The sequence below is a fragment of the Ciconia boyciana genome, chromosome 10 (genome assembly GCF_034638445.1).
Source record: "Ciconia boyciana chromosome 10, ASM3463844v1, whole genome shotgun sequence".
Lineage (NCBI taxonomy): Eukaryota > Metazoa > Chordata > Aves > Ciconiiformes > Ciconiidae > Ciconia > Ciconia boyciana.
Window position 1 is genome coordinate 16,544,523 of NC_132943.1, and position 72,089 is coordinate 16,616,611.

The following is a 72,089-nucleotide window of genomic DNA, read 5'->3' on the forward strand; positions in this document are numbered from 1 at the left end:
CTTCCTGATCTAAACCAATTCCATTCCTGAGCTGTCCCTGTCAAATCTAGATCTCCTTTCAGCCTGACTTCACAAGCCAGAATTCATATTAATGTACTTGGTAGAGAAAAGTTATGTTTAGATTATTCAGATATTTTTCCTGTAATTATGTTTATTGACCTGACTTATAACTTCCCAGGCAACTCTTTGATTTAATAAGGAAGAAAACAATTTCTAAATAAAGCATTGCAGATTTCGCAGAGAAGTATGTATAGATCAGTAGACTTGGCCTGCAGCTCATTACAAGAAAGGAGTAATCTCTACATATTGTCTTTCAGCATCTCAGCTTTTCCTTGCAGTGTAATGCCTATCATGTCCAACAGGAACACAGGGATGATAAAAAGTAGATCTGTGGGAGTACTGCAGAATTGGCAGCTACAATTTTCAGCCACATTCATACATGTAATTTAAAGAAGTTTCAAGGAAGTCTGTGACATTGTATCCAGTCTGCATTTGGACTCTGCATTAAAACAAAATAAAACTCATTGTATAATTTAGTCAGCAAAAGCATTCATTGTGTGTCCCAGTGCCTGATTAGTTGTGAGTGCGTCTGGTGAGCTGTTGCAGTTGGGCTTGTTGCCATTCCAGCATGTGCAGTTCGAGAATTTTTTGCTTTGTTTTGGTTTCTGCAGCTGTATATTCTTCTCCTGCTGAACGTCAAAAATCTTGAAGTAGTGCCAATCAGATACAGCTGAATTGCCTTTGCTGAAGTAAAAAAAAGATCACCATGCGATTTATTATTAGAATAGACCATTCTAAATTTTTACTCCCATGACAGCAGAGAGTTATATCTATTTTTTTATAAAAACTTAGCACAAATAAAAGGGACAGCCGATTAGCTGGTTTTAAGACCATATCCTATTTTAGCTGGACTCACTGGGGAGTGGACCTCAAGTGTACCCACATCCAGTGCATTTAGTTGCAGTTTGGGAACTCTTTCTCCCCCACTCCCTATACAAAGCTTGTAAAACAAATTTATTATCAGTAGCTTAGGAACCTCACTTAAGTGACATTAATATTTTACTGTTTGAGAGAACTACAGACTACCCATTAAGCAGGGGTGGGTGAATTTCCTTTAAAATTAAAAGGAAATATAAGGCACCCACATGTGTCTTGCTAAAAGACAGTGGGGAATCACAGGTCTAATGTTTGGTTTTGGCTTTGAGAGTCCTCCCTGGAGCTCTGGTTTTATAGTCACTTTCTCATCTGCTTAATTCCTGTGAATAGTCTTTTGAAAGCAATGGGAGGAACTGTCTGCCGGATCTTAGTAAATCCAGTCATATGACTGCACTGGGAAGACGCACGTGTTCTTATGGCAAGGGTCAAAAAACATGGTTTTTTTCCTTAGAGTACACCAGTGAGCAGATAATAAAAATTTATTTCTACACTGTAGCTGTAAGTTTACACCAGGATTTTAGCCAAGGCTCCCCAGATCCTATGTCTATTGATTTAGGAATTGTTTAGAATAAGATATAATAATAATAATAATAAAAAACCCAAACAACAACACTACCAGCATAAAAGTGTTCATTGCTTTGGGAGCTTCCAAATTTCATCTTTGTGGTCCTAAGGCATGCCCTGCATGCAGGATATGGTAACCACTTTGGGAATGGTCTCCAAGAGCCTAAGGACTTGCAAACGCTACAGCCAGGGATCAGAGGAGAACACACCCTGAGGGAGCTCAGAAGGACCCAGATCTGTGCTAACTGCTTCTAAGCCCTTTCTTCCCACTGCAGTGCTGAGTTATTGGTGCGATTCTAATGAACTCCATTAGGATTGCTGACTACGTCTTCTGGTTATTTAATTAATCAGTTAACAAAGGAAGCAATTTGACTAAGTCAGTAAACACAAACATCTTCATGACTGCTCTGACAAGTTGCAGAATGAAAGAAAAAACTGTGAGAGCTTAACGTTGTTTTAAAATAAAAACAAATAAAATCACATGACTCATGAGAAAAATGAAGTTCAAGCCTCCTTGGGACAGGAATTTTGTGGTGTTATTTTTAAAGCAGTGATAGGAGCAGTGTTAAGCAACAGACTCTCGGGGTAACGACACATGTCCTCATGGTGCCCTAGTTTCATTCAGTGTAACTATGCCTTTATCACATGCCAGCTTTCTGCTCAGGTAGTGGGTTGAAACACTAAACTCTTCACTGAAGTATCTCTGCTTTTATAATTAATCCAAGACTATGGAAAGTAGTCTGACAGCCAAAGCAAAGACTGCTACAACATCAATGTGATGAGGAAGATATCTAGCACAGTTATTATAAAGTGTGCTTGTAAAAATTACCAGGACAGCATTAATTTGGTAGGCTAAGTACCTTTGAGTAAATTTAGGCTGCAATCCTGCATAGAGACTGCCAGTTGTGGATTGACTAGAGGTACAGAAGAGAAGCAAGAGTTTTTTGCTCTTGCACTTACAGAATAAACTAGTCTTAATCTGATGCTTTTTTCTCCAGAGAGGATAGTACATGAAAGCTAAAAATGAGAGCAAATACCTCAGTGTTATTATATTTCATGAAATATTATCTGCCAATCTGACTGTGTCTGTTTGGCTCCGTGTTACTGCAACGTGGGAAGCAGACTCAGGACTGGATTTAAAGCACACACACTTATCCAACACCTTTGTTGGAAGTACCCCAGCTACTGCTTTGGTCAAAGCATTCACACTGTGATTAGAAAGACCTCAACTTTGAATGTGTCCCATCTGAGCTTGATCCATGCAGACTAGAAAGGGTAGAAAAGAGGCTGAAGCCCTTGCGAAAGTACAAGAGAGCTTAGGATCCAACCTCCCAGAGAGCTCAGGCTGAGACAAGCCCATAGTTCATGTTACACAAGGACAGTCCAGGTGATGGACAAGCAACCTTTGAGAGGATTTTGACCGGCACTTAACTAGCAGTGAAAGCATAGTTTAACACATGGGTAACAAAACACGCCAGGCTCCACAGGCATCAGGACTCTTGACTTTCAATTTTCCGACCACTTTGTAGTTATGCAATGACCTAGAAAAAAACAACTTATTGAAATTATGCTACAGATAATACTGTTCCAACTATGTAAACAAGAATGACTATTTTCAGTCAAACTGAAGGTCTGACTACACCAGATCCCCTAGGAACGATGATTTCCAGTGTTTAATTCTGTTTTGTGTGAGCAAGTCTTCCCTTTTTTTTGTTTTAAAGTTCAGCATGATTACATTTATTTATCTTTTAGTTCTTTTGTTATGAGAAACCCATGTACCAAAGCCTGGTCTCAGATTTCTTGAACTCATCAAGAACCAATAGTATGATTCACCCCTCTCCACGTCTACCAAGCTTATGTTACCACTGTCCAAAACGTACACTATCAAACAGCATGTCAACATCCTGTTGACTGGTCTAGAGTACGAGCAGATGAAGTGCTTTTCAGCGGTATGGGTATTAGATTGGAGAGAAGCCAGGAATCAGTGGCTCTAAGGCATCCTGTCTGATCTTTGGACATGACAACATTATAGATAGTCACAGAGAATCTGCAACACTTTGTCTACTGAGCTCTTGACCTTACCCATTTTCCCTCCATGGTGTCATTAAATGAACTACAGTTCATGGAAAGCCAAGCACAGGGCTGTAGAGAAGATGTAAAGTCTCCTTATATTTCCATTTCACAGAGTCATGGCATGTTTTGAGGAGGATTTGTGTTGTAGTGACACTGGAGGTTCCCCTGAGAACACAGATACCTTACAGACACAAACAGAAAAGAACTTGCCCCAAACAAACTAACAGCCTAAGTGGGGACACCTTAAACACAAACAGGCATACTATATCCTTTAACTGCAAACAGTTGTGAGATAAGGCAAGGCAGGGGCTATGCAGTATTCCAGGGATAGGGATATATCCCAAAGTTTCAAGTAGAAGTCAGAGGGGTGGTAAAAATACATACATACATCTGAGATACAAAGTAAGAAGGAGAGTTGATCTCTTATCTCCAGAGTAAATACTTCTCTTTTGGCCTTATGTGAGGGTCAAGAACTTGTTCAGTAACAATTACTGTTATGACTGCAGGCAGAAAATTCCTGTTTTGTGTCCCAAGGATTTCACTAGCTAGTTGCACTTACAGTCACTGCCAACATAGGCACCACATAAAACGTGAGCTATACTAGCATCATAGTCCACCCTGAGCAACAAGTTTACTTTGCTCCCTTTTGCATGGTCACAAAGGTTTCATTCTCCATGACATTCTCCAGACATGAGTTGGCCCACACAGGGGATGGGTAGCCTATGGCCAGTAATCCCCACCCTCTTAGCATAAAAATAAATGGGAAACAGGAAGGAAACAAGAGGACTGAAGTCTGGGGGGAGACCCTACCACACAAGGTAACAAATAAATAGACTATTATTCTTTCCAGAGGTGGAGAGGAAGGTAATCAGTAGAAAATGGTATTTCACAGGGTTTCCAGAACCAAATGCTTTCCTGAAGCATCTCTCATATGAAGTATCCCTCCTTCAGGACTCAGCCTAGCATCTGCTGCACTGTAGCTGTATCTTTCCTTGACCTGCAGAAAGTCTTCAAAGTTTGGGATCCATCCCAACCACACATAGCTCACCAGCCTGGCATGGTTAAGACAGCCTGAAGTGTGTAGCCAACAGAGGAGAAGAAAGCCAACACCATCTTTCACACCAGCTGACCAGGTGACCACAGTACAGGGCCTGGTGGGACACACTGCTGGCTCATGCAACTGCGGCCATCAGTACAGGCATGAGGCCCATCTGAACTCATAACCAGGCAAGAACCACTTCAGCCACTGCTGCATCCTCTCCTCAAAGGTCCAGGTGGTGGATCCAAACACCTGGGAGGCTGGGAGGCTGCACACGGTGGACAACAAAGGATATTACTGAGAGCTTTCAGCTCAGCCTCTTTCAATCTTGCCACAGTTTTTACAGGCTGAGATTACAAGTTTTGCATTACGCTTTGCCATGAAAATCCAGCAAAGACATGGATTTCTAGTCTGATGTCCTATTGTTGTCAGCATAACTTCCTGAAGAGAGACTTTTTCCTTTGGCTTATTTATTTATTTTCCTTCGAGTGCAGCCTAAACCCTCCCTTCCTGTTGGGAACAACAGCTGCAGCTGCAGCATCAGCTTGCCAAGCTTGAACGACTGTGAAATATCATTTCTCTTGGAGCGAGATAGTATCAAAGAGAACAACCATGCGGGCCTGACTGTGAATTCATTACATAGCTGTGCTTAGGAGGAGTAGGATAAGTTGCAGTATCAGAGGCAGAAGAGGTCCCACTTCTGAGCTAACACTCTTGGACCTGACAGGACTGTTACATCTGAAAGCACTACTGGGACAAAAAGGAAATTTTGGTTTCCTTGCTCAGAAAAGCACTCTGACCTTTCAAAGGTTGGAGATACAAAAGTATTCACCAGGACAGGAAACTGATACTTCTTCTGTAGGTTAATGGGAACATGGTGGCCGCAGAAGATCAAGTAATTGACTGATGAAGGCCACATGGCTGACACACACACTTCCCAGCATACCTGCGTTATCCCACAGATTCGGTGGATCCGGTATGAATGCCGCAGCCTGTAGATGAAAAGTGCTTTCAGCTACCCTTCTGTTATCTTCACCCTTTCGCCTTTTGGGGGGACTTTTTTGCCAGAAGCAACAGCCGTATTTAAAGTTTAGGAGAGAGTTCAGACAAGCTGGAAATTAACAATTAATCACATATTTTCCCTACCACCACTCCACTCCCATCTTTTGCTCTGGGTTTCTTTGGTGCCTCTTGTCCCCCAGGAGTGGCCAGCTGAGGGTCGGGGCAGGCAGAGAGCACTGGGCTGCTCTTTGTTTTGCGCCCCGGTCTCAAGCTCCTCCGGAAGCGTGCTGGGCTGCGTGGAGTTGTTGTGTTCGTTTCCCTTTTCAGCCTCACATATTTCCCATTAATGATAAGTGCGAAAGGTCAGGGAGGGTCTCTTTAACGGCCTGCTTGAGGGCAAGCAACAGCTTTGGGAAATGGCTCTCTGATTTCCTGGGAATCCCAGTCTATTCAATAAGCAAAGAAATAAGTCCTAAGAAAAGTGAAGATGTCAAGATGTTAAAGGGGACTTTCTCATGTGGGCTTGGTTCTTCCAGAATCCTCTTAGGTAAACTTGGGTATAACTCTCCCAGTGATTTTGGTGGTAGGAGAGTAGCCTTAATAAGAAAAAGAAGACAGATGCAGGAAGTGTTGCACAGATGCAAAGGGGTTAAGCACTAGGAGCTAACCGTGCTCAGTTTAGGGCAGCCCTCTTGGGTGTGTGTATGCCTTTTTGAGTAGTCCACCACAAAACTCCTGGGAAGGGTCTAGACCACTGGCACTAACATAATGAAGACATCAATACCTTCCATCCTTCAGTTCAGCTGCAGCGGCTGAGGAGTCTTTTCTCAACAGCAGTTCTGAAATTTCTCAGGGATCAGGATGATGAAAGATTTAAATGTAATAACTTTGCATCACAACAATTCTTATGCCCCAGGACAGAAAGCCCCAATTTTACCTGTGCACATTGTGCTTCAATATAGAAGAAGAAGTAATAGATAACACGTCCATCAGTACTTTCATAGAGAAGCTATCTGGTGTAAATCAATGTTGCGCTATAGAGTTGAAGCCAGTGGAGCAACGTCAGGAGTTTTTGCCGTTATTTTTCCCTCTTTGTTTTGTGCCTTGCTTAGCTCTGTCTATCACTAAATGTTCCAGGGCTCTCTACCACAAGCCCAGAGTGTGGAAAATGCTGACCAAAGTCATTTACGGTATCCATGCTCACAAACAAGCTGTTCTTTGTCGTTGGCGTGTAAATAAGTCACTGTTCTTTCCATCTTATGGCTGTTAAATAAATACTGTGAACCAAGTTCGCAGCATTGATTTCTTGTAGGAGGTCACTGAGATGATTTCACAGAAATATCCAGCAACAGTTTTGCAAAACAGGATGAGTCTCAGCCTGAATTTCATGACTCTGTTTTTTTCCACTGCCATTCCAATCATTACTGTGTTTTTGCTGTCACAGGCAGGCGGTTAGTTCATCCTGACTCACAGAGACCAGGAAAATGGAAACTTTGTCCACTCTTCTTAGTGTCTAAGACATATGCATTATAAATTACTTGTATTTTGGTATGACCTAGAAGTCCTAGCCCACGTCAACTGCAGACTGACTGTGTATGCACACTTACAACAACTACATACTGCTGATTGCAGTATAGCATTCAGGTAGCCAAACAGCTTTAAATGTTAGCGATATAAAAGAGGGAGCTGGTAGCCTAGTCCAGACTGAAAAACTTGCTGCAGAGTATGAGTAAATTAACCTATGCAGTCCAATAAAAATATCGTATTTATAAACAATGCCTGCCTGAAGATTAAAATAAAAATACCAAGACTGGGAGGAAATCAGTGGTATCATATTTATTCTAGACATGGCAAACTGCAGCAGAGATTAAATGCTTTGTCCAAGGTGCCATAAGAAGCCTGTGTCAGAGCCAGGACTGGAGTTACCCATGCCTCAGCCTGTGCCCCAGCCACAGGTTCCTCCTTGTTCTGAGCACAGTGTAGATTCATGCTATACGCTGACGTAACTACTCTGACCCAGTAAATGTCATTCTCAGTTTTCACCCGTTAAAAGGACAGAATCAGTTAGACTGTGAGTGTTAAGGATGGTGCTGGGCAATGACAACTGAAAGCCCTGCTTTCAGTCTCACCCACTGATGACAGGCATTTTGGGAAGGGAGTCAGCAGCAAGTTTTGCACTTAAAAGAAATAATATCAACAGTGGTGGGTAGGGGTTTGGGAAGTGAATCTAATAGGTGCGTCTAGATTTGGCTAAGAATGAAAAGAGCATTTTCTTTCCACTGGTTGCTGGCTAGTAGAAGCAAAGGAGTGGAATACATCCAACTTGCAAAACTTGAATACAGTTACTGCTATCTGCAAATGGGTGCCCCTCCCCGCTCATGTGAGCTACACAGGCAAAAAAGAATGACACATGTGCTGTTTCCTTTTCCAGTTGTAAAGGGGTCAGGAGCCAGGCAAGGAGAGCCCGAACAAGAGGAGCATTTTCCTGGGCTCTTCCAGCTGTTCTGTTCAATCCCGCCGTCGGTTCTGAGCAGGGAAGAGAGACTGTCAACACAAATAAGGCATTTTTCAAAGGCTTAAATTATGAGTTACCAAAACAATGCGACATCTCAACCACGTGAGTACCCTTATCCCCCCCCCCTACAATAAGAGTGGATTTATCAGTCTGCTGCTTAAGGAAAAGATTGTCTAATGCGTTTCATATGGGAAAAAAAAAACAGAAACAAAAACGCCTGAGAGTAATCCTGAAGAAAAAAAGTTGTGATGAAACTGTTTTCTTTTTTTATTCTTTGTGTTTGTGTGCGCGCGTGTGTGTGAAGAACTGAAACAGGCTCTGCAAACTCTGGCTCCTGAATAGGACCGAGCAAAGTTAGTAATGTTTCCACCTAAACCCTGGCTAAGAAAAGTTTCATTTGAATGTTTTTCCCTCCCCCCGCCTTCAGGAATGAAAATATAGAGCATTTCGAAAGCGTACTGACGCTTTTCTAAGATATTAATGGTGCTGCCCAACTTGTGTTTAGGTCTCAAGCTGCCTGTGTGTAATATGAGACGCAAGCCACAAACTGACAGTCTATATTTAAAGCCACAATGCGTTTCTGCTCCTGAAAGTTTAGAAACATGGGCTTAAGGACAAGCAAATTAGTTTCTCAGCAAGAGAGAGTACAGGAGGACAAGTCCTCTGCTGGCATAACTCTGCATATTTCAGTAAATTTGAAAAGAGAGAATTTGGCCCAAGCAGTCAAGCAAACACAGAGGTTTAGCTGCAGCACGGTAGCCTTCATTTTGGGACAGTATTAAAAAGAAAGCAGAGGGGAAGGGGGTGGATACTGATTTCATAAGCTGAGAAAAGTCAATGGGAAAACTTGGAGTTTTTGGCACTATAATAGCAGCTCCATATCTCTTTTATGGCTTTAGTATAATGTTTCCTGCTTTAATTCAAGACAGTAGTTTTGTATTATTTTTAATAAACAAACGGCTGATAGCAGAATTGTTTATCATACTGTGGTATCAGTAATGAAGGCAGAAAGTACAGACGACATTGCTGGGAGCTGCCTGTGATTCAGGGTTTGATCCAGAGATTGCTGTAAGAATATTTGGTCTGTATGGATGTTGACACTGACGATGTTTCCCAAGCTCTGAATGAGGCAGGCTGATCCAACAGAAATGACACAGTGAGCAGCATGTCTGGAATCCCGACCAGCAATTTCTATTTACCCTTTAGTCTTTTTTGCAAGTTCTAACCAACAAGAAAGATTAGATGCTAGCTTTATATAAATTTTATTCTATTTTATTCAGCAGTTTAGAATATTATAGCTTGTTTTCTATTGTTTCTATTGCAGCTTGTTTTCTATTATTGATAGGAAAAAACATGCAGACTAATTCAGGATTCTGAGCATTTGGGTTTGGAAAAGCTTGAGTAAATTACTGCCGTTGGTGCTTTCCGAGCGTGTGCAGGAGAGTGGCTGTGAATCACTGAGACGCATTTTGCTCATTGTGCAGTATCATCAAGAGTCCCGACCCAAACTTGTATCTTTAGTGACAGGCTTGGCCAGGCGACAAGTCCAAGACCAGCTCTACTGTCCTGAATACATTACGAATCAATTCTCTGACAGACCCAGGTTGCCAGAGGACCCCACAGAAGGCCCTAGGGTGGATCTGGATGAGGAGTTAGTACCCCGTGGGGCCTTTTGTCTGTTCATAATGAAAAAAGGGTGATGCATCAGGTTCTCTTGTTTTTTTTCTGAAATCTAGGCAGGAATTCTTGGCTTGAATCATTTTAAAATCATATGATTGCCAGTGAAAATAAATGGTTTGCAATCTAGCTAGAAGTATTCTGACTGAAAAATAGTGACTATCTATTCTTTATTTGCCCTCATAATTTCCCTTACTGATTCAGACAATATGCTTCTGTATTTTGTTTCAGTCTGTCTCTTTTTTTTAAACTACATGGATCAAAGTTACAGATTAAGAACAAAATTAAATTAGAGGGAAGCCTGATAGTGCTATATTCCTGTATAATGCAAGTTTGGTGCATTGTTTTTATAATGGTTGAGGGTTTGGGGGTAAGTCTTGGGGAAAAAGGTCTTATTTCTTAGTAAAATTCCAGAAATTTTTGCAAGAAACAAGATATTGAAAGATCAGTGTATTGACAGGCAGTGCACAGCATGGACAGCAAATGTTTGCCAGAGAGGCAGAGTAATTGGGAAAACAAATTTGCTTCATAACCATAGTGAAAATCTTTGAAATGGGTCTGAAAATGCAGAAAGGATCAGCAAAAACCTTTGACTGTACTGAACATATTAATTCTTTGCTGAGCACCTGCAGGTGATACCACAGAGCAGCTGCCTACTGACGTAAACTGAACAGTGTTAAGTTACCTAATTGCTCGTGTTCTTTGCTTATCTCCTTGTATTCACTTGCAGCTGATAAGGAATTTTTATTCATTTTATAAATACAGTATGATCCTGGCAATCCAGGTGGGAGCAGACTACTGTTTCAGATTTAAAATATTCAACTCTGTGAACCCTGCAAATGTATTCTGCCTCTATAAAGGGATGCCACACCATCTAACGTTGGGCACTTCCCATGCCCAGCTCAGATATCCCATCGCACTGAGTGAGCAATCTGTATACCCAACGGAGAGGCAGACGAGCCAGTAATTCAGCCTGCTGATGTTAGCTGGTGTGTGTATATTTACTCCATCGTTAATGGACATTTGTGTGTGGTTGGAATAAAATGGAATACCTAAGTAAAGAAGTCTGCTACCAAAGCCAAAAATGGAGTTGGGCTTCAATTTCGTTGGCTGGGATTCAATACAATATTGTGCTGCGAATATATCTCCAGTTTCTTTCTTTTTCTTCTTCTTCTTCTTCTTCTTCTTCTTCTTCTTCTTCTTCTTCTTCTTCTTCTCCTTCTGATATAAGAGAGATCTAGCTTGATAGCAGGAATGTAAACTTCCTGATTTTTAAATGCATCATTTTTAAATGCATCACCAGAAGGTGATATGCATTTGCTTCCTCCCACCTCTGCTCAGATGTACAGGCAGTAGCTGCTTGACTTATTACAAAATCTGAGGAATTCCACGAGTTTGGCAATCTCTGTTCAGACTGCAGCTTTTGCCCTCTTCCTTTTAGACTGCAGTGAATATTCCAAGGCAATGGACATCTCAAATGAGGTGAAGGACTCACACAAATAAATGTCACTGGGTCAATGGTTCAGTTTGGGGAAGCAGTGATCTATGCAAAGCCATCTTTGGGGGTCAAAGGCATTCATCCCTTTGGAGAAGGTGCTCTACACCTTACAGGATTTAATCTGTACTTGGCATGCTGGGAATGTTTTATTTGGGGCCCCTTATACTCCAAATGCTAGCTGTCAAAGGAATTAGTGGTTAAGGAGAGCAGTTTGTGGAGGCTTCTCTTCCTCATCACCTACCAGCAGATATGGTCTTCCTTCTGGGTGGATAGGGAAGCAGTGCAGTCTGTGCTATATAGACAAATTGGCCGAAAAGGAAAGCAGGAGGCAAGACTGGACCTCAGGCCATGCCTCAGCTGCAGAGAGTCAAAGAGGGTCAGGAACAGCGTGAAACAAAGCAAGCCTTGGGAGCTGCATGCTTTCCATCTGCATTGCCAGCTGTAGTTCAGCAGTAGCCCAGGTGCAAGCCCTGCCCTGCCCTGGGGGAGCAGACCCTGGTGCTGCCTCTGTCCTGCGAGCAGGAAGTCTTGGCTCCATTGTGCCCAGCTTCTCCACCTGCCGCAATGACAGCTAGGGCTTCTGGCAAAAAGAGTCAAGTACGTGTGGGCTGTCCCCTCCAGAGAGGCTGAGAGCTTGGCAAAGGTGGCCCCCGATAAAGGCAAAGCTGTGAATTGCAAGTCTGGTTCTGAGAACAGCCTTGCCCTATCTTTAGCTCATTATGAGATATATTTTGGGGCTGCAAACTGGTCCTTTAAATGTTCCTGGGGCAATACCACTTACCTTTCACACAGGGCCTGTGGAAAGCCACAAATGATCCCCGTAGACTTTTAATCATGTTATTCACTGCCTTGGCAATAGATTTGGTTTCATTGGCCTTAATCAACAGAAGCATTTGTCTGTGACAGTAACTAATAAACAACAAATGGAGGCTATTGATTATGAAAATTTTGGTCTTCAGTGGTAAACCTGTGAGCATTTATAAGCAAGGAAGCCTATAGATTATAATAACCTCTCATTTTTAGCACAGAAGTCTCAAAACGTGTCCCACAAGTGTTTATGTAAATTGGATGTCTCTGCTTGTATATTTGTGTCCCACCACACTGCATATGAATTGGAAAATTTGGCTTTATACCCCAGGGCTCTTCCCGACACCCTCATTGCCTGAGATGTTGATGTGAAAATCTGCAAATTGAAAGGCTCAGAATGCACCTGAAATTTCAGTAATTAACAGCAGAAATGTTGGCAAACTGCTAAGCTGGAGGGAATGGGGGTGATGTCCACCCAAATAGGAGTCTGGTTTTTTAAAATACACAGTTCTCAGCATTTCTGGGCACTGCTTTTCACACACACACACACCCCCCCCCCCAAAAAAAAAAAAAAGGAAAAAAAAAAAGAAAGAAAAAAGAGAAAGGAAAAGAAAAAAAAGACAATTATTTACACAGTAGATGTTAAAGATTCAGGTTATGGCTGGTTATGTGCTTAAGCCTATTAGTATTACAGAATTGTGTGGAGTCTGCATCTCTGCTGATACTGCTGCACCTTTCTTTCTAGGCTCTTGTGGAATATACTCTGTATCCATCACTGTTCAAATGACTGAGTCCAATCAGCAAAGCCTTTTGTAAAACAGGCTTTCAGGACTGCATTCTCTAATGAAAGTCTGTTTGTGTGTCTGCTCTGTGGAGTGCCTGTCTCTATTGTTGGGGAGGGATTAGTATTCCTATAGCATAGAGAAATTCAAGCCAACAGAGGGATCTGATTGTGCTAGGTGCTGTACAGGCACCCTTTCTTCAAAAGGCTGGTAGACTGAATAGAGAGGACAGATTACAGGTAGGAGAGAAATGACTGCTTTCCAGGGGCACTGCTGGAGAGGTAGCTTTTGGCTATGGGAAGGCATTTATAGCAAACAGGAAGTAGGAATTAGTATTGATTCCAGTAGATCCACTGGGGCAACAGCTCTTTACTTCCCACTCTAATTTTGTAGTACATGCTTAGGAAAAAAATGTAGCTCAGAAGTCATTTAGTGACCGGCCTATTTGTTTCCCACAGAAAGATCAGAAAACTTTTAAACACAGCATTTGGCACTAGTAGGATCATTGTTTACTTTTTTTTTTGCTTCACATCCAAGTTGCGATAGGAAATGCATGAAAACTTGGGGGACACCCAGATGCTGCAGTGACAAGAATACATGAACATCTTAGCTGGGCAAGTATTTGGACAGCACACAATGTTTTACTTACTTCTGAAAGACTTAAGTTCCTAAGTCAAATGAATTTGACAGTGTTACCCCAGTAATGAGCTAATGAAAAATTCACCAGCTGCTAAGCATTCTGAAAAACTACTTAGTGAATGAAGAAAAGTGGCACTTGGAGAAATCAGGTTTGGTTTGCCAACAATTTATGAACATGAATGGAGAAAAGGACTGTCTTCTCTGGATAATTTATTTGTAACCCATAACTCAACTACATCAAGTAATGATACTGCAACCTTATAACAACAGACATGCAGCTCATAATTCGTAGCTGAAATAAGATCTGTGCTGCTCCGTTTCTCCAAGAGTCAGCATGATCTAATTCACACCAGATTCCTATCTTTCCAACGTTAGCATGGAAATCAAATGCACTGTCTGTGCTATGCTGCTCCCCTATTGCAGATGTACTTTGCATGTGTAGTTTCACCAATAAGACATCTGGCTAAGTGATTTTCCTCTTAATTAATCTTCTCATCTGCCAAGGAGGCCAGTTTGTCATATCTTCTTCTCTTCTGACATATGTTTCACCACAGGGTTCTTTCTGATGAAGCAGAAAACTTCACTCAAAATCTCAATGGGTTAAACTTGTTCTGCTGCATTGAAGTTTTAAAGTGATTTTTTTTTTGCTTCCCTTTCCCTCTCTTTTTCATCTTAGAAAAAAAAATTCAGTTATTTCATGAGGGTCTACCTCTTTCTTCTTCAGATAAGCCCTGAAATGGAGTTAAGCTTTTTATCAGTAAGTTGCAGGGGGGCTTTTGAACACACCCTGAGACAGCTCCATGTTATCATGAGTGATAAATGCCTATTTTACTGGGGACTGCATGTGTAAAATGTCTAGTTTTATGAGGTGGTCTACATTATAAAAAGCACGTGTAACAAGGTCACAGCAATGCAGAATCAGACATCAAGTCTTTACATGTGTGTAAGTGTTTAGATTTTGCAAGCAGAGACTATTTTAGTAACATCAAACCTAGAAAATGGATTTGAATTCTTTATATACGTACATACATACACACACAGTGTATGTGTATATAATATACTGTATATCTATATGCATACATATACACACACACCACCCTTTTCACTACTTATTTGGCTTTTCACTAGTCAGACTTCTGGGTATGGAGAGTTTTATTTCCCTGACCACATCTCTAGTCACAGACCAATACGCACAAGCTCATGTTTCCCTTTTTATATGATAGATACCTTCAAAAGTAGCAGAAAAAATGACTAGATTTTTGAAGGCTTTGCAGAGGCATAAACTCAGTGACAAGAAAGAAAGCGAGAAGAAGGTTTGGGCTATATATAAGGAGTTGGAAAATATTACAAAATATCCTTTGTATATGGTATAGTAAAACATCAGCGAAGTGGCCTTATGCAAACTACCCTTGCAGACGCCCAATTCAGGTGTCTCTCTGCTGACTGTATATACAGTCAAAGCCTAGCAGCTCATGATGGTATAGACACCGAATCACTCATGTTTTGAATTTAGGCATCACAGTATTTGCCTGAATCCATCTTAGAGACTATTACAGGACCCAGTCCGCATAAGCAAAGATCCAGAGATAAGCAATGATAATGACTTCAGAAACAAGGAGGAAGTAGATGTTCCATATGCATCAAGCTATTTAAAAGGGGAGAATCCATATTAGGACAGGCCAAGTCTGCACTCTTCTTGATACAGTGAATGGTGCAAGTTTAAACCTCAGGCAGGAAGGAGATTTGGTCAGGGTTGGCTCATCTGTGCTGGGAGAATTTGGTAGCTGCATCTTCAGGACAGTTTTCTAGAAAAACTGAACATTTTAACATATTCATGCTGAAATAAAAGTTATTCTTTAAAGAGCAACTACCCTCCTTTGGAAACAGAATACTTACTCAGTAATCAATTCAACCATATTATGTAATTCTGTGTCCACCTCAAACAGTTATGGGAAAATGAATTTATACTGAAATAGCTTTCACAGAATTGTTACTCCAGGTTAACTTGATCCTTTTGTGTAGGCAAATTTGTTCTCTGTACACAGGAAAAATAAGCTTGTTTTCTTTGAAAAAGCATTCTTACTAAGACAAAAGCAAGATGCTTCTCATCTGCTAATTGGGTATTTCAAAAATATCAGTCACTTAACAAGGGGTGAAAAAGCAGCTCCTGATGACCAACTTTAGCTAAACCAAATAATCCTTAGGTAAAACAAATAGCCCACAAATCACTTAAACACAGGTGACTAAGAAGTTACATATGTGAATGAGTAGAGAGAAAAACTATTTCTAGTGAATTGTGAAGAGTTACCATAAAAATGTGGTCAATCTTTGGAAGGAAACTTGTGTACATTTTCAAAAATTCTGAAGTATGTTTAAAATGACACTCTGGATTTTTATATTTTATTTCTATCTTCTGGGACCTACATGGGTATGTTGTTGAATTCTGTTTTCAGAGTTTTCTTATCATGTATTAGGGCAAGAAATCTACCAATTTCTTATGAAATTACATTTTCAGTAGAGTCTGTTATTTCCTGAGACTTTAATAACAAGCACTCACAAGCTAGCAGAGGTTGTTCTTCTAACTATTGATGGTTCATTCAAATGTCATGAGCACAGTCCCTGTCCTATCCAATACAGGGAGCAGAAAATTAAATTCTTGATATATCCGTGATGCAAGGATGCTCTCAGAGAGTGGACCAGTCTCTATCATTACCTCTCTCTCACACCTGACCTCTCCGGTTGTCTAGTTCAGATCTCCTCTGCACCTTCCAATCCTTCCTGCCTGTCCCTTCCTCAGCCCACAGGTAAGTGCTCATATCTCAACACAGGAGACACACGCAGGTCGCAGTTGTCAAATGCCATTTCCTCCCTTCTTTCAAGGACCTTCCACAGTCCTGGCAATGTGAAGGAAGAAAACCACAAGCAAGGAAGACATAAATCTTCCCTTGTCATCCTCTGGGCTAAGGCCTTGTTTCCTTTGGGAGTCGCCCCCTCTTCCATCTCCCTTCCTCTTTTCTCCATTGGTTTCTCTTTGCTCTCTCATCTTCACAGCTTGCTATGAAACAACACCTCCCCCCTCCAGATCTTTCCTGTCGTCACACAGGAACTTTTATTTACAACCTAGGACACACTTTTTACATCCTGGATCCCACAACTGGGAGAGTTTATTATTGTCTGTCTCTCCTGAATTTCCATAATTATGTCAGTGGACTTTGATTTTTGGAGTCTGTTGCATACAAATCCAGTTTTCTTCTCGCTGAATTCATGGGGATTTTTTTTTTTATTTTGAAGAAGCCTGTACTACCAGTTATTAATGGCAATTAAGCCCTTGGTGGAAACAAGGGGATATACACAGGATTAGGCTTCATCTCTGCACAAAACCCTGCATAAGGTGTTGAGCAGAGCAGACCAGGAAACAAAACTGCCGTTGAGAGCCATGCTTCCGTTCCAGCTTCCCCTTTGCTTTGGGAAAAGGGGAAGTCATGGTTTTCTTGCTCTTTTTCAAAACCACTCAGTATGCTCTGCGCACCCCCTCATATTTCCTATTACTCTTCCTATCTCTGCTCCGGTCATGAAGAAGAATGGAGTGAATGGCTTCTGCTAACATCAACATGGCCAAGAAGAATAGCACCAGGTCAGGGAGGAGAAGGGTGCTTTGTAGGTCCTTCTTGCGCAGGCTGTGTCCACCTAATAGAAAGAGACCAGTTCTTGTAAAACCTTGTTGATTGCCTTTGGCACTTTTCCAGCTCCCACTAAGAGGTGTCTTCTCCTCCATACCTAGAGTTCAAGCAACAGTTAGTGTCAGAACCCTTGATTATTGTTAAAAAAAAGAAAAATCACCTTCTATCTCACCTTTTTTAGAGCTGGATGGATCTGGTCCCTCCAAACACCTCTCCCATGCTCCTTACTTGCCCACCCACCTCACCATATCTCCCCAGTTTATGTTCCCTCCTTCTCAAGTTAACCATGCCACAACCTGACCCAAGAACTCAGCTCTCATTTCTACTTATTTGCTGTCCAGGGGACAATTTGAGATTACTTAAAGTCCAAGCCATTACCACAAAGGCAGTGATGCATGGTGACTTTTTGTGGTGAGAGATGAAAAAGATGGTCTTGTACTGCCCCAGAAAGAAGCTGATTTGCTTATAGCCTGAGTTAGCTAAGTCTTTCCTCTGTTTCCAGCTCTCCAATCAATGTCTCCTTCCTACTCATGATTAATAGCAAGCTCTTACCATCTTTCCTCTCACATTCTTCCCATTCCTTCTTAATAAAACAGTCTTCTCCATTGCATAATTGTATCATTTTTGTTTTGCTTTGTTTAATCTGTAAATTCCTTGGGACAGAAATCATCTCTCCTTCCATCTCCTTTCTAAACAAAAATCACCAAACAATTATTTGTCACTTCAGTGCTCATGATAAGGGGCACTGACCACATCCATCTTCCCAACTTACCTCATCAAGTTGCTCATTCTGGGCAGAGATCTAGGCCTCCTGAAGCATAAAGATAAAATGCAAAAAACAACCTTAGGTATGACATCAACTGGCAAAGCATATCAAGTTGGAAGGACTTTAGGGTTTTCTCCTTGAAAATGTTTTTCCCCTAAACATATTCATTTGTATTCTCTGAGATAGTCTCTAGACTGTGGAGATCAAAGCAAACTGGAAATCCAGCAGAGTTTTTAAGTGCATTAAAGGTAGCGTGTTTCAAAGCCACATGCCTGAACATTTAAGCACCATGGAAGAAATGAAGTAGCAGGTGGTAATACATGTAAACATGATTGTTCTAATCTTCATACTTTTCAACTTGTCAAAGCCTAAGTCTGTGACACAACATTTGACAAAGAGCGAAAATAAGGGATGCTGCATGCACACACATACACACAGGAGAGCATAAAACCCAAGGACACCAGCCAGCTTTGGATTTTCTCTTTCAGCCACATTTCAGATCTTGTAAGTCATTTACAGCAATAGGGATGTGGATTTACCAGACTTATGTGGAACCTGGCAATTCTGGGCATGGAATGAGTGCTTCTTGGGAGATTTGAATACAGAAATGTAGTTCTCTGCTGCACATTTTTTCACCAAGGTAAAGAGTATAAATTGCCATCCACTACAGACTAGTGGCATTTTGTAAATGTCTGCGTATTATGAATAGACATAACCAGTCTTTAATATTCCTCACTTAGCAACTGAAGCATTGTGGAAATGTTTTCAGGTGGTTTCAGAGAGTCTAAGTGAGACAAAATGAGACTATTTTTCTTTTTATTACCCCTAAAGAAATGAGAACTTAATAACAAGAGGTGTCCACCAGATCTGCTCCCTTTCATACTAACTTTTGGTGCATGTTTTCCAATAAGCTCTAGCTGCAAACACACAGTTTCATCACCTGAGGTCCTGGCATGTAAACAAATAGTTGACCATTTCTCTTTCTTTCATGTTTCTGCGGAGCTTCTCAGGAAATGTCTTACTCACAGCAAGTTATCATTGCATTGCTGAAGTCAGTGGTGTTGAGATAGTTGTACCCTCAAATTTGAGATTGTTCGGATTGATTTCATTGGACTTTGGATCAGATTTTGCTGATTTCAGAGCTTCACTTTTTAATATTACTCTGCTTCAAATGCCTTGATTTAGCTCACGGCAGCCTCATCTACTATCACCACAGATTTTAGTGAAGGCAAAGTGATTTATCAGTGGTAACTAGAGCTCTGTTAGGAGCCACCATTGAAGGCAGGGGATAGTGGGGAGCAAATAAAGATAAACTGATCCTGTAAGCTCCCAAAGAAGAAAACTTCCTGCTGATTCAAGTTCTTGCACATTAAGAAAAGTTGTCTATGGCTCCTGAGCTAATTCTCCCTGTGGATTAATGATCCATAAGGGACTCCTTGTACCAAGGAGTACTAAATCACCCCTCCCGCTTTTGGTAGGCAGGAATGAGACTGGGGAGATAAATCCTTTTGCATTTCACTGAACTTTGCTGTTGCTCCTTGGTAAGATTTCCCCTTCTGGAATCCATTAAAATCTGTGAATCTCAGACAAAGACTCTTCCTCCTCCCACATTCTGTGTGAGATGCTTAATCTCTGCATCCTGGGGACGTAACCATTTGTGAGCTGGAAACAGAGCATGAGCCAAGGCCTTCTCCTCTGGGTTACCTCTGCTGATTTCCTTTGCTTGTGATGAATGAAACCTTTCATTTCAACAGCATCTGACTCATGTCAGAAGGTTCGTGACTGACTGGAGCAATGATGGGGTGGCAGAGATGGATGAAACTGTTTAAAAAGTGTCATTGTTAAATAAGTAAGGATCAGCTTTAAACAGAGGGGGAGAAAGCAAAAGGAGGTATGACTGCATGACACTGTTTTTAAGATAAAATGAATCCTGGACTTCTCCCCCCTACTCCTCTTCATGACTTGCATTGCCTTTAAGGAAAAGGTCATGCCTTCTCTCCCGAGCTGCTATGAGCCTTCCCCAGGCAGGAAGCATATCCTGTGTCCTGTTTTCTCCAGAGGCCAGTAGCAGAGTAGATGGGAGCATGACTTCCACATTGCTGCTTCCACTGTGCTGTTTTTAAGTGACCTGAGTACCAAAATTGCTGGGTAAATCTACCTCACTTTCAAGTGTGGTGCAGCCCAGGCCCAAGACCTTGCAGAGTCTGGCAGCTGCTGGAGGTGGCCAGAGGGGGAAATACAAGCTACTCCCTTTGGAGGTCTGGGTGCCTATTTTTGTCAGATATGAAAATGCAGCGGTCATTGGGAGGCGGGGGGAACACATGTCCTGTAATTAAAGATGGTGTCTGTGATTCATTCCAGAAAAGAGGGGTGTATTTTCCTCATTGAATGAGGAAATTCCTCATTGAATGAGGAAAATACGCTTAGAGACTGGAACATCTAGCACATGCCCTTTTCCACCTAAGTGATTTCCTTCACAGCTCACACGTGAGAAGAGGCTCTCAAACCCTAAGCAATCAACCATCCCCGGTCATGCCCAGCTGCCTGCAGCACACAACAAGGTCCAGGACTTATGGGTGGCTGAGGGAAGTCTGCTAGGGAGATACTGATAAATGTGGGTGTCCAGCTTAGCAATTGATTTTGTTTGCTGCTATTTGGCACATTAAGGTAACAGCTTGCTGTCTGTGGGCATGAGCATCCATATCCGTAAGAGAATACTTCTCCCCCACACTGAACATAATCCTGGGTGAGGGGAGATGTAGCAAGAAATGCAAAATCAGTCCCTTGACAGGTGCAAAGCCATGGCACGCCAGCTGTGGCTGAGGGCCGTATCATCTCTCTAGACTCCCGGGGCACACATATCTGTCTTTCCCATTCCCCATCCTTGCTGGGATATTTCCAAACCATCTTCTAGCTAACAGGATTTGATAGCAATTTTTCCCATCCTTTGTTTCACTGCCATTGCACAATGAAGCCATGTTGTGGCATTACCAGAGCGGCGTGTGTGTTTCCCGTGGCCCTCACCAGCTGGCTGTTAGGTTACACCAGTATTAAGAAAAAAGAGATTTTCTTTCCCAGGGACACTGCCACCTCTTCCCATCTGCTACAGTATCCATGACAAGTGATTGCCAATGTACGTTTGACCCTGATGGTGCTGGGTCTTCTTGCCTAATCAGGGCTTAAATGCTTTTTCAGCTCTGCCCATGAAAGCGCTGTCGTGAGCATAGAGCTGATGGCCGTCTTCCCCGTTAGAGCCAGCAGCACGTGCCTAATGGAGAGTTAAAGCACAGGGCAACCATCTAGGGATCTGAAGCATGGGAAATTCTTGAGCCAGCCAGTGTTTCAGTGTTTAAAGGGTTGCCCTGGGGTATAAAAGCTTTTGCATTTACCAGTTTCTCATATGAAATACTTTAACCTCCTGCTCACATCCAGACTCAGCGCTTGGCAGGACTGAGCCTTACCTCCCCCTCTTCCCTCTTCTTGAATGAGCTCTTTTAACTTGTAGTTGAAGGAATTCGACCTTGGGAGCTCAGCATTACTGAAGGCACAGCTTGCGTCAGGGAGCAAGGCACTCCTCTGCCTTGTTCCCCCAGGTAACCACAGTGCCTCCAGGAGCCACGTAGAAATGCATGTGGCCATGACTTTATCCTTTTGTCCCCTCTAACATTCAGCAGTGCAGCAGGAGCCTGCCCCAGCAACAATAAAGGCTGTTGCCTGAAGCTGTCCATGCAACTCAGCACAGCACAAGGGTGCCGTCATGCCTAGCCCCTGTCTGGGAATGTAAGCAGGATAGGGAAGGTCTCTATCACTCCTCTTCCCTCCTCATTCAGCTGAGATCCTGCTTGTCAGACAAAAATGTTCAGTGGAAGGCTTTAAGGAAGTAAAGCCAGACTGCTGTATATGTCCCTTCTTTATAAAGCATGTGCATATCCTAGGGAACACTTCTTGCTGACTGTCTCCTAAAGGGACTCCCAAGAGCAAAGAAGCTAGAAAGAGAAGCCTTAGAGCTTCTGCCTGTGTGTTTAACTCTCATGGGGGTGGCAGGGGCACAGGGAAAGGCTACCAGGTCTCTTGAAAGTAGCTTAGTGAATTTAGAAACACAGGCATTCAGGTCTTGTGGAAGAAAGAATTAAATTTGACTGACAGACCCCATAAAAGTGTGGGCTATTCTATCCACTTCTTTCAGTTTTCTTTTCCATCTATACAGACAGAACCAAAAAATGCAAAAGGCATGTGGGCTTTACTCCTCTCTGACATGTAACAGATACATACTTGTGTCCAAGCCTTGCCCCGACATGAAGTACAGCACAGCTCCCCCTGAAATAAACTGCAGCTCACACATATCTCAGGGTGGAATTTGGCTCTTAAACAAAGTTCAATGGGAGTCTGCTCTGGCTGAACTCTACTTATGACTTCATATTTTCCAGGGCTGTGCTAGTGCTGTTGGCTTGTTCATTTTTCCTTTTTTTTTTTTTTTTTCATTCTCTTTATACTAATAGGTGTTTCAGTGGGATAACTTGACCTTATGATACTGTTCCAAAGCAGACTTCTCTGGAGGAAATGGTAAATAGTTTGGGTATGTTATGAAACAGCTTTGAGAAATTTGCAGGCTCTCTCATGACTGCTTGAGAAAGCAGATTTTCACAGCCTGTTAGGCAGCATCCACTGGTGAATTAAACTGGGAAGCTGGAAAACAGAGAGGAAGGACAGAGGCTATATATGATGATCTTGACAATGAATCCTTGGTTCTATCATTTTTAATATTCATAAAATAGAGTTTTTAAAAGCTTGCACCATTGGCCCAACTGATCAGTTGGAATGCATGGGAGATCTGCCACCAACTTCAAAGGGAGCAGAAACAATTTAACAGAGACCTTTTGCAAATCCCACCTTGTATGTATGCCACTTGGTATTTCACTTGTGTGTTGGAACAGTGCCCTGTTTTGATACAAGTGTAAATGGGACCACAGTGACTGCTGCTGCTGCTCGGCTGCAGAGCGTGATTGCTGCTGATTCAGCTATGGAAGAGCAGCATCCCTCCAGGCAGGGAGGGAGGTACAGAGTAACAGCTCTGCCCTAAAGTCCCTATTTTGACAGCTGAGAGAGGGCCCTTACTTCTTAATGCATTCCAACAAATTCTTACACAGGGAATACCAAGCCCAACTTTTTCCGTGGCCTTCTAGAGCCGCTGTGTTTCAAGGGAGTCATTTGGCTGTGAAAATCCAGAGTTTTCTATTCTGTTCAGACCAATCTAGCAAGAAAATCTCAAGCTTTATCCAGCTGCTTTTCTCCTTATGCTTCTCTTTTGGGGGACCTGTTTTTTCTGAGTGCAGATTTATAATGTACTTCACCCACCCGAAAGAGCATCCCTGCTTTTTGCCCTCTCTGTCTGCACCTAACAGACCCCTTCCCGTTAACAGATCAACCAACAGTCAGACCACATGGTGACTGGGATCAGTTTGCCAGTAAGTAAATACCCCCCACCTCTTTTCTTTTGGTGGGCTGGTGTTCTGCTGGATCAGCTTGAAAGGAAAAGGGTTAGGAACAAGAATGCCCTTTTCTGCTGGAATGTAGCAGCCAGCTCAAATCACAATTGACTCTCAGCTTTCCTGCATGTATATTTCATACATTTAGGAAAGGAGCAGCCCAAAGGCTTTCCAGTAAGTCAAAAATATGTTGATCAGAGGAGTGCCATAGCAAGCATTTGTTGCTATTGAAAAGTACTAGACCATATTTCTTTGCTTAATGACACACATTAATCCTCCATTGAAATTGCAGGGCTGTCCAAGCTGAATCTGGCTTTAAAGGTTTAAAATATAGTCCAAACTATAAAAATGTAGCATTCTGACTAAAAAAGGAGCTGAAAAAATCTCATCAATGTCCTTTTGGTTTTTCTTTGCTATTAAAACCACTAAGGACATGGTCTACAAGCTTTGAAATGGTTGCAAAAAAAATGACATTTTTTAAATTGTTGACCAAAACATGAATATTATCCAAGTACCCACTGTTACTTCTGTCTTCAGTCCAGTTTCCTAATGAAATGAGTCTTATGTGTTCCTGCTGTCTATCTGTCTGCTTACTCATCTGTTCATCCATCTGTCACTTCCCATCAAGAACTTTTGGATCCACTGACCAGTTTCAACCAGATTTGATAGAGAAGCAGAAGGCTCAGAAATTATTATCATTCTCCAAGTTGTATGAAAGTCAACATTTGTCTACAGAGAGCCATTCAAGGGAGCAGTAACACAAAAAGGACTCCTCATTAGGATACTAAACTAAATGGAGTTGTTTTCTAGTTAGGAATGTAATAGCATCAAGTTTTGGCATAATATGGTTTCTTGCATAAACATGACTGCAACGTAACAGGCAAAAGCAGAGTGTAAGACACTATTTAAGCACCTGTAGGAGAGATCTAGCCCTTCTGACCAGTGCATGTTGAAAGGTCTGCAAAAAAGGCTCTGACTACCTTATAGAAAGGCTAAGCCCTCAGCACAGGCTTTGGAAAGGGATGGTTGAGCAATGCTAACAGTAATGGTTGGGATTTGTTTTCCCTAATTATAGACTCCAGAAAGCTAGGCTTCTAATCTAAGCTAGTCTTCTAGATTTGCTGCGTGGTTGATGGGAAGAGAAATTCCCACCCCATCCCCCAGGATTCATCACAACTCTGTTGGAGCTGAATGGATCTCCTTGCAAGAAACCATGTCAGAATAGAATAGAATAGAATAGAATAGAATAGAATAGAATAGAATAGAATAGTTCAAGTTGAAAAGGACCTACAACAATCATCTAGTCCAACTGCCAACTACTGTCCTCTCTGCAACACCTGTAGAGTCAGTTTAGATCACATAGACTCCTTTCCAGTAGTCAAACATCTTGCCAGGGTGGTTATTAGCTCTCCACCTACATGGTACTTACTATTCAGGTTTAATTAGGAGAGAGGAACATTAGTAATTTGTTAATGAATCTCACAACTGTGTAAGTCCTGTGCTGAAAAACATTCAGTATATGGCTTAAATGAAGGTTTTTTCATACTCAGCTCTGTTAATGCGTTCAATACACTATGTGTCAAATAATGCCAGACAACTGTCCAAAAATAATAGAAAAGCAAGACTTTTTTCTTTTTTTTTCCCTCTTTTTAACAATTATTGCAAAATCTGTCTAGAATTGCTCAGATGAATGATAGGTAGTGAAGAAGTCTTGTTAAAATTGCTCAACTCAATTCAGACAGCTTGGACTGATACGTAAATGCTTTTCAGATAATAAAATGGGCTTTGTCTTTTTAAATGGAGCAGATATGCAAAAGAAATCTGCATATTCATTGCAGAATCCTTGGAAAATGAGAAATGTTGTTGCCCTGAGCTATTATTTGCCTTGCAAGTTTCTAAGGTGTTTCAATATGTTTTATTTTCTTTGTTTAATATGCTCAATATTTAAAGCATTTGGAAGATAGTTTCCACTACAGATATCTCCACTAATAATATTAACCTTGTCAGTGCTCCAGGAAAGATCTCTGTGTCCCCAAAGAGCATATGCTAAACATCCTGACATTTCCACTTGCAATGCTTAGTAGACAGTGCCTTAGGCAAGCACTTGTGTATGAGCTGGGTGTAGCTGAATACAATTCATATCAAATAAGCTAGGGGATGGAGCACAGAGAGCACCCGTTTCCAAGAATTGTCACCTGTTGGACTGCTTTGCTACAAAATGTTGATGGTGGGAATGAGACATAAAGGAAGAAACCTGCTCATGTTGGGAACATGATTATACTTTTCTAAGGATAGTAGCCTGGCACTAAATTCTTTGAATTGTCAGGATAATATCTTTGTGCATAACTGCAGGCTTTTGCCAGGTTCCAAGTGATTTCTAGATGACATCACCTGTAATTTGATCACATCACCTGTAATTTAAGCACAAGGTCAAGCTTTTTCATCTCAAAACAAGAAATAGACATTTATCAGCCTTAATAGAATAATGGCCATGTTTCTTTCCTTGCATGTCAGTGTTCATTAAAACAAGTTTTCTACCAGCAACAGAACCAGTGAAACACTCTTGCTTTTGGATTTATGCCTCTGCCCCCTAAATCCCACCCCCAGCATACACTGGCTCCCTCCCACAGCAGCTCCCCATGGGGAGGGGAAGCACCTTGCTGCAGCTCCTGTGGATCTACGTGTACGATGACTGGAAAGCACATGGTGACTGGAGAACCAGCTGTTGCTAAACAGAACTTAAAATTGCTGAGTCCTTGTTTCCTTTCCTTCACTGCTGGACTACTCCAGTCTACCTTTTCTCTCCAGCCTACAGTTTTTATGAAAATTGAGACAAAGTGCTTATCTTTGCCTGCTCTTCCTTTAAAAACAGTTGGAGTTGAATAATGGAGTCAAAACTTGTAAAGGCTACAAGGACAGTCAGGCACACAGCAGGAACAGAGAAAATCAGCACAAAAATGCTGCTGAATGTATTCAATGCAAATATTTCAAATACTAACAAACAGTTCAGTCTGTCTTAGTTAGGGGGACTAATTTTAGCTAACGTTTGTCTTGAATAGTGCCACATCCATAGAAAGTGTATGTTTCAAATGTAAACTAAAACCTGATATTAAGGTCATAAAATCAAGCACAGCAACATTAAGAAACACAGAGAACACCTTATCTTCTGATGACACAGTCAAAAGGCCTGAGAGCAGGACTGAGGCTGGTAGACCTGTTAGTTACAAAATAAAAGCACGTCTTGGTAAATAATTACGAGCAGTTTAGGAGTTAAATTGTCTTACTGCGTCATATAACTGTTTACACAAGGGGTTGGGAAGGAATTATAATCTCCTCCAACACCTCTTGGCCTCTGACTTTCCACTGAAAGGTTCTGGCTCAAATTTTTATGCTTATGTTTCTAACATGCAAAGTTTAGGTCAGCGAGGTGGGCTTCTTTCATGCACTGTCTCTCAAGAATTACAAGTTAAGTATCTGTTACACGTTGTCAGATAGGCTTTCACTATATCAATAGTCAGCTCCTTTGATTAGCTATGATAATTTGCAATATTTGAAATGGTTACTCCATTAAGCCAGTGACTCCTTTCCATTCAGCTTTAATCTCAGTGAATAAGCAAGCGGCTGTTTTGTTCCCATTTTAATTAGGCAAAAATGACTAGAGCTTGAAATTGTTGACTTTGGAGGAAAGTCAGGCAGAAATTATTTGGCAGATTCTCTGGATATTTAGTGTTTCTTTCAAAGCCTTCCCAGTTAAAAAATCCTCAAAAGGAGTAGATTATTCTGATGAAGAGGGGGGAGTTGGGAGGAGGAGGGGGACACATGAAGGAAAGCGTCCTGATCGTGGACTGTACCTTATGGATTGATTCATACCCCATTTGTCACTCCTTTAATGAAGCAATACCAGGTCAATTTATCTTCCCCAGCAAGTTGTTGTACATTTGGAGCATGAGCTGATTTTGATGGTTGTGGAGGAAAAATGTAAATGATGGCCTGGTTACATTAACATATTTCCATGGAAAAGTAAGGAACTTTTTTCACTCATATCAAGCAGCTTTCCCATAGGAGCACAGCAAAAACTGGCCACTATAAAGGACCAGCAAGACCGCCACTGTGTGGACTTTGGTGGCTTCCCGTATCCCATCTCTAAAGACAAGATTTCTAAAGCATCCTTTTGTGAACTTCATTGCCCGCTTGCTAAGGAGCTCCAGTGCTAGTGGAGGCAGCTTCTTTCTCTAACCTCTCCTCTGCTCTGGGTTTCGTCTGCTGACCCTGAAACCTTCTCGTTCTTCCTGATGCTATAAGCAGCAGACGGATCCATCTGAATTTCTCTGTCAGTTTTTTACTATATATATATGTCAGTGTGAATACGCGGGACACATTAAATATCTGTTACCAGAGGGGACATGGGCCTACAATAAGCTCTCTCTCAAGTACTGTGCTGTATGAGAGCTTTAAGGTTGTACTTATACATTTAAGAAGTACTTATGGGGGGGTTGGCCATTTTAATTCTGTTACTGGATGCACTTTGCTTAATTGCCATCAGAATTGGTGGTTGGTATTCAGCTACCCTGAGCTAAGGAGCTAAAGTACTTTAACATATGTCTCTAGTAAGTGCAAATAAAAAAAAGAGTATGTCGTTCAAACTGAAAGGGGAATTTGGGGGGGTGTCAGTTCTTTTGGGGCATAAACAGAAAAGTTTGATTTAACTAAAAAAAATTGTGTTTTTTTTACATTATGTAACCCTTTAAAACACAATTTCCTTATCTTTTTTTTAATTTGCTATTTAAATTTTTTATTTTAAGATATAGAATATCTGTTCAGTTTTAAAAGATCGTTACTATTTTTCACCTAAAATAATTTCCCAGATTTCATGAACATTTTATTCTTGTCCCTCTTATCGTTAAGGGATATCATAGGATTATTTTTCAGCAAGCTGACTTTTAGTGTATCTCTCCATCTCAGATTTTCCCCAAGACCCAAGTGCAATTCAGCTTCACAAAAGAAGGAGAAACTATGTGAGTGAAGCCATTACTTCCTCAAACATTGGAAAACATATTTTCTCTTATTTACTTTATAACATTCTAGAATGGTACAAAAATATTTTGCCGACACTGTATACGAGAATCAAATGTGAACTGCCAAAATTATGTGGCAATCCTAATCTAATTAAAATAATTTGATAATGCCCTTTTATCCTTACTGTATTACAAAGTGTGAAAAGTCTTGAACAAACCTTTATTTTAATTGAATGAGACTGGATTTTGTCTTCTCAGAATTAATGACACAGTACTTGCTAGCTAGGATAGCAAGAGGATTGGGCCTAGCGCATTTAAATTTTGTAGATATTTTTAATCTGCATGATTTACCTTACATTTGGAGCACAGTTCATTTACTTACCCAAAAGATCATGTGGTTGTTGTTGTATGTCACCATTATTGTCCTTATAACAATTTAATATATAAATGGAAGCCAAATTATTCTGTCTCTTGTCCAGATTGACAGATGAGAAACTGTTCCTTAATTTTGGAAGAACAGCCTTGATGTGTTTCATTATCTAATGGGAGCTGGTGATGGCTTTTTCAGCAGAATGTGTCAAATTGATGGGTTCAAGCTGATGACCCTTCGGGATAAGAGATGCCAGCTCTGGCAGGGCACTGCACACTTACTGGCAAATATTAAAATAGGTAATGACTTTTTTTTAATCCAGAAAGGCCTCAGTGCGATGCATCTGATATCATAACAAAGGCCAGAAAGCAGCTTGAGTAATTAACATATTTTTAACATGAAGTTTTCAGAAGTTGGTTCAACTCATTTTTACACATGCAGCTGCAGTGAACCAGTTCTAACTATAGCTTGTAAATTAAATTGGCATGCTAAGATTAATAGATTAATGATTTTCTCATGAATGCAATGTTTCGGCAAGACACAAACATAAACCAAAGGGCGAGGAGGACGTACCACAGTTGCATAAACAATGGAGATGTTAAGACTTCAGTAGTTCTTCCATACTAAATGTGTGGTAAGAAAAGTCTTGTATCAGTGATGACAATAGGGACACATTAAGACCTGCTTTTACAGTTGAGAGGAATGATGACTGCAGAAGAGCATACAAAGAACAAAAAGAGCCCCAGTAAAGGAAGAGTTATAATAAATATATTTTTAGATACATAATATTAAAAAATAAAAATTTGCAAAAATTATAATAAAGGTTTTTAACATTTGCAAAAGCTTCCTGGTGGACTCTGTATATTCCTCAATACTTTCAGAAGTTTTTAATATTTTACTAAACCCAGTCAAATACCATACTATCATCTTCAGTGGAAGCAATTAGATCAGTGATGAGTGTGTTTGAAACCCCACCTAAAATCTTTACATAAAAAAGCAGTCTTCCTTTAAAATTACAACTTTTTAAAAATAAGGTAAAATTTGTACAGTACGTTGTGTTAGGTCAATTGATACAACCCAAAAAATAGACAATAATTTACTAGAGTTGGTATTACTGAGTAAGCTGTATTTCATTAGTCTCCAGTTATACTTAAAGCTCTCTTTCAAATGTATGGATGTATGAAAGAACAATCAATAAAGAGGCAATATCCTTCTCTGAATTACATTTATATCTGGCCTGAATCATGAACTGGATGTTATTCACTTTGAACATCTCTCTTGTTTACTGGAAGTCCAAAGATAGAAAGTACTAATATTTAAGACAAAACCATTAAACATTTAATAGTTGAATTCTAAAGACACATTTCAGACTACAGACTGCCTACACACCGCTTGCTGCAACAACTTGGTCAACATTTGGGGTCATTCTGCAAAGCATGTCCATGGATATACCGAGATAAGGTTGGGTTGTATCTCACCTGGAAAAGGCCCACTAGCAGCAGTGGTTTTCATAAGGTGGTTAGGTGAGCTGATTAAAGAGGAAATCTTACAGTGCATTTCCTAGTCTGCACACCTAGGAAAGCCCTAAGAAGGAAATGACTGCCCTAAAGATCTCAGCTCATCATTCACAGCAATTGAATGAATTTCAAGCACTTCTTATGCAACGAACAGGCACATCAAGAGGGAAAATGGGTTGCCCAAGAAAGCACTTAGAGACCTACTTGAGTGTAATTTAGCAGCCAAGGCTTCATCTGAGATTGTAAGCACAAGCAGGCAGCAATGGAGCATCATGGTAAGGGATGGCTTAGGTTGCTAAGAATCGAAAGCACAAACTTGTGGGTAGGAAAGTCCTGAAAGGCAGGAGCAGGAGCAGTGCTGCCTGACTGGTGCTGAGTGGGTTTGAAAACAGTGCTGTAAAAGCTGCTTGTCACACATAGATATCTCTACACTCAGCTTGACTTACTCACTCCAAAACAGCAGTATCACCCACAGCTGCAAGGAAATCATGACATGAGCTGTAATCTCGGGCTTTTCTTTCTATATTCAACACTACTTAGCAGTAAACATTTGTCAAGCTTTAGTTTGAAGCTTTATCTTAGGAAATGAGAGAGACACTGAGAAGTCTGGGGTAAGGTCTATGTTATCCCATCAAATTGCCCTTGTGGATTACACAGCAGAGGTTTGGTAGTTCGCATGAGTAGATTAGATCTATCCTGTAGGATGATTCCCATGCATTCATATCAAATGTGCCAAATGGGGATCCCCTTGCAGGTACAGTTTTCCTTTCATGCCTTTTCCATGCGTAAATCCATAACAAGCAAACATGTAGGTACTAAATTGCTAACTACAGTGCTGACTGCAAAACCACTAAGGGTGCAAGTACCCGATTTTTTTCTGGAAACTCCTTTAGCAGGTGAAAATGATGCCTGAAAAATTAAAAAGTTTGAACTTCTCCGCAAGTTTATCCCATGTGTCACTGACAGTAGCCACAGAAGCACATCAAAGTATTGTTTTCTGCAAGTAGCAGGATCTAAAATCTATGCTTTGTATGCTGGACGGGAGAAAGTATTTTGGGAATGAATATGCCCCTTCCCATCACCATGTGAGCTGAATGGCTTGTCAGTTTGGATGTCTTAACATGGTTACGCTTTGAAAGTAGCTCACTGATAAGTCTTGCATCTTTGTCAGGATTCTCATAATACTTTGTGTTTTCCTTAAAGACCTGTTCCTTGGTGTCACAAAATCATGCCAAAACCTCAGTTTTCATCTATGAAGCGCATTTTGTCTTTGGTATTGTAGAGAAGGGCTGGAATGTAAGATTTGAATGAAGCTCAGGTATGAAAGAAAGGGCAAATAAAAAAGTTTTAAATTATTTTAAAGCCAGTGTCATAATTTTTGAGCAGGAAGTGACTTATGGTTTTTTGTGGTTCAGGTTTATAATTTAAAGAACAAAAGAAACCGTTACAACTGCCAGGAGAAGTGCATAGGAAAACAAGGAGAGTGCTGAACCTCAAACATTTTCACTGCTGGACCTGCCTCCTTCAAACAAGTGCTCCTCAGAGAAAATGGAATGGGATCAGTTTAAACTAGAAAAAAACTGTCAAAATTAATAAAAGACAAGTTTTATTGGAAAATCACACCTGGAGGAGATGGTTTAACAAATTTACCAACAAATTTGGAAGGAAAAGCTCACCACTGGCGACATTAACATAAAAGCTAATTGTATTGGCTTTTTACCTTTGAAGCACAAAGCCAGAGATCTGCTTGCAGTATTTAAGTCAGGAATATTCCTGGGGCTTTCAGAGGCTGCTGCCTTCTCAGAATGATTTGATTGATGAGAATGAGACAGGTAGCAATTGTTCTATTGCAAAATTCCTTATCTGTAAGTTTATGTGCATGTCATGGTTTAACCCCAGCCAGCAACTAATCCCCACACAGCCACTCGCTCACTCCCCACCAGTGGGATGGGGAAGAGAATCAGAGGAGTAAAAGTGAGAACACTCATGGGTTGAGATAAAAACACTTTCATAGGGAAAGCAAAAGCCATGTATGCAAGCAAAGCAAAGCAAGGAATTCATTCACTACTTCCCATGGGCAGGCAGGTGTTCAGCCATCTCCAGGAAAGCAGGGCTCTATCACCCGTAATGGTTACTTGGGAAGACAAATGCCATCACTCCAAACGTCCCCCCCTTCCTTCTTCTTCCCCACCTTTATATACTGAGCATGACGCCATATGGTATGGAATAGCCCTTTGGTCAGTTTGGATCAACTCTCCTGGCTGTGTCCCCTCCCAGCTTCTTCTGCACCTGGCAGAGCACGGGAAGCTGAAAAGTCCTTGACTAGTGCAGCAACAACTAAAACATCAGTGTGTTACCAACACTGTTTACAGTACAAATCCAAAACATAGCCTCATACTAGCTACTATAAAGAAAATTAACTATCCCAGCCAAAACCAGCACAGGGCAGAACTGGAATTTGATTAATTTCAGGTCATGGCACAAAGGCATTTCTTTCCCTTCATTCTGGCTTTTAGAAACATACTTTCCAACAAGAGGCAATTTCGTTTGTATGTTCTATTCTTGGTTTAGCCAAGTCATTCTGATGGCCAGAGATTTTATGAAAAACAAGTTTTCCCACAGTCTTTTGATTTCTGCGTGTCATGGTAACCAATGGCACTAAACAACACTGTCTAAACACTCTCAGGATCAGATCGTATCTATGGATAAGGGCCAGTATAACAGTGAGAGGAAGTTTTGCAAGGACAATTTAGCAGCAGATAACACAAAAGATGTCCCTGAAAAAAAGGAACATAACCAAAACAGGTGCAACAGCAGTTACTGAAACACAGATTTCCGAGTGCTCTGCACATGAAGAAGAGCAGAATAAAGAAGGTACAAGAAGGCCAAAGCCTACAGCCATTGCTCAGCTAAAAATTTCTCCAGTATGATGGATATCTTTTCTGCCTCAGACAGTGAAGATTCGATCCTACAGTAATGCAGTGTATTTCTCACCTAGACTGAGCTGAAGTTAAAGAGAACATGCTGAGGTTCCTGGCCAAGCATGGATTCCTGTCTGGAGAGTGGCTGTTGTCTCACCCTTACTCTGGGAAGATGGCCTCATTTCATGAGCACGTGCCTTGAATTTTCCTCAGTCATGTTTCATGAAGGGTGATACTGCTTGAATCTTGAATGACACTGATACCACCCCCCCCGCCTAGCAATATTGTGATATTGCCATGAGTCACATCATGGCTTTTTTTGGACAAAGTGAAATTTCAGGTACTGTGAGGCAGGCGTTGAGAGTCCCTCTCACCCCTCCATCATCCTTGCTCTGAAAGTGACTGGAGAGCAGACCCTGGAAACTTTTGGTCATTGGTGGTAGCTGCAGTGTCCTGGCACTCCAGATGATGCAGCAAAAGGCCAGCTGAGAGGACAGCAAGCACTTTCTGTGGTAAAAAGTTGACACACAAAGGAGAAGTCAGACTCATGTGCTTGCAGTAAAATGGCAACTGTGGTGAGTGAAGCCATATCATGGTGTTAGCAGGTTGCTGAATGGCACAGCGTCATCAGCTTAAGAGATCTGTGCCGACTACATGGTAGCTCAAGGTGGGTCCAACATTCTTCTGAAAACTTAGAAAGTACAGTATAGAAATGAAAACTTTTCTGCAAAGTGATGATACTGTAATCCATTATCAAAAAGCACTTTGGTGGCAAGTACTAGAGATAAGGCACCTGCTTGTTATCTGAATCTGAGAGGCACCTGGGAACGACAGGAAAGAGCAGATAGTTACTCACATACCTTTTTATAATTAAAGAGATAAAGATTTTATCTGGAATTAATGTTTGGAAGCAAGCTGTGTGGCTAGGAAAGCACTTTAGAATTCACACCTTCAAGTATTTGATTGCTGTAGAGGAGCCTGCTTTTTTGGCATGCTGCATATATTTGGTGTATAAAGAGATACAGAACAGTTTGACCTTGAAGCAATTAATCTCTTCTGAGGCACATGGGTTTTGAATGGACGTAGACATAATTAGAGTTTTTAAATTGCACAAGGCGTGCTCAGTCTTTCCATCAGTGTATAGCTGGAAGAAAATGTGGGAAGGATCTCTGGGTGAGAGGAGAGGACTCCGACTTTCCAGAAAAAGCATCTCCCATGTTTGGGAAGAGAGGGATCCTTTAAATCTCAGCTCTCCTCTGTTTATTGCAATTTGATATAAGAGACCGGACATGAGTAAGGACAAAGCTCCTGATAGTGTCTTATCCTCGCATCAACTATCATAGATTTAGCAAAAGGAGAGCCAATGTTGAATTTATAGAAGGATTTGTAATTAGCATATTTACCTTTTCCAGAGAATTTTTCTATCCACTGTATTTACCAAAGGGAAATTAAAAAATACTTCACATAGAGCTATTTGGCTTATTCGGAAACCAGTATCGCTTAAAATTGCATAAATAGTACAATAATAAAAAAAGAAAGGGGTGTCAAGTCATAAACCTAGCATGGAAAAATTCCAGGAGTTTATCGCCTTCTCAGACATCCACATAATTCAGGACTAAGTGAGCTGATACCAATGGCATGAAATAAGGAGCAGAAAACGAGATCAAAATTGTACCCTGATCAACTACAAAGAAGCTAGTGAAGAACTGATTGTCTATATGAATTTACTTTCACTTAAGGTCTATGTCAGATAATAAAGAGAGAAAAATCCTCACTGATTTTTAGGATTTTTTTTTTCCTCTCCCCTTTAAAACACTTTGGCTATTCATTAGTTGTTTTGGATATTTTTAGTAATAGTTGTTTTAGTAAACCACAACAGTGGTATAATTAAGATAAAAATGTAATTCAAATTCTAACTGCTCTTTCAGCAGCTTACAACTTTTCAGACCAATTTCTTACTTCCTAAAAGGACATGGTCAGGTACTTCTCTTTTGCATTTAAATTGCAAAGTTATCTTTTTTTATAAATTATAATCCAGTAAAGAACGTAATTTGATTTATCAGCATCAAATTCAGACTTACTCTAAGTGACAACTGTGTTCTATACTACACACATAACAGGCTTGCTTTGATTCCAAATGCAGGTTTAAAAGAAAACAAATGCGAAGATTAAAAACAGGATATTGCAGATAAATATATACTAATTGAAATCAATAGAGCCAGATTAATTTGCATCAAATCAAGATCCAGACCGTACTCTGAAGAGCCATAAATGGGAAAATAAATAGGCACCAACATTTTTTCCCTAAAACTACCTTTCTAATAGTAATCACGGTACCTGAATACTCTTAATTTAATCATTCACTGGAGGATGTTACAGGTAAGTGCTCATAGTAAACAGTAGGTGTTTCCCTGAGGGCCATGATAGTTTACATAATGTGCTAGCTATTTATTTTCCAGTGTTATGGTGACAGAAAACTGTTACAGTACACCTAATTCTAATGAGATGTTTCATAAATGTCTTTTGCTAATGCAAGATCTTGTTTAAGTAAGTTCTGAGTTTCAGAGGTTAAAATAATACAGCACCACCAGTACAGTCACTGCTGTTACATATGATCCAATTCCTTTTTCTTTAATTAAGTTTTGTATGTCCATATCTATTTATAGATGAAGACATTGAGAGACCCACAGCTGGAGCAGATGTGGCTGTTATTGGAGGTAAGTAGCAGACCATACTAAGCAGCACCATTAGAATTAAAATTGCGGGTTGGTTGATGCCTTGCATTTTGCAAAACCCCTACTTTGCTGACAAAACAGGAGTGGCGCAATTAGAGTTAATTAGGCCAGTGGGAAATCTGCTCCCAGAGGGGCTATTGGCAAGATAACAAGATGAGATAATGAGCATAAACCATATAGCGAGCAGTACAACCCCCATCCATTTCCTAATTTTAAGACAAAATACCTAACAGTCCAGCAGCAAAGTCAACCTCTGATATTCTTTATTATTCACTGGACCAAGATTGTAATTTAATACAAAACTGGTGCAACACCCTTGATTTGAGCCATGCTAACTCATACCAGCTGACCCTTTATTTTTACAGAATATACCACGGTGCATTTCCTGGTGTTCCATTAAAGCTCCCTCATGCATTTAAACTAAATACAGTTGTCAGAATAAATGAGCAAAGCTATGTTCACGGAGAGAACCTGTCTTTTTATTTTTATTGTGTTTGTTCATTTCCATGCTAACGCACTAATTTCAGTCATTCACAAGGGGGTATACCAATCATTAGTGCAAATTGGTGAGGTTCTGCTATATTTCCCTCAGGTCCCATCTCCCGTAACTTTAATTTCAGCTTTCTATGAACAAGTAGCAGGTAAATTGATTTGTACTTAGTCCCTTAGGCTTATTAATATTGTGCTACATCCAGAGCCTATTAAAGTCTCTTGTGTCAAGGGATACTAGTGAGGTCCTAAAAATTGATGAAGCCCCCACTGCAACTATGATATTATTGTAAACCTAAAGTTCTTTGTATAAGCAATTTCATTTCTGCCAGCAGTAACTTCACTTTCCAGAACCAGGCACCATAAAATCAGCAGGATGACATTGCAGGCATATTTTTAAAGACAGAGTCATCATTTTTATTTACCCTGCTAATGTTCTGTCCATTCCCCTGTTTTATGCCAATAGGGTATCCTCACTCAGTTTACTGATGCCGATAAAGCTAAAGCTTTGGAGATACCCACTCCTGCCACATATCTTGAACACAGGGGACAGAAAAGAGACACTGTCTATATACCCCGCATTGTCTCTGCAGAATAGTAGGCATTTCCAGGAGCGATTCATCTGACCAAATGTAGGAATTAAGTTCTAGAAGAGGAATCACCCACACATACACCATCCACTGATGGTAGAGGAATCATAGAATACCAGCTTGGAAGAGACCTCAAGGATCATTTGGTCCAACCTTTCTTGGCGAAAGCATGGTCTAGACAAGATGGCCCAGCACCCTGTTCAGCTGAATCTTAAAAGTATCCAGTGTTGGGGAAAGCCCAAGGGGAGTAACTCAGATGGAGCCTCCTGAACTGTAGATCCCTACAATGAGTCAGATTAACTTCTACCTATTGCATTCTCACAGAAGCTTCACACTCCACATACGGAATTTTCCTAGGAATGTCCTGTTCTGGTGCTTTTTATTGTGTATTTCTTTAATGTTTGGTTTACTACTGGAGTCATGTGACTATAGAATCGGCTCAGTATCATGTACTTGTGCAGAATCACAGCTAAAGAGTTTATAAGCACACCTCAGTTGTATCCAAAAAGTGTTAAGAAAATAAAAATCACACAAGTTGAATAAACTTCAAAATAATTCATTTATTTTCAGGATTCTTAAGTGAACAATTTCATCTGGAGGGAAGGGGATACAGCTTGTAATTTTTTAACAATGACTTATCGGGGTGCCTCTCTTTTATGGACTTCTACCTTTCACGGTAGAAAAGGAAAAAAAGGAAAGGGCTGTGGGAAGCAAAGACACACAGTGTTCTCTGCACAACCAGCCCTGGAACTTGGATTTACTTTCCTTCACTAGGAGTGCTTCCATTCACCATTTAGTCCTATGCACATTTGGGTTACCTATGGAAATTTTTGTCCAGCCAACACGTTGCTAGTAATTAGCCTTAGTCCAGGAGACAGGAAAGATCTACCCACAATCCCTTCCTCCTCCCAGGGGTCACTTCCACATTCATTACAATCAGACTTTCTTAATTAGAACACAGCATGAAGTGGCAGCTTGCAAATACAGAGCAGTACTGCAGTCACACGGCTCCTGCTATTTGTTGAATGTCTCCTAAGAAATATTCAGTGCCCTGTACTCCTGAAATAGAGTACACTCATGAAGGCAGGGTCAGGTTGCCTGCAAACTCCCCTGGGTATATGTTACCAGAAGGATGAAAGAAACCTATTGGTTTTCCTTTATGTTCTCTTATTTCTCCTCATTTTGTTAAGAACTTTTAGCTCCAATGAGTTCAACAAAATCAAGCCATTGATTTAAAAGAAAACTAGTGAGATTTTCACCTGCATTCCTGCAGTATCTATATCCCATCTTGTTTTTTGCAGTGTCAGACTTTGTTCTGACCCTGGCCGCTGCAACATGCAAACATCTTATGATACATGGACTTTTCCCTATCAAGTAATTCAAGTTGCAATGCCTGGCTATAAGATACTGCTTGTATTTTATCACTGACAATACATTTAACTGGTATCTTTCCTCTAGGTGTGATTGCTGCAGTGGTATTTGTCCTCATTTGCCTGCTGGTGGTGATGGTCCGGTACATGTACAGGCATAAGGGCACCTACCACACCAATGAGGCGAAAGGAACTGAGTTCGCCGAAAGCGCAGATGCCGCTTTGAAAAATGACCCCACTCTCCAGGAAGCGGTGGATGAGAGCAAAAAGGAATATTTCATCTGAGAGGCAAGGATTTCCATGGAGACTCCCCCAAAGGAATCAATCAGAAATGCTACATCAACAGAAGTGCTAAGAGATGGATAATATGAGGATACAGGCAAGCATCCTAGTCAAAAAGTATCTCTTTACTTTTTTTTGTCACTGGGTTGTTTCTTTTCCTCTACCGGTGAAGAACTAAATGCCAGATACTTGCCAGTTGATTTTATTAGCAACACAGCTGGTCACAGTTGAAATCAATATCAGATGAGAAGAAACAAAATCTCAGTATGAGTGATACACCAAAATCAGATAAAGATAGCAAATGTCAAGCCTTGACATTTGGTGAAAACAGCAGATGCCAATGGAAAACATCCTCTTAGAGTTAATGATGCATCCTATGCTGATATGATACAGAGCTACCTGGAATTGAATTTCAAATGGTCACAGAACAAACATTAGACTAGATAAAACTGATGTAGCTGGAAAAAAAATAGCTTTGTAGCCCAGATATCTCCCCCCTCCCCTTAAATGTGCAATTTTGCTGGCACAGGGGAGTTTGTTTTGTTTGTTTGGGGATTTAGATTGGGAAATTTTTTTATTTTTCTTTTGAATTTTATATATATAAAAAGTCAAAGACACTTTGAAGAAATAAAACTGTTGGAAAACATGGAAAATGTAAGAATGAAGGATTTATTTCTAACTTGTTCTGCATGGCAGCTTGAGAACTGCAAAATGTTGGCATTTACAATGCAGTATACAATAGTCAGTAGACTTACAAGTATGATTCCAATTAGTTGGTAGGTTCCCTGCATGCATGCATAAATAGATAGATATTAAAAGGTAAAGCATCTTGGTTTGAGCAGGCCTTTTGAAACAATGGAGCTCAGATAGATTTTTTCATGTAAGATATTTTTGCCTGAATATTTATTTATTTATTTTGCATTGGAAAATTCTCTTGAACATCCGCCAGCAGGATTTTGGATTTTTGCAGGGAGAGGAATTCAGTTCTGGTGCAGATACTGATAAATATTTTATAAATGCAACGATAAGACTGCCACTATAAAGAAGCTTGCTCATCTGCATCCCACTGGCTTGTATTGATGTCTCCCTCTGTATGGCCTCCGTATAGCCTTTGCATTGTGCTAGGTAAGAGAATTACACTGACCATCGATGCTTTATTATAAATAAATAAATAGTTTAGTCATGGTGGGTCACATGAAAAGATCTTATTCCTTGCCTAAGAATCGACAGTGATGAGTTTCTTTACCCCAGTAAGTTGGCTTCCTAATTGAAGCCCACAATTAGCTCTGGAAATAGGATAATTGTTCTCTGCACCTGCTCATCCGCATCTGCGATGGTGCCCTGGACTACTGAAAACAGAGGGGGAGAAATAAATGATCACAAATAAGACACTGATGAGCTCTGCTCAACTTGGTATGTTTTTTCCTGTGTTTTGATCTATATATGTGTGTACATATATATAAAGTCATCTACAACTGTGCTTTCAAGACATTGTTGCTGATCACTTGTGCTCACTTCTTGGCACCAAAGCCTGGAAAGCTCCTGGACTCCAGTATTCATTATTGACGTTGGCCACAAAAATGCTGTAAAAGAAGACAGATCTGAACAAAAAAAGACTCCGAGGATCCAAGTGAAGAAATGGGATATTTTTGTCTTTTCAACCACAATCTCAGTCTTTTCTCAGTACCTGAAGGAGATGGACTCTGAATTACTCTTTGAATCCCAATAGCTTTGATTTTGAATCTTAAATCCCTGCATGGTTGCATTTTAACCAAAGAATATCAAAATCGTGCCAAATTTACTAAATGCTTAAGATATTTTTTATAACATACCATTGCACAACCACATTGTATTCTATGGCTAGTGCAGTATAAAATGCACAAAACCCAGCACTAGCAGAGCTCAAATATTTTGATATTATGCACCTGACTCTTTCCTTCTAAGTTATTGTTTTAATATTTGTACTACTTCCGAAAAAGGAATCTGGTTTTATTTTTCTAGGACAAGTGTTGGAGAAATTTACTAATCTTAGCTGTAAGACTGAGCTTGTAAAACTGAAGACCCCTGACTCTCCAGTTCAATAAAAAGGTAAATATTTCCTCTGAGGAGAGGGTAAACAGCGTGACTTGAGCTCTGCTGCGTCTCCCACACAAGGCGTGGAAATACCAAAACACTTTCCTCCAGTGCTAGCAGGACCTATAGAGGACTACCAGCCTTTTGTTGCCTTTCATATACTCAGAACCATACAATGTAAGTTTGGCTGTTAAAGAAAATTAACTTGAGAGGAAGGTGTGAGGGACATGGGGAATAAATTCCTGCCTCCCTCCCCATTCATGAAATTCTGTTCTTTGCAACTTGAGCCTGCTTATTATGATTAGACAACTGTGTCATACCTGATACACAGGAGAACCTGAATTAGTCTCTCTTTTGGGGTGTGTGTGAGTTTTTTAATTATGGGGTGGACTGAGACAGACTAACTGTCCACATTTGAACTATAGAGGCCAGATTTTCTGGTGGTACAACATGAGTTCAGTGGAGCTCAGCCAATTCTTGCCAGTTCAGTCAACACCCGACTTTTTGTGTCATTGCTTCCCCTAAATCTAAACTGAATGCAACTACTGGTCTTTGACTATATCCCTTCTCAGGAGCTTAATTAAATCTATTTATCCCATTTCCCTATTCATCTAGGCTGACAGTCCAAGCATACAGCAACAGCTTCCCTATTGGTAATGAGCCACTTTGAATATTTGCAGAGCAGTGACTCTGGCAACAGCTACAGTTTCAATTAGTTTATTTTTTTTACAGCATCCTTTTGGGTTCCAGGGCTTTGTGTATTTAGAAATGACTCAAGCACGCTGAACAGAGAGAAGAGATGGTTTGTGGAGATTTTCTGTTTATTTGTTTTCTTCAGGACAAATTTTGCTTTGCAATGAAGAAAGCTCAAGACATCTGATGACTGGCAGACTCTAATGGCCTGATCCTGCTATTTTTTACTTATACAATAACTCTACTGTCTTGAGTCATTTAATTTAGTTGTAAAAAGAATGCATTACAAACTTCCTATAACTTTTAGGACTAATTAGCAAAACATCCTTCTGCAAGCAACATACTGTGCTAAAACAAACATTATGTACAACACTGAGACGTCTCGGTTGGCAGCCATAGCTTTTCATCACTGATGATTAAATGATTTTTATAATTTGCTTCCTGAATAGGATAATTAAGGAAACAGTTTCTTTTCCCCTCACATACTTTTATCCCAGGTCCCTCCACTGCTGTGGCCTGTTGTCCTGCAGCTCTCTGGTGCCCCATTTCCCCAACCATGACTGCCATTCTTGCTTGCAGTCCTGCAGGCTCCCATCTGGATCCCTACTGCCTTCCCTATGGCAGAGGAGTGGCGATTTACTTATGTATTTATTTATTTATTTTTATCAGTGAAGATACTCTGTCCCTCTCTGCCAGCCAAGAACCAATTTTCACAAAGGTTTTAGCTTTGGACTTCCAATCCTGTGTCAAATTTGATCAAACCTGACCAACCTGACATAAGACTGATTTACAGTGATCACATATGCCACATTTTCACAGAAAAAAAGTCTAAAAATAGTACTGCAAGCTCTCTAGTTAGTTAAATTTAGTGCTATAAACCTCTAGTATTCACTAAACAAGGAAACAGAATGATAGTCCCTCAAGCAACTCAGTTTTGTTCTGATGACTTAATGCCCCATGAAAGCTTGTTGAATCCCACTTTGCACAGAAAGCCACTGGCCCATGTTTACAAGCATAAGTCATTTTCAATGATGTACAGGAAAGCTGTGCATCAAAATGACCAATATTTCCTGGAGTTGGAAGAGAGAGGATAAATATGATCTTGTAGGAACAGAAGACATTTTTAAGGATATATGGAAATTACAAGAGTTAAACATAATATTTCTGATTACATTGGTGAGCTTTAAGAGTGAGCTTTTCAAATTCTCTCCCTGAAAAAAAATCATTGTTTGCAAAAGGAAATGAATCTCCTTTTAAACCATCTCTTCTTGTTAAGCTTTGAAAACAGGCTTCACAGATTCAATATTCTACCATTCTGCCTTAATATCTGGAATTCAATTTCTTCTAATTTTTGTCCTCCCCTGCACAAAAATGACTTTTTGCCAGTGTCAGACCCTGTAGCAGCATTACAGCTCAGCAGAGTAATTCTGTCCAAAAGCAGTCAGTCCCAAATGTGTATCTGGCCACCCATTACTGGACCTGATACGCATTTTTTTCTGGGGCTTGGCTTCTATCATTCCAGGTTTTCCTGAGGTCCAATGTGCCATTGCACATTAATGCAGTCCTGAGGAGTATTTAATCAGCCACTAGTCAAGATAACTATATATATTTTTATTTCTTTTTAGAACAACAGGACCAAATCATTTTGGGGGGCTATTAAAAATAGTACCATAGGATCCCTCAGAACATTGACGTCGATTTTTCTCTTAAATGAAATCTGGGGATCATAGGGGGAACACCAGGACGGGGAAATAAAAGACTGTTCCCTTTCAGCAAGGAATGCAGACAAGGTGCTGAAACATTTATATCTGCAGGATAAGTAGGATGGCACCACTAGCTACAGCCTGCGATGATTCCTCACAGAATACAGGCAATGCTGAGACAAGATGTAAATCAGTAAAAAGATACAGAGAGGGAGAAGGTAATTAGATGCCAATAGAGATGGAGAGCAGTTTTTTATCAAACAAAATAGATATTGCCATTTGAAGAAATCAAAGTGTATTTGCTGAAGGTAACTGCTGACACCAAATTTCTTTGAATTATATGAGGTGTTTGAATTCCTTGCATGTGTCGGTCCAATCAAAAAATGCTGGTAAATACACACCAAAAGAGTACTCACGATAAATGTATTAAGAGCTGTTTATTGCATTTTCTAAAATCTCTCAGTTCTTCACATAAGAAAGCTTTGTGTGTTTAGAAAATGCAGAAGCTTCACAGCAGCAGTTCATATAAGACAGAAAACCAAAGAACCCCTGAACAAGCAATGAACACACATCTGATGTCTGGAAATTCAGGTAGTTAATAAAGGAAGTTAACGCTATCAAAGAAAAACAAATATGGTGAGTAAAAATTTCAACCATATTACGAAGAAATGAAACATTTGTAGTAGTAGAGGTCCTCCTCTAGTTTAAGAAGGTAATATTGTCAGTGACTGGAAATAAGGAATCCTTATTCTACATGACTGTTCCCTGTGTGGTGGGACAAAATCCCACTGAATTCAGCAGGGCAATGATTTCACTGACTATATTTATCCTTTCTGCAAAAAATTGTATTCCCACCCATGTCAGAAAGGAACACACTAAAGTAAAGTAGAAATCTTTATAAGGGCTGATCTTTCAGCATAACCTCATGTCTTCACACCATTTTTCTGTTGTTTCAAACTGTATGTATGACGGAAAGTATCTGATACGTTGTATTAAAGTCTATTTGAATTGCAGCATTGCTATGACAAGAATAGAGAACACAGAGAATTCAAAGCTTACTGCTGATTGTATGTTAAAGCTGACTATAATGTTTGTATTTACAAAGCTATTAATACACTGCTGGTGTAAATCTACTATATTTTTAATTGGAAAAAAGAGCTAAGATATGAAGAAACAAATAACTTCATAATTAAAGTTGTCACTTTCAGCATTTAAAAGACTGTTCTCATATTTTTGTTCTCTTTTAAAATACCATGAACTTTGAGAATTGCCAATTATGTTGTTTTCATAAGAACATAGATCAAAAAGGAATAGTAGGCTAGAATTTTTCTTAATAGAGCATGCAAACCCTAAAAGATATACTGCTGGTGTTTGCATTAAAAAAGCAAGAGAAGCTTTTGATAGATCTAAGAAGGAGTCAAACTTCAAATAAGAAATCAAACAATAATTCTCTCTGAAGGAACATTACCCTGTGGATGCCAGTGTGGACCTGTACACTGGTCTATTATCTAATGCACAATATCCTTAAAAATTCTAGGCAGGCTTATAAACATCTAATGGGTATTTACTGATGGATGGCCTGCCTTCCACCCAACTGCTACCAAATGTGAATACTTCTGCTTTGTTCTTCATGCTTTCCAGACAATTTTTCTTTTATCTTAATATATCCCTAGTTAAAGAATAATCAGAGGTTATGCCTAGTATAATATGTATTGTAGTCTTGCCTCTGCCATGTCTTTTTTCAAAGATCATTGTTGTCAGTGGAAAAAAAAAAGTAGGTCTTTAAGTGATATATTATTGGGTCAAAATGATGCCTCAAAATGGTGAAAACCTGGAGGGTAACAGAAGGACAGTGGATCATCTAAGTTTTAATATCCATAAGTGGAGAAGTTGTGGTAAGAACAGCTCTTTCAATGGGCCTTTCATGTGCCATAGAACTTTGATGCGTAAGACTGTTAGGAGGCCAGCAATAGCCAAAAGGTTCATTAGCAATGTTCTTGCTGGGATGACAAGCAAAGAGGTAAGACTACTGAAGACTAGGCACTGGATCTTCCATTATTAGCCAACACATTATGAAATTTGACCTTGACTTCATACCATATCTGACAATGGGATTCAGTGTTATTGGAGGTGCTTCAGCAGCCCAAATCTGTGATGGTTTGTACTGTTACCAGTAGCACTGCATGGCATGTAATTGCATGGAGATTGGCTGTAGGCTGTTTGCCAAGAAATAATGAAAGTCTGTTGGGACCAACTTCATCCTTTATGGATGACCAGTAAACAAGCTTACAGCAGAAACAAAGAGGAAAAAAGGGAAAAAATAATCAAAAAAACCCCCGAAGTACATGAAAATAAGAGTTTTCAGCAATATATGCCATCACATAGCAATATCTTACACATACATATGATTTGCTTCACACCTTGTATCATTGGTGCTGAACCTAAAGCCTCAGTACAGGATATTTTGACTACAATGAGAACAAAAAGGGTGCAGACCTTGCAGTAAGGAACGTGCTTCCCAGCAAAGATTTTTACTAACATTTCTATTTCAGCTTAAAAAAAAAAGGTGTAACACCTAAACCTTTTGCAGCTAGCCTTGCTAGGGCTGCACATAGAGAGGTTTCTTAATTTCTGATGTTTGGCTAATGACCAGGAAGACCCAAGCGGTCACTCAGTTTCCAGTATCTTGGAAAGAAAGTATTTAATCTCCCAGAGAGGTTACTAGCAGATTCACTTGAAAGCCCTTCTCAATGTGACATATGGATATGCTGATAAAATGCAACTCAACACCACATTCTTGGTTATTGGGAACAATCATCTTTATTCATTCTAACACCTAATGGAGTGATCAATAGCATTTTAATAAAGCTCACTGTAAATCATATTTAACTCAAATAAGATTTTATATTATATTTCGATTAAATTACACTTTCTGCCATTCTTTACTGTCAATTTCTGCTTTCCTCTCCATTCATAAATTTTTGTTTCATGAATGCATGTGTGACCCTCAGGGCTCTCCATACCTTTTCTAATATTCCTGTAATGCTATGCATAAATACAGCCTTGTGCTCAGAAATTCTTCTATAGAGCTGAAATATCTCCATTCCCTTCTGTTCAGCAGCAGCACAACTTACCTACCAGAACAGAAGTGGAAGAATCAGAGAGATTATTACATCTCTCAGTTTTCTGGTAAAGGGATAAAGACGGTTGTTCCATGAAGGGAGCTCAGGACTCGCTCAGTCTTTCTTCTTGCATGACATGAGTGATGCTTCTGACACCAGGACGTAAGAAAGCAGAATGAAAAATGAAAGGCATGGTGCAGAATCAGGAACAAGCTGATTCCCCTGAACAGCAAGGTGCTGAACACTTGCCAAAAGTTAAACCACAAGAATTAGTCATAGAGATTTCTGCCCAGCCCCCAAAGAATTATTTTTCTTAGTCTTCACATTCAATACCTCTCTCCCCTTCTTCCCCCCAAAAAACATCTGGCAGCTGCATTTAAGTTTAACCAGATCTCTCATCTCTGCAGCTTCACTGACTGCAATGAAAAATGAATTAGAGGCCCAAGGAGAAGAGCAAATAGTTCAGGATCAAATTACTTTAAACCTTATCTGACCTACCAAGTCAGCTGACTCACTGTCCCACTTGGAGGTATAAGTTACATGGATTTTGAAAGCCTGTCCCAATTTTTTCATTTTGCCCCAGCCCTCCAGTCCAGTTTTTGTCCTCTCCTGCTGCAGGATCAGGAATTTTCTTACTAAATTCTGGCTTACCATTTCATAGATCCAGTCTTCAGGGGAGGGTGGGTATTGTTGTTGGTTTGGTTGGGGTGGGGGGGTTGGCATACAAAAAAACTTATAACTTGACAAAACAGTTTTGTCAAACACAAAAAAACAGTAGCATTTCAGTAACGAAGCTAATGGCATAGGCGTGAATGAAGGTCACATTCACAAAGAAGGTCAGCCTCCCCACATGAAGCAGGGAGACATTGAAGATTTGAAAGAAAGCATTACCAGAATATTGTTCTGACATGGACCAAACAATACCTTTTCTATAAACCACTTCCTTGGCCAAAGTTGAATTGTTTTTGAAAAGAAGTCACCTCTTAACTCCTCATAAATGTCTCCTTTCTGCAATAAAGAGTAAATAAATAATCAGTATGATGAAAAAGCATTTTTAATCAAACAGATTAATAAGAGATCATTATTCACTGAAACTATTTATTTTCCAACAGTTCTGTGCTGCATAGTAAAATTTGTTAACATTGCACAAAAGCAAAGTAATATTTTTGTTTCATCTTCCCTCTGCAGTAACATTCGTGGAATGTGTTTGTGTCATTTTATCTAATAATCATTTTTCTTGTGCAGTGTCTTCCCAGGTCTTGCCCTCTCTCTCTCTATGTGCATCGGGTTAAGGCAGAGCTGGGAAAATATATATAATCATTCATTGCCTAGCTTTGAGTCCAGGCAGGAATTCACACCTTTCAAGGGCTCTGTTTTGTTTTATTGGTATTATTATGGAAAATTAAGTCCCAGAGAAAATGCTATGCAGTTTCTTAAAATTGTATATTTAACATATGTATCTCTGTAGTCGCTATCCAGGGTATCTGCAAGAACATATCCTTGTTTTTTATTTGGTAACAATCTTTCAACATTTTCCAACATTGTCTTCTCCATCTTGTTGCTGTGAGTGCAAGTTTAACACTGTATTTCTTCAGTCTTAACTCTCAGCCAATATTCTTCCAGAAAGACTGAGAAAATTACAGTATCATCTATCAGTGCACGGCTGCATAAGGATGCAGTTGGGTCACAGTACATTCTGTTGTAGTAGTAGGTTTGTGGGATGTTCATTTCATTTTAGTTGGCATCGTCAGAGCTGACTTTGGTTTTCTAACTAAAGTTGGTTCTGAAGAAAACCAGAAAACCCTTTGGATTCTGCAAGTAAACCAAAAATCTCCTGTTTGTCAGGTAAAGTTCAATGATTCCTAACAATAACCATTTGCTGCCTACTGTCTTCCACAAAGGTGAAGACTTCTGCAGCTATACATGCTGGTACCTTAAAAGCCATTGATCATAAAGAGAACTGAAACTGTGACTGTTATAACTAAAAGCAGAAGCTTCTCCAGATTTAGCTAAGCAACTGAAAGCTTCCAGCAGAGACTGGTTCCCCTCTCACATCCTTAGTTGGTCAGGAACACTTAATACACAAGAGGTGTATTGGTATAAGCATGCAGTGGGATAGCTTAGAAAAAATACAAGTGACTTCCCGCACATCTTGGTCCACTAGATCACGATATATACTCAGAGAGTATGCCTTTTCAATAAAACACAAATTTTAGTTCTCTCTGCCCCACCAACAAATTGGCATGAATATTTTGTCCCATTGCAGCTAGAAAATATTTTTTTAGGAGGCTCCCTTCAGCTGTACAATATCTTACAGTCAATATAGGGGCACCACAAGCCTTCTATGAGTTAAAGAACAGACAAATGGCTTCCCCAAAAGAGCAGTAACATTTGCCCATTATAGTTTATTTGCTTAGGAAAGACCATCAGAAAAATGATGCATTTCCTGAGAATTATAAAGAAAAGAACGAGTATTTGAAATATCCATTTGCAGCAAATTAACGATGAAATAGTTAAGTGTTGGCTTATTTTTCTAGTGGTTTCTGGAGTAAAAAGGAGCCAGCACTCCTATTAAAAGTATTTCCCATATGAAAAAAACACTATTGGTTAAAAGCAGTTGACATGCATTGTAAGTACTGCAGAGCTCAGGAGATAAGGCCCTTTGCTAAGGTGAACAACTTTCTAAAGGTAAACTGGTAGACACTTGGGGCCATAAAATCTATTGACTTTCAAGCAAATTGGGATTGGTTTGATTTCCCATGTCCTTCTAGTTAAGGACACTGGAATGGGGAAAGTCTGTAAAGAAATCAAAGACAAAAACAATCAGCCAGCCCAAGAAGTCTATGAGGTGAGATATCCAGGGTGACTTGGCCAAGTTGGTACTCCCAGTCAAAAAGGCAACTAAGTCTAAAACAAACTGGGAAAGTAGGAATGAGGGACTCCATTGGTTCTACGAGCAAGGCCTCTGAGTGTGCCCAGATTTGCACTGGGACTTTATTAAAGTGCGAGGTTTTGTTGTTTTGGGGTTTTTTTTAACAGCAGTATAGCTTAGCTGGTGAAATTCCTGATAGGAGTAAAATAAAATAATCCCTCCAAACTTACATAGCCTTCTGCTCCAGAAGGGTATACACAGCCACTGGGATGCAGAACATTTACATGCCCATTCAGTTGTCATGTCAGTGGCTGCTGTGGTTGCTAAACTAGTCTAATCCAAATAGTATTTCTACCTACAGGCAACACCTGAATGTAAAAAAGCAGAAATAAAAAGATCTCCATACCTTGGGAGATGTTCAGTCTCTGCCTGTATGTTTCTGCCTGTGTTTTCTAGGTTCTTGCGGCTGGTGAGTGAAACAGCAATACATCTCACATGTTTACTCTGAACAACATACCCTGGCTGCACAGCACCTCACTGAAACAAACTTGCAAACTACAGAATTTCATATTCCAGCCAACGAGACAAGATAGCAATACAAATTGTGCTTCTTAAGGTCTTTTGCTAAGCCCACATAGAGAATGTTAAGCTTTGCACCACTGTACCCATTAACACCAGTAGGAACAAAATCAACAAATGATTTGTATCCCCAGGTGTGTATGTCCTAATTTTAGATGGATCATTTGATAGAGATACAAGCAAATGTCTCAGCTTCATAAAGAGAAGAAGCATCTAGAGCTGCTCTAGCCACTCCAGACTTGCACACCTTTTTGTGGCTGTGGCTCTGTTTCAGAGCAGCTGCTTCATCCCAGCATTACCACAAGGAGCTCCGCTGTCTCATGTCTTTCAGATCTGTGTGCAACCTCAATAATCTCCACATCAACATCTGCCGCCAGCTTGTGAGGGCCATCAGCTACAGTCAAAATGCTTTCCAGAGGGTCTTATCACCTCTGATTGAACTAGCAAAAAGGGACTTCGCAATAACTTGAACAACGACTGAAAGAGGCTACAGATGCTGGGAAGGATCCATAACTCACAACAGCAGCTGGATCAGATGCTGTAAAACCAGAGCAACCTGTGGGCTAGAAATGCTGTGTTGGTGGGTGAATATATAAACACATGGACCTGGGAATACAGATGAGCTCTACTTTAGTACCTTGGGAACTGTGGAAAGTGAACTCATATTGCCTAGCACCTGCGTTGTGTAAATACAGCTATATACTTGTGATTCAAGAGCAGCCTGGCCACAAAGACAGGCTGAATTAACCCAGTGCCTATCTGTGGTTGTTCAAACTCAGTTACAACATAGTCTGAGAGAAATCTCTTCTGACAGCTGAGTCAGATAGGAGTAGGAATTGATGGTAGTCACTCACTATGAAGATCAAGCTGTGGTTCTCACAAATATTTTATCACCATATAGCACAGAAAACCTTTCCTTGAAATTCTCTGCACCTGCACACTGATAGGCAAAGTCCAGGCAGGATCTCCCTGTAAAAGGCTGTTTTCTTGCTGTTTGGATCCAGGGTTTCATCTCAGCCCACAGGCAGCTGGTATAAATTAACACAGATCCCTTGACTTCAATGTAGCTACTTTGACTTAAAAAAAACCCTACGCAATGTAAATTGGTCAAGGATCTGATACATGAACACATTGAAAATTGAGACCTGGGTGAAGAATAGTTATGAAAAGGCTTGAATCCAAGACTTAAGATTGAGTATATTTTTTGTTAGATTTCAAACAGCAATTCCTGTTGCAACAGATAAATTGGAGAATTAAAATTACCTCAAACACAGCAAACAAACAGCATCTTCGAAAGCAGAGGGATCAGATCCATTCTAAATTATATTGGAAGAGTCTTAATTTTGCAGAACTGATGCTTTTTGTTTTATCTCCTCAGCACAGTTAATCTGACAATGTGCTAGTGTAATTATAAGCCAAGGCAAACTTGCATACATTCTAGGGAGAGTATTCTTTTAACAGAAAAAAAGAAGAAATACGCTATTGTGCATTAATGACTCATTGAACAAACTTCTTGGGATTTGGAGGGGGGGACTGAAATGATGGGCAAGAATTATCTTCTTCAAACATCTGGGAGCAGAGCACAGCTGGCTCTCTGTTGGAGCTTGGCACTCAGCGTGCTATGAGACATACTTGAGTACATAAGAGAGGCTCTTATAAAGCTGAATCATTTGGGCAATTAACACTCAAAGCAATTTTCACACAAGCCCTTGATATATGAAATTTGAGTTTTCCACAAGTGACAGGCAGGCTTCTGTATGCAGGCAGCTCCAGCTTTGCTGTAGCACTTCAAGGTTTATGAGGGGGAAAATGCTTTCAAAGATGGAAGGTGCTTTAAACAAGTTTTTCTGCTCATTTGAAAATGAAGACTTACTGACAATGTTTTACCGTTATGGGCTTGTCCAAAGTTAGTTACCTCACAGAAATATTCAGATCAAGGGGAAAAGTTTGAAAGCTCTACATTACAAGCATATAATGTCTTAGAGGACTAAAAAAATAACTTTTAATTGATTTTCACGTCTTGCACAAGATCTTGCATTGGGTGTAAGCTGGAGATTCTCTCTTAAGAAGGCACAGAGTTTTGCTCACATTTTCTGCGGACAGCAACAGCTTAAGGTAACGGCAAGAAATTGAAACAGATGAGAAAAAATACGGATTTGATAAGTGTAATTACTTTGGATCAAAATTCCTGGAAAGTCATTGATTTTTTAAAAAGAAATATTAAAAACCAAACAAAATTTAAGTTGCCTATTAACGTTAAAAAGCCACATACTATATAGTTCACTGACTCAGAATTCCCAGAGATCTCTGAATTGACTGCTGGATCTATAATGCTTAGAATGGATAATCCTGTTCGTATGGCAGCCAGAAATCATTGCAGGCAGGTAAGGAAGGTAAAATTTGGAGTTAGTCACCGACAAGAAGATAAGGAAAAAAAAATTTTTTTTTCTGCCATCATCCATAACCCAAGCACTTTGCAAAGGAAAGACATCACCCTTAAATTTAAAGCATAAAACAAGAGGAAGAACAACTTTCTTCTCCCACTCCTTCAGTCTGTGAACTGCAAGTGAAGGTTCAATGTTCACAAAATTAGTTTAATTTATTTTTGAATATTTAGGTTATTTTTCCCATTTTTTTAATTAAGTGCAGGACTGGGTAAAATAGAAAACAGAAGAATACTGTTGCTGTTCATTTGGTTCTGCAGGGAAATGATTTCAGATACTCTTTGAAAAGGAATATTGTGATTTAGTAGCAGTACAAGGAAGGTTATTTAGAAGACAAAGTTACATAGAGCATACACTGCCCACCGCTCTGCTCTTATACTATCAGCTGTTTTTGATAAAGCTACTCAATTTCCACAAAGATAACTGAGAACAGAATCTGCCTGAAGACCCCCGGTTTGATTAGAGTTTTTAAGTCAGAGTTGAACCCTATCTTCAGAAGCAGCCTTCCTATCAGTAATTGCTTCATAGTAAGAAATAGAGATACACAGTCGGATCCTTTAGACCTAACAGAAAATTGAACAGAGATGCCTTCGAGAGGTAGACCTATACATTTGAGGTATCTCAGAAAGCCTATATTTACTGCCTAGTAAGGTCAATAACAAAGACTTTATGCATTGGTACTACAACTGACAATAGAACTTCACCATTAAGTCCCTCAAACTCATTTCAGCCTAAACTCATATTCTACCAAAGCTATTTTAGGCTTCAATGACCAGAAGCTTTTTATCAATGACTCAGAACTCCCAGCATACCTTGCTCCTTGACACTGGCTCAATCTCTGCACACCTGGATTTCATTCCCCAAAATACTGCTATTATCCAAGAATCATGAATCCTACTAGTCACCTAGGGTTTGCAATCTAACACAGCAACTAGGTGTAGTTAACTTTCTGTGCTGCCTTCCACTAAGAAGCTAATTCCACTAAGAAGTAAATAGCCACAGCTGGGGAAAAGCTTTTATAAGGAAGTTTTTCAGTCAACCCTCTGATTTGGCTAGAGGGGTGCAAAATAGTGGGTTTTGTTTGGGTTTCTGAATGCATTTGTAGCCAAAGATGAAGTACAGAGAAAAGTTTGAAGGAGGAAAAAATGCATTGTGAAAATGCAGTGATGTTTAGTGAAGAGCACTTAAAAATAGCTCTTCCTGGAGAACAGAATACTCTGAATTAGAAGAGCAGGTCCATATTTCTGTATAATTCTTTATGGCTATTCTACATAAGGCTGATTTTCTGGCAGAGGGGGTGCAATTTCTTCCACGCTCCTTCCCTCTCCCTGCACACCTCAGCCAGTGTGGTGTGGGCTTATCAGGTCTCAGAATTGCACCGTTCCCATTGAGACATGAGCTACACCTGGCACAGCTCATGCTCTAGTCTGTTGCAGGGACAAGTAAGTACACTGCTGGGCAGCACCTCTCTACCCTGCTCTCGTGTTGTTACCCTGCTATCAACTTCTTGATTGTGTCCAGCCCTTATTTGTTACTAGAGCAACTGCTTCCCACTAGTGAATACTAAGTCTGGTTCCCTGTGTAGTGACCTTTTCTTTCAGCTTATTTTGTCTCTAGTTGATTCAGGGCAACAAATCTCTCTCACCTTCCTCATACTGATATCCCAGTAAACTGCAGAAGCAGTTAGAGGCTGACTCTAGTATCGTAGGGAATGTGTGTAGCTCTGTAAGAAGGTAAGCACAATATAAAAGAGCTTTACTGGATCAGAAGAAAAGCCCATTTAACCTAGTACCTCATCTCCAATTCTTTGCCAATTGCAGATACATAACGGAAGAATACAAGAACAGAGGAAGCTTACGGTGCAATTTCTCTAGAATATACTCTGAACATTTATGATTTAGAGATTTCCTATATCATAGAAAGGTCGTTGTGTTCTCAGATTGTAAGGATTTTTCTTCCATTAACTTATAGGGTAATGTTTTGAAGTCACATAATTCTTTTATTGTTTCAGACATGCTGAAGCAAGAAGCTATGCAGCTCAACAGCACATTTAATAAAGCAGTACTTCCTTTTCTTTGTTCTGAACCTGTCCCTGACGGTTTCTCATCACAGCCTTGATAGTCTTTGCATCAGAACAGATGACCAACAGTTATCTCCATTTACTTCCTCGGTGGTCCTCATGCCACTTGGAAACCCTGTCCACCTTCTGAGTGGCTACTTAAGACAGTGTTGTGGTTTAGCCCTGGTCGGCAGTTAAGCACCACACAGCCACTTGCTCACCCTTCCCCCCAGGTGGGACAGGGGAGAGAATCGAAAGAGCAAAAGTAAGAATACTTGTGGGTTGAGATAAGAACAGTTTAATGATTGGAAAAAAAATAAATAAATTGTAAAGGAAAACAACAAGAGAGCGAGAGAGGAACAAAACCCAGGAAAAAAAAAGTGATACAACCACTCACCACCCACCGACCGACGCCCAGCCAGTCCCTGAGCAGCGATCGCTACCCCCTGGCCAATTCACCCCCGGTTTATATGCTGAGCATGACGCCATATGGTATGGAATAGCCCTTTGGACAGTTTGGATCAACTGTCTTCGCTGTGCTCCCTCCCAGTTTCTTGTGCGCCCAGCAGAGCATGGGAAGCTGAAAAGTCCTTGACTAGTGCAAGTACTACTTAGCAACAACTACAACATCAGTGTGTTATCAATATTATTCTTATACTAAATCCAAAACACAGCACTGTACCAGCTAGTAGGAAGAAAATTAACTCTATCTCAGCCAAAACCAGGACAGACAGCTACAGTAACCATGACCTGTCCTGTATGAGGGAAACTACAGCAGCACTTTCAAATAATGTGAGAGTAAATTACCTAGAAAGTTGTATTCTTTAGATATTTTTTCTTATTGTTCTCAACTCTTGTTAAATGACTCTTTTAAAGCTTGACACCTATCCTCAGCATAATACACTCAGCAAGACACTGCCTTTGTGGCAGCAGCTTTATTCAAGAAGATAACACTCTGCAATCCATGGCTTCTATGCAACAGACAGCATTTTAATCTTCATGTTATTAGAGACCACTAGAGGGTTTTCAGGACTGTCTTCATGTGTAGCCTTGATATTAAAAAAATAGATATTTGGCTTCCACTTTGTGAAAAGTTGTTCTCTTCCTCAGATAATGAACTGTTGTGTCAGAACTCATTGGACTGAACTAGAATAATATGCAAGGCAAAGTCCTGACGGATACCTAACAGACTTGAGCCCAAAGTTTGTCTTATCTTGGATGGACTTGCTTATGGAATCCAGATAAATTGGTGGCAGGAATCTCTGCTAACACAAAGCAGCTGCAGACTGGAGATGGGATAAATTCTAGTCACAGAGGTGGCATATTTCACACTAGCTGACAGCATGGGAACATTACCAGAATGTATCACCTACATGTCACTCTCCAGTTTCTTTTCACAATCATAATGCTATTCTTTACCAAGGTTAAACAGGACTTCTCTTGTCTTTTTGTGAAATATGAAACAGCTCTGCATTAGAACCAGGGAATTACAAGCCTGAGTTGTAGAGTTCCTAGTCCACCTTCCTATGGGGTATCCCACAGGTGAGCTAGAGATAAATATAGAAGTACTTCTCATCAGAGAGGGTGACATGGTGAATAAAGGTCAATAAGGACAATTACAGATTTTGCTTTGAAAGTTTGGTCCATCCAAACAAAGTGCATTTCAGCTAAGTGAAATGCAACATTACTGATCTAAAGATAAGAAGTGAGGAACTGACCCCTAGTAACCAGTGAGTCATATTTATAATTCATAACAAAGAAACAACCCAACATACTTTGCAAGGGTGATATACTCGGTGAAAAAAATCATTCCTTGGATGCACCAGCAGGCAAGCACTGCAATGATTTTAGTTCCCCGTCTGGCACTGCTCACCTGATGCTGGCATGTTTCCTGCATACGGGAACGGCATGTCCAGTTCTGGTGTCGACATTTTAAAGAGGATGTTGAAAAACCACAGGGTGTGCAGGGAGGAGACACAACATAGCTCAAGGGATGGAGAAAAATATTTACAGGGAGTGAATTTGATCTTATCTCAAAGAAGTCTTGAAACAGCCATGATTAGTGCATTATTAACCTTCCTGGGGAGAAAATAGCATATACAAAGTGGTCCTTTAGTCTTGCAGAGAAAGGCATAACAGAAAATTTATGGAAATTGAAAATGAGCAAATTCGCACTGCACATTTTTTAATGAGTGAGATTAACCATTGAAATTCACTGAACATAACAGGTTCTTGTTCTCTGCGGCTGTGGCTGTGCTAATACTTAAAAGAAGCCAAGGGTCTCATCAGCAAAGCTAGAACCTTTCTACCTAGATATGGGCTAAATGGATCACACTCACACTTCTATGGCTTCAGGTCAAGACTGGCTGTGTTTTCTGAAATAAAATGTAAACCGCAACATAGTACAAGCTATTGGACTCCATCCAGGAGTAACAGTGTGAGACTGACTGGCCAAGCACTTGGACATTTTCATCAAAGGGTCACGTTTTAGTTAGGAGATCTACGAATCTACACAACCTTACTCATTCGCAAAATGTCTTGACTACCCATACTTGCCCAAAGCAAGCTTGCTTGCAGAAATCATTTACCTGCATAGAGGGCAAGTACTGCAAGAGGTAATAAAACCACCATTACAACTGTGCCTCACGCATGAATGAAGCCAGTAGATATTGCCTCCTGGAAATAACAGTGCAGGAGGTCTATCAGCTGCTCAGGTACTGTTTAACCTGCAGGCATTTTTGTTAGTGTTGCTTAACACAAAAATGTGTTACAGTGTTATCACTCACTCCAGCAGATATAGCACTGCTAATTATCCCATCATGTAGTCAGTTTGCAGTGATATAAATAGCCCAGTTAGTGTCATTTTACATTATCCAGCAGAGAACCTCCAAAGCCTGGGTAGGGCATAGAAGTTGCTTACAAAGAAAAGCAAGTCACTTTAAAGATGGATACTGTAATTTCTCCCCACACGCTTCAGATGCTGCTGTTAGCTTGAATCAGGTGAGTAGAGAAGGAAAATGGGAATGATGAATAGAGTGATGAAAGAGATGAATTAGTAAATAGTCCTACTGCTGAGAATTCACCAAAAGAATTTTGGTGAAAATTGCTGCGAATTCACCAAAATGTAGAGGCTGATGTGGATAATATTTGCCTCAGTCTCTCCTAGATACTATACTTCACAGTTCCCCCCTCCAAATTAGTTCCATAACTTCCATCCCTGTTTCCTCCTTGCAAATAGTCATGTTTCCTTGTTGCTAACACAATGGCTTCTTCTAGAGCCCTGCCTTGAGGACCTCTGATACTTACCCTTCAGGTGCACCCCACAGCTGAGAAATTCTGCTGTCTCTAAGCTGGACTGCTTACTCAAGTAGGAGGTTCAACACAATGGCAGACTATACCATTGTGACTGATGAACAGGACTCCCACATTTCAAGCTGAGATTTCCACTCCATAAATAGATAAAATCAGGAGGGAATTGTGAAACACAGGCTGGTTTGGACCATTTGTGCACGTGCATATGTCTGGAACAGCTAGAAATTCTGGACAAATGTACCACATCCTCCAACTCTGCCCAGATAAGATTTCCAGGCAGTAAATATATCTAAATGGGAAAAAATGTCCAAAGGAGTATTATTATTATTCTAAGCATCTGTAAGAAAAGATTAGAAAAACTGGGAAGTGCAGACCTAACTGTTGGAGAGGGAATTGACAGAGAAGGTTATTAAAACCAAGCTGAGCAAAGGAAAATTTAGGCAGTCTTAATGAAAATCTGCTGACAGTGAAATATTGTGCTAAGTAGTAGAATCACTAAAAGGAGGCAGTATGGGCCTCATTTCACAGCTGAAGAATGAAGAGAATAATCCTAGTTAGATATTTGGAAAAGAAGGTGACACAAGGGTCTGAAATTTGTTTCATCTTTTTCCAAGTTATGTAATCATTGTTGGCACTGTAGTCCTTTCATCTGCAGTACGTCTTGCCTGTGCTGTCTCTCTGATATGCAAGCAAGATCCATTTACTAGGAACCACACAGATTTTTAGCATAGCCAGCTTGGTTCCAGGAACAGCATTTGGCTTCCCTGTGGCTGAAGGCTGGAAGTTTTTCCAGCAGCAGGTTGCCATACATCAGCATAGGTAGCACAGGTTACCAAAACGAGGTCTATGATCTTGCAAGGATAATTCATTCTGAAAAACTGGCTTATTCTGCTTGTTTTCAGGTAGGTAATTTTGCTTTAAGACATCTAAAGAATAAATATTTTCCCAGTGTTTCTTTTACAGTTGAGTGGCCATATGGGTTGCCACAGGGACAGTAGTTGAAGACACCAGGAGAGAAGACAGTCCAGCTCAGAGTGCATCAAAGGGTGGTTGCTCTCCCTCAGGATGTGGTCCACACTCTGGAAATCTGAGACCTTCTGTCCAACTGCAACCATGGCATTGGAATTAGACAGTCAGATGTAATAAATGGGTCTTGACAAGGATATGGGGAGTCACTAATTAAGTGAATTAAGGGAAACCTGGATGAACACCTCTTGAAATGTCCTCATGAAAAGGACAGCACCTCCATGAAGTATGTCCTTCCCTCCAGATTGCATTTATTCACATAGCATGGTCATCTAAAAAGTGTAAAGCCAGAAGAATATGGTCTAGGACACTAAGGAAATTATTCTTTGCAAGCAGAGGGCTGTGCAGCCTCTGTGGAAAGAGGAGTAAAATTTCTACAGCATTGGACATTAAGTTCTTTCCCAAATTTGCACTGAACTCACACACATTTTGTGTCATAAAGTCTTTAAGGTGAGGAAGTGATTTGCAAGCTCCAAAGCAACCTTAGGATATAATTTTCCAAGCAAATACCTCTAAAATGAATGTTGTAAATCTCATGTGTTCCTTGAGATGACACTCAGCCACCTGCATGTCTCAAGGCAGAACCAAAGTTTTAAAAAACTTGCATATAGTTGTCCAGGGAATTTTTCATGCACATCTCAGACTCTCTTTTCTGTGCAAATTGGATAGCAGCATGCCCAAAATAACTTATATGTCTGCCTGCCTATTTGCAAATCGAATGATGTAAGTTAATAGGCAGCAGAAGACTGGGTCCCCACAGCAAAGTACATAGATTTACAATTTATAAATCAGCAAGACCTCTCTATTGCTGCCTCGTAACTCAGTTGTCCATTGAAATTACCTCCCATTTTGCATACCTCTAGCAAATTTGTTTTCTTCTGCCAGTCTTTCTAACAGCACCATTTGTAAGTATGCCACCACTCAATGGGCCAGCTCCAGAGTTCATTGAAGTCAACAGAAAACCTCTCATTATTTTCAGCAACCTTTGGAGTAGGCAGGAAGTAAATAGACAAATTACATGCATAATTTTTTAGAGGCTTTTCTTCATGCCAAATTACTCAAGGTACAATTGTGAAGAATTCAGAAGTGGTTTGATGGAAACGAACATGTGTCCCGCAAAGTCTAGAGAGCTGGAGCTAAAGCCCAGGAGCTCAGAACGTAGCATGTACTATGTGATTTTACTGACATTTCAACTTTTTTCCAAAGATTAATTCACAGTACTTCTCAGGGGAATCAGCATAAGTAGTTGTGCCAGACTAGGCAGGATAACCCTTTTATGCTCATTACCTCCACTCTTGAATTTCACCTCTAAGAAGACTGCTGTGATGCTCATCTCCTTAAGCTTTTTGGTTTTTTAAAGACAGCTGGAAACTCTATTAACCAAACATTTTTCCCTTTCAAAAGAAATACTGCTTTCTTTGGAAACAAAACTTTTAGCAGGAATGAGTCCATCTAGACGAATCTCCTATATGAAAAGCATTTTCAGTTTAAAAAAAAAAAAAAAGAAAAAATGTTGAAATTACCTATTTTCATATGCCTGACAAAAAGTTATATCTTCCATTCCATCAAAGTCCTATTTGCAGATTATTTTTTAACAAAATAAAACTGAGCTCACTACTAATGCTTTGAAATGATCATAGTGACATTTTTTTTCTCACATCAATTCATTACCATAATTGTTTCTATTAATGCATTTCCAGATTTTGCACCTCTCACCTGAATATGACAAGATCATCCCTTCCTCCCCACCTCCTGCCCAGCTTTCTGGCGTTGGGAGAACTGGGTTTTCACCCTTCATGTTAACAGCTCATCACTGACACCTTCTGTTATTTTGTTTGTGTCCATGCAGGCTGCTGAATTTTTAAATCCTTTAGCCAAGCAGCTTCCTTATACATCCTAGATCAATGTTGCTTAAAGGACTATTGCAATTGATCCCTGCCCTTTTCTTGAAGTGCTCACTGCAGCACAGGTAATTCTGTTCTAAATATGCACCATGCCTTGGAAACAAAGAACTCTAAGCATTTTGCAACCCTAAATTTAGTGTTTGCTGGCCTACGAACCCAGCCCAATGGGCAGTACATGGTAAAAGCTCAGGCACGTTTCCTTTGCAAGGTAACACTACAGTATAGATACGTAAAGAAGAAGGAATTTCTATACCTCCCCTGAGTAGCTGTGCAGGGGCTTTTGTTCTGAGTGCAAACAGAAGGACACGGACTCTACGGTGATTTTTGCAGCCCCACCCAGCATAAATAAGTTTATATTTATCTTCGTGTGGCTTTGTGAACCTTCAGTCATTCAGACTCTTAGTCTGAATGACTGAAGGGTGAATGGAAAAGCATAGGCCATGTATGTCAACGTAATCAGATTTTAGACTTGCAGACCTCGGGGATGGCTGCATTTGAAGTCATACATAGTTGCAAGGGAATTAAATACAATTCTCTGATATCTGATCATAAGGTTTGGTCGAGGACGGCAGCATTGCTTCCATTTATTATGCATAAAGCACTTATGATCATGGAATGCTTGATAAAATACACATGAACTGCTCTGCAGTAGGCACCTACAAACAGCTGGGTTTTGGGAAGGACCAGGAGGCTTCCTCTCTCCTGGAAAAATCTTACACCTTCTTTTCAATAGGATTTAGGAAGAAGAATAAAAGGAATGGGCTTTCAGCCACCCTCAGCCTAAATCAGCATCTTTCCTATTGCTGCTGGGAGCTCATGTTGTGAGAGGTCATTGCAAGATCCATAAATGCAAAGGTGAAAGCAATTGAACCTCTTGAGGAAAAGGAAGAGAGGATAAAGCTGGAGGTAGCAGCAGGATGCCACAGGGTGGGAGGGGAAATATGGAAAGAAACCTTGAGATTTGCTCTTCCCTGCCTGGCAGGGCTTGAGCTGTTCTTGCCTCCCCTAAGAAGGCTTGCTGTTTCTGTAATGGGGTTGTTATCTTCCGAAGGCTAATTATCCTTCCCAGAAAAACAGACAAAAATGGAGATGTTGGGAGGGGCTGAAGTTCTAACAAAGTGAAACCTAGCAAAGACATATGACAGGGCCTCTTCCCATCCTGTCCAAAAACAGATATCTGAAGAAACCCTCTCAGTCTAGCGGAGGGTGCTGCTATCCTAACTTACCCTAGCCTATCATGTGAATTACTATTTCCTAACTCTTGGTGTTCTTTAAGTAAGTAGCTCCCTAAGCTGTTTGTAGGTGAGCCCAGAATGAGCATGCACTGAGCTGGTCATTGCTCTCTGGCTTTCAGACCTTGAGCTTTAGTAAAAATCAAACAGTGCAGGCTTAGAAAAGGGGAGACTAATTTTGATTCTTTCGTCTGCGATGACTCATACAGGGAAAATATTCAATTCAAAAAATCTTTCAGAAGTAAAATAATGGTTTTGCTTAAATATAAAATTGACTTTTTGACTTAAAAAAACCTAAATATCCCAAATGTCAATGTTGTACTTTTCCATAAAAAATTTTTTTCATAAAAATTGTGGTGCTTGTGGAGGATAACAATTCTTGTCTGTCATGCTCCATCTTCTCATCCTGTGCAGGGTGTCATAGCATGACTTCATCTCCAACACTGCACTATGGTAGTAACCCATGTCACCCCCCATGATACACATCTCTGCAGGCACAGGACTTTTGCAGGCTATTTTTAGCCTTCATCATCTAATGCTCTGCATTAGAATTGGATAAATCCGTCTGAAACTGAAAAGTTTTGTAATTTGGCACTACTTAGGCCCCAATAACTACAATATATGGGCACAAGTCAGTATCAGGAACTCTGAAAATTGTGCTGCTATTTCTTTGGAGTACTCCCTCAGCTGCCATGAATAGGGCCTGTAAGTCTGGCAGGCAAATTCTGTCAAACACAGGGAGACTATACCCTTAGCTCTTTGATCTATAATATTCATTAGTATCCTGCACGTTCCCAAGAAATTGTTGCTTTGGTTTTCATCTGGTTTTGTTTAAGTGTGTTTGAGTTCATGGGATGTTTTGATTGTCTCTTCAATATTTTTACACACAAACTCTCTGCTATAAAGCTGCCATCTGTGTCTGAAATACACACCAAGCATGCTGGGGTTTTCCTCCCTAGAGAGCTCCTGTTCTCTATGAAACACTGAATAAAATTCATGTAAGTGATTCAAAGCCAAATAATAAAAAAAAAAAAAAGAAAAGAAAAGAAAAAAGAAAATAACTTTTGCAGGATTGAGGGAGTCAGATTTAACCATCTTTACCAGCATTATGTCATCCAAGCAATGTTCTCACTACAACAATAAAAATATTGTTCCAGTTAGCCTGTACAATTCATCCTCAGATGACACCACAAATATTAGGAAGCTTGTGCTACATGTGAAGTTTACACCCTCCAGACCAGAAAGGCATAGAGGAGGATTTGGCTTGTACAACAAAATGGCAGCAAACACCGAATAAAGCTCATGGGCATCACTCAATGAGTAATGATGAACATTTTTGGTGGCTGTGATTAATGTACTTTCGTTGTCACTGGACTAGTCCTAACCTCTGATGCTGCACTGGGGACCAGTACCATTGCTTTACTGACACTTACCTAGTCGGGGTACATTGAGGGCACATGAGGACCATCTTAAAGATGAGACTCATCTCCAGTTTGGGTAGCAAAACTTTTGATCATAGACTCTGGTAGGGCCAGCAGCTGCCCAATGGAGTATGGGACATCCTGAGTTTTCCAGTGTCCTTAGCAGGTCACTTAGACCTAGACCTAGCAGATAACCATGTCAAACCACCAGCAAGACGGTTTCTTAACCTGGACAGGCAGTGTCACAGGAGCAATGTGGGCAAAAGCCATCTATGCTGATTCAGCCCTCTGCCTTAATCCACAGCCTGGAACACTCCCATGTGGGATTCCTCCTCTTTCCATGAGTGATTTATGTTATAATAATGCTCAGAATCCCTTTCATGAGCCAACTGCCATACTGATGGACATTGCAATAACCCCTCATTATGGGCTGGACTGGCTGCCATCTTCTGTGAACTCCATTATGAAAAGAATTGGCTCCACTGTGGACTTCTTTGCCCCCCTCAACTGGAAAATCTGGATAATTAAGGCTAACTCTGATCATATGCAGTAAAGGCAATCCCTGCCCCCAGGAGCTTCAAAAGGTTTGTATTAGAGAGCAGGAAGTTGCAGTGCTGTGAAGTGACTTGCTCCTCTCTTCTGCTGATGGATGACATGAAAGGTTTAGCTCTTGCTGAAGAGAGAAATTGTAGGTGCACAATGCTGTCTTCAACAGCTACACTGGAAAGATTTTCTGATGCACTTCTTGGGACCTGCTGCAAAGTGCTACATCAAGCAGCTCATTCACTACTAAAAGCAGCAATACACTGTATCGGACCTACAGATCTCAGGCATTATGCTGTGTGTGCTTGGTCAAAGCCCCTGACACTTATGTGTTAATTAAGAATACAGCTGCTGTTGTCATGACACAGCAGTTACTCAGAGTTATCTCAGTTCCCTGCAAAATGAGAACAAATGCTCCAGCTTTGGAAGATTATTTAGTTTGTAACACAAAGCAAGTAGATAGAGCAGAAAGCACTGCAGAAGAGTTAGTTCTTCATCACAAGCTTTGGCAGAATAAAATCTAGGTAAGGAATTGCCCACAGGGAGCAGATACAGGATTTCTCAGAAAGAATCCCTGAGAGACACCATTAAAACAGTGTATTAGTTGACTTCATCTGTCCCAGGCCTGACTCATGACATTAAACCTTGCATGACCTGGAGCAAAAAGAAAAACTGATGTCCTTTGAGCTGTGAAAAGATACTAAGGCACAGTTAGGGAAGGAAGCTGGGAATCCTCATTTTTCACACCCTCTTCTAGCAGTAGGTAACCCACCCATGTACCATAATTGAAACAGAGAAATCCTTTCACTTTAAACCATGTTACGGCTTTGGTGCAAGTTGTTTATTTTTTATTTTTATAGCCTTGCACCTTTGAGGCAATAGAAAAATGATTGTTACCCTTACTGAAAACTGCACCTGTCTCTGGGAACAAGCATTGTGTTCTGTCCTCATGATACCATGGAACACAGCTGAAGATTCAGAGCTCGCTAGCATCAAGGAGAGTTTTTCCACGGACTTCCATGGGTGCTTGATAAGGCCTTTGTTCATCTACTTTATGAATGTTCAGTATTAAATGTTTCTTTTTTACGGGGTTATTAGTGTATAGGCCTGATGTACACAGGACACTGGAAAACATTTTTACTGCCAACCCTCTGTTTGAACCAATGGGCAGTTTGGCATATTATGGTCCATTATTTTTGACTGAGGCTCTAAACTTCACTGTAAAAATGCTGTCCTTGTTAGTTCGCTATCCTGAGTGTTGCCATAAACACAGGTTCTTGCCAGCTGGGAGACAAGTAAGGTAATTTCTGATGATCTGATGAACCCCTGGTTACTCCCAGGCAGCAGTAGGATGCCTGAGCTGGGATCACAGTGATTTAAACACCAGACTGAATCAGGAATGGGGCTGTACAGTCCTTTCAGAGATATATCTCCTTTTTGGCTATTTACCCACTGTATGCCAGCAACACATACATGAAAGGATAAACCAGAGCCCAACTCACACATTTTACCTGAGGACTAAGCTTTACATAAAGCCTGTTAAAGCTTTTAATGTGCATTATAGGCCAGTGAGCAGGAGATTCCCTCCAGGCTGGTGAGCATTGCATTTATTGACCCTGTTTTACCAATGTTGTTTTGGGGAAAGCTGTGGGCAGCAGCACTGCAAGGAGAAGTGACAACCTGCACCTCCCGGCAGATTCCCACCAGCTTTTGAATAGCTCTACTGCATTTCATCTTACAACTTTATCTATCTATAACAAACAAAGAAATAAGGAAAACTTAAAACAAGAAAACGACACTAGGTAGCCCTGCTATACAGAGTTTTGGCTCGGAATTTCTCCTAGCCAGTGATTTTAAAAGTTGGCATTAAAAAGGATTTGAATAATTAGTGGAAAAATAAGAAGAAAGTAAATGGGGATGATAAATATGAAGATAACAGTCCTGGAGGTTGGGAGAGCATCATCTGTCTTTGTGTGTGGTAGCACCCTATCTTGGAGTCTCCTATTGGCACCATTGTGGATAGGATCCCCTCTCCCAGTCTTTTATGATAGCCAGGTGCAGGTTTTCTTGTGACAAACTAGAAAAAATATGAAAGCTTCCAGAGACAGGAGCATATCAACAACACAGCTAAGCAGTGAAGCTCTGTATAGCTTTTTCTTCCTTTGAAATCAAAGAGAATTTCACAACTGCCCAGTCTACACGTTTTTGCAAAGCTCACCTCTGCAGTGGTATAGTTAATAAATAATTGCGCTTTTTTATCTCACAATTTGAGAATGGCAGATATTTATATGCTTTAAAAGATTTCAGTAGGCTTTTTTTAAATAAATAATGGGTCAGAAGCCTTATATCTTGAGCTCTGTCTCTCAAAATAGATTTTTCAAATGGTAGATTTGTGCGCAGCGAGATAGCAGCCGGTATGCTCTGCCTGCTTTGCTGTGAGAGAGCTGGGCCAGGCAGTGAGGCAATCAGGCAACCCGGAGGGGTCATTGTCACTAATGAGACTCTTCCATCCGGCTCTTTGCTAAGAGCAGGGAAGTATGGGGGAAGCCCATGTTTCTGCTAGGCTGTGGTGTCTGGGCAATGCCACTGCTCTGAAATGTAGGCAAAGCTGACTATTATCATCTCAGAGATGGAGTAGGGCCAGACCATTCCTGCTGCAGAAAGGGAAAGGGGATGAGGGGACAAAGAGGGGGACGGGAGGTGCAAGGGGTAGCACTGAGGTGGTGAGTTGGCCATCAATGTGTCTCCAGCTGTTCCTTCCTCTTCCTCAGAGATGATAACAGCAGCCTGGCACTCCAAAGCTTTGACATGGGCTTCCTCTAAGGACTGGTGTTACAGCCCTAGGGTATACAGCAACCTGCAATAAAGAGGTTTAACCCAACAGCACTCCTGCAAAAACTGGCAAGAGCCTTTACATTTTCAGGAATAATGAATCCTGAGATGGGGTAAGGCAACAGACTAGATGATTGCAAATACAGCATGTCCCACCAGCTCTGCTGAGCCTGTAGGAGCAAGAGGTCATTTTGTCAAGGTTTGCATTCAATAAGTGTTCCTGGACTTTCACTGTGCTTTTAAAGGGGGGGGTATTTTGAAGATACTACATAACCTTTTTTTTTTCTACCACATTACCAGGCAGCTATGTTTCATGTTGGTTTTTCATGCAGAGTTACTTGTGCTTGCCACTGTGATCAGGTGAAAAAAGCAGATACCTTTAGCAAATTGATTTAAAACACACCACAGAATAAAAGTAAATCAATTAAGGTTAAAATATCTGAAAATCAAAAATCAAACTCATACTCAATCTTAATAAGTCTTTCCATTGTTTTAATTCAAAAAGAGCTTCTTTGGTTGAGAAGGCTATTATCATCAACAAATGCCTTTATTTAAAAAAAAAAAAAAAAAAAGAAAAGACCTGTTAAGTGCTGAGTGCTAGCAAGTTTAATTGGCCAAGATTAAACATGCTTTTACAGAAATATAACAACTACCCAGGAGGGAGAGGAAAAAAAAAAAAGAAGTTTCTGCCTATGAGGTCTGTTTTATGTATTGAAATGAAATAAGCTGTATCATTCAGCTCCTGTGTCTCAATAGTTTAATCCAGGACCCTTTTCCTGGGTCTCTTCCCACTGATTACTAGTCACAGACTTGGGGTACTGCTTTGGGTTACTTTTAACTGAAAAAAAGGACAGTAAATCCGTAAATGGAAGCTATGAAATGTCATAATGAATCAGTATTTGGCACAAAGCTCCATGATAGAGAGAGCTGGGTGAAAATAGAGTGGTAACTTCATCCTAGTGTTACTACACTGACTAGTTGCCTTCTTCCAGTACACAGCAAATGTGATGTACAACCCTACTGAGGTGGCTCAAGCCAAGGTACTTTACCTTATATTCACAGTGAACTAAAAGTATATATGTGCCTGGTTACTGCTGTTAGGCTGATGGGTGGTAACATGTTAATTCCTTGTTACTCAGTCATGTCTCATTGCTCTTAAACAGAAGTTTAAATTTTCACCATGGCTCATGATTTGGATGACAGGACTAACTTGGGCAGATGTCAGCTTCTCCCCAGCTGGCCTCTCTGGCGTGGTGTATCTGGAATAGGTGTTGTCCAAGAAATCCAAAATCTTCCTCATTCTGATGAAAGCAAAATAAATCAAAAGAAAATCTCTGAGAAAAATCCCCTGACAAATAAGGTTTCCTGGTCCTCTATTAAAGGTTCCTTCCCATAGAGTTCTTGTAAACTTAGTTTGCAATGCATCTGGTAGAGGTGAGTTGAGTTTCGATGTCTTATATTATTCATCTGAAAACTGTGTAAGACTGTGAATCTTGGTCCAAGTGAAGCCAAACTAGAATAATTCAATGACTTCTTTTAAGCCTCCCTTTGAAAATTTGAAACCATACCTTCATGTTCCTTTTCAAATCTTGCCATGAATGATTTGTTCAAGGGAGTTGGGGGAGCAGAAATAATTGAATTCAAGTCTCCATTGCTCCTACTCAGTGCCATCATTTCTTTACCATCCTTCTTGGCAAGGAGATGAAGCACACAGCAGAATTAATAGAGACTCACAGAAGGGCAGTGCAACATGTCCGTCACCAGTATCCACTTCGTAGACTACAGGCCTTTTCCAGCTGGATCTACTTATAAAAACCCTCAATGCTCCAGCTGGAAACGTCTGGTGACTCCAACTGTGCCGCTGTGACTCTGGGAAGCTCCTGCAGACAAATTAAAGCAGGAGGAGACTGATGGTCCCTTGATTCTGCACACAATGACCCCAGCACCTGCCTCTAGCCTCCTCCCTTGCTGAGCTGCAACATTAGCTAATGTGTTCTTGATTGCTGCTGCACTTAAGCAAATGAACTAATGGAAAGTTGTTAAATGCAGAGCAAACAATTAATTAAACACTTTATTTTTGTGCTGTTTAAAAAAAGAAAAAATAAATGAAAATGTGACTTTCCTCCCCAGCCGTTACCACCTCTCACACATTTTCTTTTTATCAGCATGGCACCCGCTCTGCTAATGACCTGCCTTTTCATAACATAGACTTAATGGCTCAGTAAACACCACTGTGTGACAAATAGGTTCAGTTAGTTTCTCAGTCTCACCCCAACCGTTTACAAAATGTTTTGTTGGCATTTAGGGCTGTTTTCTGAGTCCTGGACTTAGTACATGCTAGAAGATACCTCCCCTGTTCATGCCTGTAAGGTCAAAACCTTCCTCCAAGCAGAGTCCTCCTAGTGACGGAATTGTTAAGTCTCAGAATTCACTCAAGATAAGCTTTTATAGCCTTTAAACTGTGAGGATCCTTGACAAGGTGATTTTTTTCTGGCATTAAAAGTTGTGTACCAAGAACTGTATTTTAGAGAGAATCAGGATCCCTGTGTGGAAGAAGCTGGACATATAGAAAAATCCTGTCCCACAGCTTTGAACAAATGCTAAGTTTAGACCCCTATCTTCTGCAGATGGTAGCATTTTGGGGCAGTTCTACCAGTCCACTCTGCAAAGGAGCCATTCAGAAGTGGGAAAATCAGAAGCAAGAAGGTGGAGGAATCAAATAACAGAGGTTGACTAGGTTTTGAAAACAAAGTTCCTAACCAAATAAACATCCTTTCTCATTGATCCTTTCTCATCATTTCTCATTTTTCCTCTTCACCTATCCTCAATTTTCAGGAGGTGTAAAACTCAGTTGGAACATTGCTTCTGGGTTAATACTTATATTGATGTTTTTAGTAAGAAAGCAATTTTATTTTGCATATTTGAAGAAAAAAAAAAGGTCGTGTGAGTGATCTCAAGCTTACAAAGCTTGAAACAAACAAAAAAAAAGGACAAAAACAAATTGAAGTTAGTTTTCCTGAAGATGCTCTTTAGTATCTACATAATGGGTTTGTATTTCTAAAAAGAAAATTTTGTAGACCACTGAACCACAGCACAGTGACTAAGTGAGTTTGCTACTAAATCATTCAAAACAAGAGTTATTTAGCTTTTAGAAGAAGCAAAACATATCGTTGCATAAGGCTCTGAAAGGACTGTTACAGTTTGTGTGCATCATTAAAGCAAAACCCCCAAATAATCCCTTAGTACGTAGGTCAGGAAACCATAGCCTGTAATGAAGCTATGAATATTTATTATAGCAGAACTACAGCAAGTGAGAAGTAGCTTTGGCCTAATAGTCTATAATGCACCTGGCTGGATAATCTGAATATTACGAAGTCAAGAATTTACTAAAGCTAAATAACAGAAATCTGCTATGCAAGTAAAGCAGCTAGAAATACGGGAAGAAACAAACCTCCCCACCGTATTGGACCAAAGGTGACTGTGCCCCAGCCTTCTGCCTCTGTTAGGGTCAGCAAGTGGTGAGGGCCAGCGGCATCTCATGGCATTCACAATCCTCTACTGTCTCAAACAGGTCTTGTGAGAGGACAGTCCTTGCTGATGCCTCTTTCCTGTCCTTCCTGAGGACATCTTTCAGCCGTGTCCCACAGAAGTCCGTGGCTCCAGCACAACACTTGAACAGATTGATCCTGTTCCTGTCCCCATATCCATGTCATCCCTATGCTCACAATGTATTGGAGACATGGGCACGGCCCAGATCTAGAGATGGCATTAATGGTGTTTTCTTCCCTTGTCTTATTACTTTCCTCATAATCTCTGTCAGACGTTTTTGTTTCTCTGACTGACATTTCTGTACCTTGAGTTGACTGATATTTTTGACCCCTGCCAAGCATAGGGGTAGTGTTTTCAGTGAAATCTGCAATTACTAATTTAAAGCCTATACCGTGCAGATAGCTGGAGTTATTTTTCCTGTTGTGTATTACTTCGCACCTAGCAACACTGAATTTCATTTACCATTTTATTACTCAACCTCTCCGTTTCATCCATCCGCAACTATTTATCTGCACCATCAACTTCAGGATTGTCAAATCTAAATAAGTTCATGTTAATGCAACCTCTGTCACCTCATTACTCCCTGCTTTTCCCAGATCATTCATTAATATCTTGATCAGCTCCAGTTCCACGGTATCTTTCACTCTTCTGCATTGTGTTGTGACCACTTTTAACAGTGGTCATTGCAAAGTGATGACTTTTAGTAACCAGGTATTAATTTATAAGATTTTCTGTCTTATCTCACAATGACTTTATGCTTTACCCAGATATGATTATTTGCACCTTTTTTTTTTTTACCCCAGTAACTTTGTTTTACCTTCCCAGAACATCCTGAAAATACAAGCATATTTTATCAGCCTAAGGCATCCTTTTCAATATATGCCTTGACTTCGTCAGCAAGCTAAGTTATGCATAACTTTCTCTTCCACCAACACTTCAGTTTAGGCCTTTTTTTTCCAGATTAATTCCCTGTATGGGAATCTCCTAATTTCCCCCAGAGTAAACACCAAGACAAATAGTTTATTTAAATTTTCTGTTTACTATCTTCACTGGGTGCTTAGGAACTTTCTACAGTTTGGAGGTCGCTCATAACTCCTCAGGTGAGTAAAACTGAGAACTATATCCACCTCTTATTGCTGCCAGAGTGAGTAACCCAGTCAATCTATTTGCATATTTATAACTTAACCAGGCCAACTCTTCGCTCAAGACAAAAGTTCAGATCCATGAAATGCTCTTGACCTTGAAGTCCTGGTGAGTGTTCATTTAGTCACATCAGGCTATTAGTTTCTACATCACATAAATGTTTTGGGGTTTTATTTCCCCTCTCCTATATTCTAGAGTTCATGTTAAAAGATCTGTTCTTTCAGAAAAATTCACAAGGCTTAACTTGTGTCTCATAGCACCACTTAACCACTTTGTTAGGTTTTGATTTTTACCTTACGTCTGCCTTGATGTATGTTTTTGTTGTTTGGGTTTTTTTTCTTTTTTTTTTTCCTTGTTTCATGAGAGCATTCTGAAATACAAAGGTGCAGTTTATGCTGGCACCACAAAGAGCAGGTGCCTGTGGGTGGCATGCAGCTCTGTGCCATGAAGCTGTGCAGGACTGATCTCAGAGTCAGAGGACCCTAAAGCCTGCTTTGATTTAATCAGAACAGCAGCCACTACTAGTTGCAATTATGTTGATGAAAGGTGTAATGAAGACTTTGAAGGTCTACCCTGCACCTGTAGCCACATTGCTTCCTTGTTGGTAACGCAGTTCTCATCTGTGCTCCTCCCTTCTGAGCTGGGACAGACCTCCCCAGGCAGCTTTGGGTGGTGTGAGGGTAAAATAGAGACATATGGCTGCTCAGTCGCTGGCAGATCTCTTTTTTTCTCTTTTTGTGTGGGAATCATACGCTTTTTCAATGAGAGGACAATACAGTTCCTAAATCTGTCTAGGACAAACTGACATGATTCCTGTAATGTCATATTC

General features: G+C 40.3%; 1 protein-coding gene across 4 annotated transcripts; it reads left to right on the forward strand.

The window, feature by feature from the left end:
• The first annotated feature begins 7,701 nt into the window (after nt 1–7,701).
• On the forward strand, nt 7,702–49,716 carry GYPC (glycophorin C (Gerbich blood group)). 4 transcript variants are annotated; one of them, XR_012044329.1, is made up of 5 exons: nt 7,702–7,816; nt 8,046–8,231; nt 35,954–36,004; nt 38,560–40,841; nt 49,673–49,716. XR_012044329.1 is itself a non-coding variant. In XM_072874457.1 (4 exons), exons 2-4 carry the CDS (start codon nt 8,198–8,200, stop codon nt 38,754–38,756), a joined length of 282 nt encoding a protein of 93 aa, XP_072730558.1. In that variant the 5' UTR covers nt 7,702–7,816; nt 8,046–8,197; the 3' UTR covers nt 38,757–44,424. The 4 variants fall into 4 exon arrangements, 2 of the variants coding, with proteins under 2 accessions (XP_072730558.1, XP_072730559.1); XR_012044328.1 differs by lacking the exon at nt 49,673–49,716 and having other exon boundaries at nt 38,560–38,850; nt 39,724–44,424; XM_072874457.1 differs by lacking the exon at nt 49,673–49,716 and having other exon boundaries at nt 38,560–44,424.
• The last annotated feature ends 22,373 nt before the right edge of the window (nt 49,717–72,089 follow it).

What these genes read in the sequence shown, in the direction of transcription:
- GYPC (XM_072874457.1), top strand. Translation starts at nt 8,198, where the DNA reads ATGAGTTACCAAAACAATGCGACATCTCAACCAC. An exon ending in CAATGCGACATCTCAACCAC is followed by an intron (nt 8,232 to 35,953) that starts GTGAGTACCCTT and finishes ATCTATTTATAG; the next exon opens with ATGAAGACATTGAGAGACCC. An exon ending in AGATGTGGCTGTTATTGGAG is followed by an intron (nt 36,005 to 38,559) that starts GTAAGTAGCAGA and finishes TCTTTCCTCTAG; the next exon opens with GTGTGATTGCTGCAGTGGTA.